This window comes from Triticum urartu, chromosome 5 (assembly GCF_003073215.2).
Source record: "Triticum urartu cultivar G1812 chromosome 5, Tu2.1, whole genome shotgun sequence".
Lineage (NCBI taxonomy): Eukaryota > Viridiplantae > Streptophyta > Magnoliopsida > Poales > Poaceae > Triticum > Triticum urartu.
Genome location: NC_053026.1, coordinates 578,073,608 through 578,144,031, shown reverse-complemented (window position 1 = coordinate 578,144,031; position 70,424 = coordinate 578,073,608). Strand labels below are relative to the sequence as shown.

The 70,424-nt window shown below is 47.2% G+C and overlaps 5 protein-coding genes across 6 annotated transcripts; 1 reads left to right on the top strand and 4 right to left on the bottom strand.

Moving 5' to 3' along the window:
* Positions 1-10,866: 10,866 nt before the first annotated feature.
* On the top strand, positions 10,867-15,300 carry LOC125510903 (replication factor C subunit 5). Its single transcript, XM_048676193.1, has 11 exons — positions 10,867-11,158; positions 11,257-11,367; positions 11,492-11,524; positions 11,863-12,031; positions 12,439-12,620; positions 13,016-13,152; positions 13,318-13,416; positions 13,960-14,029; positions 14,119-14,193; positions 14,430-14,475; positions 14,945-15,300. Exons 1-11 carry the CDS (start codon positions 11,075-11,077, stop codon positions 15,001-15,003), a joined length of 1,065 nt encoding a protein of 354 aa, XP_048532150.1. The 5' UTR covers positions 10,867-11,074; the 3' UTR covers positions 15,004-15,300.
* Positions 15,301-16,208: 908 nt separating this feature from the next.
* On the bottom strand, positions 16,209-19,696 carry LOC125510902 (BTB/POZ and MATH domain-containing protein 5-like). 2 transcript variants are annotated; one of them, XM_048676191.1, is made up of 4 exons: positions 19,061-19,692; positions 17,732-18,107; positions 17,362-17,635; positions 16,209-16,523 (listed from the first exon to the last, which is right to left on the bottom strand). In XM_048676191.1, the coding sequence occupies exons 1-4, from the start codon at positions 19,537-19,539 to the stop codon at positions 16,339-16,341; spliced, it is 1,314 nt and encodes a 437-aa protein (XP_048532148.1). In that variant the 5' UTR covers positions 19,540-19,692; the 3' UTR covers positions 16,209-16,338. The 2 variants fall into 2 exon arrangements, with proteins under 2 accessions (XP_048532148.1, XP_048532149.1); XM_048676192.1 differs by having other exon boundaries at positions 16,381-16,543; positions 19,061-19,696.
* A 480-nt stretch (positions 19,697-20,176) lies between these two features.
* LOC125510901 (probable zinc metalloprotease EGY1, chloroplastic) lies at positions 20,177-27,912 on the bottom strand. Its single transcript, XM_048676190.1, has 10 exons — positions 27,430-27,912; positions 25,372-25,842; positions 25,147-25,290; positions 24,193-24,294; positions 23,436-23,647; positions 22,463-22,513; positions 22,312-22,381; positions 21,094-21,162; positions 20,753-20,803; positions 20,177-20,652 (listed from the first exon to the last, which is right to left on the bottom strand). The coding sequence occupies exons 1-10, from the start codon at positions 27,769-27,771 to the stop codon at positions 20,494-20,496; spliced, it is 1,671 nt and encodes a 556-aa protein (XP_048532147.1). The 5' UTR covers positions 27,772-27,912; the 3' UTR covers positions 20,177-20,493.
* Positions 27,913-28,614: 702 nt separating this feature from the next.
* Positions 28,615-30,248, bottom strand: LOC125507434 (zealexin A1 synthase-like). Its single transcript, XM_048672012.1, has 2 exons — positions 29,334-30,248; positions 28,615-29,247 (listed from the first exon to the last, which is right to left on the bottom strand). Exons 1-2 carry the CDS (start codon positions 30,246-30,248, stop codon positions 28,615-28,617), a joined length of 1,548 nt encoding a protein of 515 aa, XP_048527969.1.
* A 5,311-nt stretch (positions 30,249-35,559) lies between these two features.
* On the bottom strand, positions 35,560-64,588 carry LOC125510900 (purine permease 3-like). The gene is made up of 2 exons (XM_048676189.1): positions 63,556-64,588; positions 35,560-36,052 (listed from the first exon to the last, which is right to left on the bottom strand). Exons 1-2 carry the CDS (start codon positions 64,366-64,368, stop codon positions 35,711-35,713), a joined length of 1,155 nt encoding a protein of 384 aa, XP_048532146.1. The 5' UTR covers positions 64,369-64,588; the 3' UTR covers positions 35,560-35,710.
* Positions 64,589-70,424: the final 5,836 nt, after the last annotated feature.

Below are 70,424 nucleotides of genomic sequence, written 5' to 3'. Positions count from 1 at the left end.
GTCATAGGTTCTATAAAGTATGCTATGTTGTTTACCAGTCCTATTGTATACCTTTGCATCATTCTGGCAAGGGAGTACAATAGTGATCTAAGAGTAGATAACTGGACAGCGGTCAAAATTATCCTTAGAGGGCTAAGGAAATATTTCTCGGTTATGGAGGTGATAAAAAAGTTTGTCGTAAAGAGTTACGTCGATTCAAGCTTTTACATCGATCTAGATAACTCTAAGTCTTGATCTGCATACATATTGAAAGTGGGAGCAATTAGCTAGAGTAGCTCCGTGCAGAGCATTGTAGACATAGAAATTTGCGAAATACATACGGATCTAAATGTTGTAGACCCGTTGACTAAGCCTCTTCCACGAGCAAAACATGATCAGCACCAAGGCTCCATGGGTGTTAGAATCATTAATGTGTAATCTAGATTATTGACTCTAGTGCAAGTGGGAGACTGCTACCTCTTGAGCACTGCGTTGGATTTCCCCGAAGAGGAGAGGATGATGCAGCAAAGTAGCGTAAGTATTTCCCTCAGTTTTTGAGAACCAAGGTATCAATCCAGTAGGAGGCTACGCGCGAGTCCCTCGTACCTACACAAAAACAATAGCTCAACGCAACCAACACGCTTAGGGGTTGTCAATCCTTTCACGGTCACTTACGAAAGTGAGATCTGATAGAGATGATAAATAATATTTTTGGTATAGAGATGCAAAGTGAAAAGTAAAAGGCAAAGTAAAAAAGCAAAGCAATAATAAAGTGATGGAGATTGATATGATGAGAAAGAGACCCGGGGCCATAGGTTTCACTAGTGGCTTCTCTCAAGAGCATAAGTATTCTACGGTGGGTGAACAAATTACTGTTGAGCAATTGACAGAATTGAGCATAGTTATGAGAATATCTAGGTATGATCATGTATATAGGCATCACGTCCGAGACAAGTAGACCGACTCCTGCCTGCATCTACTACTATTACTCCACTCATCGACCGCTATCCAGCATGCATCTAGAGTATTAATTTAAAAACAGAGTAACGCCTTAAGCAAGATGACATGATGTAGAGGGATAGTTTCATGCAATATGATAAAAAAACCATCTTGTTATCCTCGATGGCAACAATACAATACGTGCCTTCCTGCCCCTTCTGTCACTGGGAAAGGACACCGCAAGATCGAACCCAAAGCTAAGCACTTCTCTCATGGCAAGAAAAACCAATCTAGTAGGCCAAACCAAACTGATAATTCGAAGAGACTTGCAAAGATAACCAATCATACATAAAAGAATTCAGAGAAGATTCAAATATTATTCATAGATAGACTGGATCATAAACCCACAATTCATCGGTCTCAACAAACACACCGCAAAAAGAAGATTACATCGAATAGATCTCCACGAGAGAGGGGGAGAACATTGTATTGAGATCCAAAAAGAGAGAAGAAGCCATCTAGCTACTAACTATGGACCCGTAGGTCTGAAGTAAACTACTCACGCTTCATCGGAGGGGCTTGGATGATGACGTAGAAGCCCTCCGTGATCGATGCCCCCTCCGGCGGAGCTCCGGAACAGGCCCCAAGATGGGATCTCATGGATACAGAAAGTTGCGGCGATGGAATTAGGTTTTTGGCTCTGTCCCCGATCGTTTGGGGGTGCGTAGGTATATATAGGAGGAAGGAGTACATCGGTGGAGCTTCGAGGGGCCCACGAGGCAGGGGGCGCGCCCTCCACCCTCGTGACCGCCTCGTGGCTTTCTTGACAGGGGGTCCAAGTCTCCTAGGTCTTATCCGATGAGAAAATCACGTTCCCGAAGGTTTCATTCCGTTTGGACTCCATTTGATATTCTGTTTCTCCGAAACACTGAAATAGGCAAAAAACAACAATTTTGGGCTGGGCCTCCGGTTAATAGGTTAGTCCCAAAAATAATATAAAAGTGGAAAATAAAGCACAATATGGTCCAAAATAGTAGATAATATAGCATGGAGCAATCAAAAATTATAGATACGTTGGAGACGTATCAAGCATCCCCAAGCTTAATTCCTGCTCGTCCTCGAGTAGGTAAATGATAAAAAGAGAATTTTTGATGCGGAGTGCTACTTGGCATAATTTTAATGTAATTCTTCTTAATTGTGGTATGAATATTCATATCTGAAAGATTCAAGACAAAAGTTCATATTGACATAAAAATGATAATACTTCAAGCATACTAACTAAGCAATTATGTCTTCTCAAAATAAGATGGCCAAAGAAAGTTCATCCCTACAAAATCATATAGTTTAGTCATGTTTCATTTTCGTCACACAAGAATGCTCTCATCATGCACAACCCCGATGACAAGCCAAGCAATTGTTTCATACTTTAGTAATCTCAAACCTATAAACTTTCACGCAATATATGAGCGCGAGCCATGGACATAGCACTATGGGTGGAATAGAATATAATGAGGGGGGTTATGTGGAGAAGACAAAAAAGGAGAAAGTCTCACATCAACGAGGCTAATCAATGGGCTATGGAGATGCCCACCGATTGATGTTAATGCAAGGAGTAGGGATTTCCATGCAACGGATGCACTAGAGCTATAAATGTATGAAAGCTCAACAAAAGAAACTAGTGGGTGTGCATCCAACTTGCTTGCCCACGAAGACCTAGTGCACTTGAGGAGGCCCATTGTTGGAATATACAAGCCAAGTTCTATAATGAAAAATTCCCACTAGTATATGAAAGTGATAACATGAGAGACTCTCTACTATGAAGATCATGGTGCTACTTTGAAGCACAAGTGTGGTAAAAGGATAGTAACATTGTCCCTTCTCTCTTTTTCTCTCAATTTTTTTGGGCCTTCTCTTTTTTTATGGCCTTTCTCTTTTCTTTGGGCCTTCTCTTTTTATGGCCTTTTTTTATTATTCCTCACTTGGGACAATGCTCTAATAATGATGATCATCACACTTCTATTTATTTACAACTCAATGTTTACAACTCGATACTAGAACAAGGATGACTCTATATGAATGCCTCCGGCGGTGTACCGGGATATGCAATGAACCAAGAGTGACATGTATGAAAGAATTATGAACGGTGGCTTTGCCACAAATACTATGTCAACTACATGATCATGCTAAGCAATATGACAATGATGAATGTGCCATGATGAACGGAATGACGGAAAGTTGCATGGCAATATATCTCGGAATGGCTATGGAAATGCCATAATAGGTAGGTATGGTGGCTGTTTTGAGGAAGATATAAAGAGGTTTATGTGTGAAAGAGCATATCATATCACGGGGTTTGGATGCACCGGCGAAGTTTGCGCCAACTCTCAATGTGAGAAAGGGCAATGCACGGTACCGAAGAGGCTAGCAAGGATGGAAGGGTGAGAGTGTGTATAATCCATGGACTCAACATTAGTCATAAAGAACTCACATACTTATTGCAAAAATCTACAAGTCATCAAAAACCTCGGCACTACGCGCATGCTCCTAGGGGGATAGATTGGTAGGAAAAGACCATCGCTCGTCCCCGACCGCCACTCATAAGGAAGATAATCAAATAACACCTCATGTTTCAAATGTGTTGCATAACGTTTACCATACGTGCATGCTACGGGACTTGCAAACTTCAACACAAGTATTTCTCAATTTCACAACTACTCAACTAGCATGACTTTGATATTATTACCTCCATATCTCAAAACAATCATCAAGCAACAAACTTTTCTTAGTATTCAACACACTCATAAGAAAGTTTTATTATTAATCTTGCATACCAAGCATATTAGGATTTTAAGAAAATTACCATGCTATTAAGACTCTCAAAATAATATAAGTGAAGCATGAGAGATCAATAGTTTCTATAAAACAAATCCACCACCATGCTCTAAAAGATATAAGTGAAGCACTAGAGCAAAACTATAGAGCTCAAAAGATATAAGTGAAGCACATAGAGTATTCTATCAAATTCCAAATTATGTATGGCTCTCTCAAAAGGTGTGTAAAGCAAGGATGATTGTGGTAGACTAACAAGCAAAGACTCAAATCATAAAACACGCTCCAAGCAAAACACATATCATGTGGTGAATAAAAATATAGCTCCAAGTAAAGTTACCAATAGAAGTAGACGAAAGAGGGGATGCATTCCGGGGCATCCCCAAGCTTTGAATTTTAGGTGTCCTTAGATTATCTTGGGGGTGCCATGGGCATCCCCAAGATTAGTCTATTGCCACTCCTTGTTCCATAATCCATCAAATCTTTACCCAAAACTTGAAAACTTCACAACACAAAACTTAAAGTAGAAAATCTCGTGAGCTCCGTTAGCGAAAAAAAACAAAAGACCACTTCAAGGTACTGTAATGAACTCATTATTTATTTATATTGGTGTTAAACCTACTGTATTCCAACTTCTCTATGGATTATAAACTATTTTAATAGCCATAGATTCATCAAAATAAGCAAACAACACACGAAAAACAGAATCTGTCAAAAACAGAACAGTCTGTAGTAATCTGTAGCTAGCGCAAGATCTGGAACCCCCAAAATTCTAAAATAAATTGCTGTACGTGAGGAATTTATATATTAATTATCTGCAAAAATAATTAACTAAATAGCACTTTCCAAATAAAAATTACAGCAGTTCTCGTGAGCGCTAAAGTTTCTGTTTTTTACAGCAAGTTCAACAAGACTTTCCCCAAGTCTTCCCAACGGTTCTACTTGGCACAAACACTAATTAAACACAAAAAAACACAACCAAAACAGAGTCTAGATAATTTATTTATTACTAATCAGGATCAAAAAGCAAGGAATAAAAATAAAATTGGGTTGCCTTCCAACAAGCGCTATCGTTTAACGCCCCTAGCTAGGCATAACAAGCAAGAATAGATCTAGGTATTGCCATCTTTGGTAGGCAATTCTTCAATGAGGCATCTATCTCCCTTAGGAATTTCTTTCTTTCTAGTGATTATCAAACTCTTAGGCACAAGATCGAAAAATTCATTTGTAGCAATTGGTTCTTTAATGATAACAAAAAGATTGGGATGAATACTTATAGATTTAAGATCCGCAGTTTCCTTACTAGATGATTCACCCTTATTTTTAGGAACATACATAAGCTTGGAAATTTTAGTAGGAGGACTTGGAGTATTCTTTACGGAAGAAAAAGTGGTTCCCAAGTTCGTAATGATACCCTCAAGTTTATCGATTCTAGTGGAATCTAGATTTATTTTCTCATTAACTATGGGTTCCTTTTCCTTAATATTTTTCAAAGTCATTCCTACCTTAGATCCATATTGGGTAATTTGATTGTGGATCTTTTTATCTATATTTTCAATTAATTCAATGTTAGCAACTTTATTTTCAATAATTTCAAGTCTTTGCATAACATGCTCCAAAGTTAACATAGTTCCATTAACCAAAAGAGGTGGTGAGCCAAATAAATCTAACATAGCATTATAAGAATCAAAAGTATGGCTACCCAAGAAATTCCCTCCGGTAATGGTATCAAGGATATATCTATACCAAGGACTAGCACCTACATAAAAATTGCGGAGAAGAACTGAAGTAGATTGCTTCCTCATAGATCTATTTTGAGCATTGCAAATTCTATACCAAGCATCTTTTAGATTTTCACCCTCCCTTTGTTTAAAATTTAGAACTTCATTCTCGGGAGACAACGGAGAAGATATGAGACTAGCCATGACGACAAGCGAGCAAACAAAAGGCAAACGGGCAAAAAGAGGCAAATAGAGAAAGAGAGGGAGGATAGAGAGAGAGAGGGCGAATAAAATGGAAAGGGTGAAGTGGGGGAGAGGAAAACGAGAGGCAAATGGCAAATAATGTAATGCGGGAGATAGGAATTGTGATGGGTACTTGGTATGTTGACTTTTGCCCAGACTCCCCGGCAACGGCGCCAGAAATTCTTCTTGCTACCTCTTGAGCACTGCGTTGGATTTTCCCGAAGAGGAGAGGATGATGCAGCAAAGTAGCGTAAGTATTTCCCTCAGTTTTTGAGAACCAAGGTATCAATCCAGTAGGAGGCTACGCGCGAGTCCCTCGTACCTACACAAAAACAATAGCTCAACGCAACCAACGCGCTTAGGGGTTGTCAATCCCTTCATGGTCACTTACGAAAGAGAGATCTGATAGAGATGACAAATAATATTTTTGGTATTTTTGGTATAGAGATGCAAAGTGAAAAGTAAAAGGCAAAGTAAAAAAGCAAAGCAATAATAAAGTGATGGAGATTGATATGATGAGAAAGAGACCTGGGGGCCATAGGTTTCACTAGTGGCTTCTCTCAAGAGCATAAGTATTCTACGGTGGGTGAACAAATTACTGTTGAGCAATTGACAGAATTGAGCATAGTTATGAGAATATCTAGGTATGATCATGTATATAGGCATCACGTCCGAGACAAGTAGACCGACTCCTGCCTGCATCTACTACTATTACTCCACTCATCGACCGCTATCCAGCATGCATCTAGAGTATTAAGTTAAAAACAGAGTAACGCCTTAAGCAAGATGACATGATGTAGAGGGATAGTTTCATGCAATATGATAAAAAACCCATCTTGTTATCCTCGATGGCAACAATACAATACGCACCTTGCTGCCCCTTCTGTCACTGGGAAAGGACACCGCAAGATTGAGCCCAAAGCTAAGCACTTCTCCCATGGCAAGAAAACCCAATCTAGTAGTCCAAACCAAACTGATAATTCGAAGAGACTTGCAAAGATAACCAATCATACATAAAAGAATTCAGAGAGGATTCAAATATTATTCATAGATAGACTGGATCATAAACCCACAATTCATCGGTCTCAACAAACACACCGTAAAAAGAAGATTACATCAAATAGATCTCCACGAGAGAGGGGGAGAACATTGTATTGAGATCCAAAAAGAGAGAAGAAGCCATCTAGCTACTAACTATGGACCCGTAGGTCTAAAGTAAACTACTCACACTTCATCGGAGGGGCTTGGATGATGACGTAGAAGCCCTCCGTGATCGATGCCCCTCCGACGGAGCTCCGGAACAGGCCCCAAGATTGGATCTCGTGGATACAGAAAGTTGCGGCGGTGGAATTAGGTTTTTGGCTCCATCCTCGATCATTTGGGGGTACGTAGGTATATATAGGAGGAAGGCGTACGTCGGTGGAGCTTCGAGGGTCCCACGAGGCAGGGGGCGCGCCCTAGGGGGGTGCCCTCCACCCTCGTGATCGCCTCGTGGCTTTCTTGACGGAGGGTCCAAGTCTCCTGGGTCTTATCTGATGAGAAAATCATGTTCCCGAAGGTTTCATTCCGTTTGGACTCCGTTTGATATTCTGTTTGTCCGAAACACTGAAATAGGCAAAAAACAACAATTCTGGGCTGGGCCTCCGGTTAATAGGTTAGTCCCAAAAATAATATAAAAGTGGAAAATAAAGCCCAATATGGTCCAAAACAGTAGATAATATAGCATGGAGCAATAAAAAATTATAGATACGTTGGAGAGGTATCAGAGACTGAATGAAATATGCCCTAGAGGCAATAATAAAGTTATTATTTATTTCCTTATATCATGATAAATGTTTATTATTCATGCTAGAATTGTATTAACCGGAAACATGATACATGTGTGAATACATAGACAAACAGAGTGTCACTAGTATGCCTCTACTTGACTAGCTCGTTTATGAAAGATGGTTATGTTTCCTAACCATAGACATGAGTTGTCATTTGATTAACGGGATCACATCATTAGGAGAATGATGTTATTGACTTGACCCATTCCGTTAGCTTAGCACTTGATCGTTTAGTATGTTGCTATTGCTTTCTTCATGACTTATACATGTTCCTATGACTATGAGATTATGCAACTCCCGTTTACCGGAGGAACACTTTGTGTGCTACCAAACGTCACAACGTAACTGGGTGATTATAAAGGTGCTCTACAGGTGTCTCCGAAGGTACTTGTTGAGTTGGCGTATTTCGAGATTAGGATTTGTCACTCCGATTGTCAGAGAGGTATCTCTGGGCCCACTCGGTAATGCACATCACTATAAGCCTTGCAAGCATTATAACTAATGAGTTAGTTACGGGATGATGTATTATGGAACGAGTAAAGAGACTTGCCGGTAATGAGATTGAACTGGGTATTGAGATACCGACGATCGAATCTCGGGCAAGTAACATACCGATGACAAAGGGAACAACGTATGTTGTTATGCGGTTTGACCGATAAAGATCTTCGTAGAATATGTAGGAACCAATATGAGCATCCAGGTTCCGCTATTGGTTATTGACCGGAGACGTGTCTCGGTCATGTCTACATAGTTCTCGAACCCGTAGGGTCCGCACGCTTAAAGTTCGGTGATGATCGGTATTATGAGTTTTTGTGTTTTGATGTACCGAAGGTAGTTCGGAGTCCCGGATATGATCACGGACATGACGAGGAGTCTCGAAATGGTCGAGACGTAAAAATCAATATATTGGACGACTATATTTGGATACCGGAATGGTTTCGGGTGAGATCGGGAATATACCGGAGCACCGGGAGGTTATCGGAACCCCCCGGGAGGTATATGGGCCTTATTGGGCTTCAGTGGAAAGGAGGGGAAAGGAGCAAGGGAGGTGGCGCGCCCCCCAAGCCCAATCTGATTTGGGAGGGGGGCCGGCCCCCCTTTCCTTCCTCCCTCCTTCCTCTTCCTTCCCTCTCCTACTCCAAGTTGGAAAGGGGGGAATCCTACTCCCAGTGGGAGTAGGACTCCCCTTGGCGCGCCTCTCCCTGGCCGGCCGCCTCCTCCCCCTTGCTCCTTAATATATGGGGGCAGGGGCACCCCATAGACACAACAATTGATCATTGATCTCTTAGCCGTGTGCGGTGCCCCCCTCCACCATAATCCACCTCGATCATATCGTAGCGGTGCTTAGGCGAAGCCCTGCGTCGGTAGCATCATCATCACCGTCACCACGCCGTCGTGCTGACGAAACTCTCCTGTGAAGCTTTGCCGGATCGGAGATCGCGGGACGTCATCGAGTTGAACGTGTGCAGAACTCGAAGGTGCCGTTCGTTTGGTACTTGGATCGGTCGGATCGTGAAGACATACGACTACATCAACCGCGTTGTGCTAATGCTTCCGCATTCGGTCTACGAGGGTACGTAGACACACTCTCCCCTCTTGTTGCTATGCATCACCATGATTCTGTGTGTGCGTAGGAAATTTTTGAAATTACTACGTTCCCCAACAAATAGCATACGGCGGATACACAAATTATTGTTGGGAAATTGACAAAAAAATAAATAATTATGACGACATCCAAGGCAATGATCATGTATATAGGCATCACGTTCAAGATTAGTAGACCGAAATGATTCTGCATATACTACTATTATTCCACACATCGACCGCTATCCAGCATGCATCTAGTGTATTAAGTTCATCAAAAAATGGAGTAATGCAATAAGAACGATGACATGATGTATACAAGATAAACACACGTATGAATAAACCCCATCTTATTACCCTTGATAGCAACGATACACGTGTGTCATGTCTCTTTTCTATCACTGAGATTGAGCACCGCAAGATCGAACCCATCACAAAGCACCTCTTCCCATGGCAAGAAGAATCAATTTAGTTGGCCAAACCAAACCAATAATTCAGAGAAGAAATATGAAACTATAACAATTATGCATAAAAGAGTTCAGCAAAGACTCAAATAATATTCATGGATAGATTTGATCATAAACTCACAATTCATCAGATCCCGACAAGCACACCGTAGAAAAGAGTTACATCAAATAGATTTCCAAGAACATCGAGGAGAACATTATATTGAAGATCAAAAAGAGAGAAGAAGCCATCTAGCTACTAGCTACGGACCCGTAGGTCTGTGGTAAAGTACTCACGCATCATCGGAGGGGCAAGAAGGACGATGAAGAACCCCTTCGTGATCGTTGCCCCCTCCAACAGAGTGCCGCAAAAGGCCTCTGGATTGGATCTCATGGTTCTGGAACTTGCGGCGGGTGGAAAAGTGTTTCGTCGACTCCCCTAGGGTTTTTGGAATTTTGGAGTATTTATAGAGGTGGAGGTAGGTCAACAAGGTCCCCGTGGGCCCCACTACCCACCAGGGCACGCCGGAGGCCCCTGGCGCGCCCTGGTGTCTAGTGCCCCCCACGGGCCTCCTCCCGTGTGCTCCAAATGCTTCAAGGGTGATATAAGACCCTGGAAGCTCGGCCTGGTGACGTATCAGCTGATGAACAATAAAAAAATATCAATATGTTGGAGACGTATCAGCTGCCGAGAGGTCACGTTGGTCAGCGCCGCCTTCCCTCCCTCTGGTCACATCGCGACATCAATGCCGACCTCCACGTGCTCTGGGCCGGCATGAATGCGACACGGTAAGCGGTGTGTGCATCAGAAGGACAGCGCGGGAGGGGCAGTGAGGGTTTTTGATGAGCCAGGGCGGTCAAAGCGGGCATGGGATCGATCCGAACTCCCGCAAAGCCCCCCTCCCTCACTTGTCTCAGATTTGCGGGAGAAATCGCGTCCGGACCGCTCCGCGGACCGATACATTCTCGCGTTGGATGAATTCCGTGGTTCAGACAGATGCGAGCGGTTTGCGGGTTCGCCTTGGAGATGTCCTAATAACTCAACGAAATTTAAAGAGGTTGTTAGATCTATTGTGGGAAGGGTCGACGATGCTCGACAACCTTTCCATTAGGGTCTAAAAACCCTGATAGGCACTTGGTGAACACTTAGTCACTCAACTATGTATGTTACCAATATCGAAATCAATAAGACTTGGATGCACTTTCATGAACATTTGAGCCCTTGACTTTACACAAACAAATTAGGGCACTAAATTTTGGGCAGTATGAGTAGTATGCTAGGGTTGAGCGTCAGATAGGCGCCTAGCGCTCGGTGAAGCCCCAAAACCCTCCTCCCCCCTCTGGCGCGAGAGGCCGCCCTCAATCCCCCCCTCACTGCCAAGTTCCCGCCAGTCTCCTCCATTCCCCTCCCCACCTCTCCCAAATCCAATCTCCAAATCCTCATCTCCCTCCCCATCTCTCTCATCGGCGGCGAGGCGGCCCAAAGGGGGGAAGAGGGGCGAAGATGCTGTGGGTGGACAAGCACCGGCCGAAAACCCTAGACAAGGTCATCGTCCATGAGCAGGTCGCGCAGAACCTCAAGAAATTCGTAAGAACCCGCGACCCGCCCCTCCTAAAATCACTCTCCTAGGGTCTCCCCCGCCTCCTTGTGTGCTGATCTGTTCTGTCGGTGTCCGTTTGGTTCAGGTGGCGGAGCAGGACTGCCCGCACCTGCTCTTCTATGGCCCGCCGGGGTCCGGCAAGAAAACCCTAATCATGGCGCTCATCAAGCAGATGTTCGGCGCCGGTGTGGAGAAGGTAGTTCCTTCTCTTCAGGATAAATCTTTGAAGATCTAGATTTTTTTACCTTTTTTTTTTGCCCGTGGCCGGGGTGTTTATTTTTCTGCTGACATTTTCGTGCATTTTGATGGCCCCGTTGCAGGTGAAGATGGAGAATAAGACTTGGAAGATCGATGTGAGTCGTGGCCCTTCTTTCAGCCCATCTCTGTCTTTCCTTGTTATTGTCACTATTATTGCAATGTTGCGATGTGTCATTGAAGAATTGACAGAAAGTAGTATGCAAATAAAAAGTTATGCGGTTGTCACTACATGTGTCATGCATACAGGGAGTCTTTCTTTTTCAGTTTGTGCTATTGGTGAGCATAGCACTGATCCACCATGATATGAAACAAAGCATTTGCCATTTCTCTGTATGTCGATAGCTTATTAGTGTTCTGTGGCATTACCTAAGTTGTCAATTTGGGATAGCTATGAATATGTCTGAGAGTTTGATGTGCAATTTCCTTTGTACAGACCGGGACGAGGACATTTGATCTAGAGCTGGCGATGTTGTCAAGTTCCCACCATGTGGAAATGAACCCCAGCGATGCTGGCTTTCAGGACAGGTATGTTGTTCAGGAGGTTATCAAAGAGATGGCCAAGAGTAGGCCGATTGATGCCAAGGGCAAGAGAGCATTTAAAGGTTGGTACTTCTTCTGATTTTGTTCTTATAACTCTCTAGTTCCAAATATTGTTGTCTTACAAAGAAGTTGCCACTAGCTTTTCTTCCCCTGGCACCATTGTCTATTGCATCCTGTAATGATGAATCATCTCTATATAGCATGAAGTTGTCTTATACAATGCTAGATGATTTACTCGTTACTACCTCCGTTGCTTAATATAAGACGTTTTTGCAGTTCAAATTGAACTGCAAAAATGTCTTATATTAAGGGACGGAGGTAGTACTTTTCAGTGGATGATTTCAACAAGTGCATAAACAGATGATGCTATGCAAAGTGACCATGCCACTTGCTTAGGCTGTATGCTTGCTTTATTTAAAAACAAATTCCTCATTCAACATAAACTTAAACATACTTTGTATATTTGCAGTGCTTGTCCTAAATGAAGTTGACAAGCTGTCACGAGAAGCACAACATTCCCTCCGTAGGACAATGGAGAAATACAGTGCATCGTGTAGACTCATATTATGCTGTAATAGCTCCTCAAAGGTGACAGAAGCTGTAAGGTCCCGTTGCTTGAATGTGCGAGTGAATGCACCTACCGAAGATCAGGTTAGTAATGGATATTTGATGCCATTTTTACTGCAACTAGTGTCAGTTGTGGATCTTTGGCTTGATTTCATGGTCGGTGCTACTATGTCTAATAGGGTGTTCAAAACTTGCATGGGTTCCTTTGCTTCTGAGTTTGGTAATTAGTTCAGTTATGGTAAATTGAGCTTTATTCATTTTCATAAGTGTTGTGAATTGAATCTGTAAAGTCGGGACTTTACCAGGGTTGTTTGAACTGCTCTATGTAAGGTTTGAATATATGCTTTTATCAGTTTATTTGTACCATGTTCACAGCAAGGAAATGGTAGTGAAATTTTTAACTGTGCTCCAACCTCATTATTCTATGTATAGTTGAAGAAGTTATGCATACTGCACCCCTAAACCTTGCCCATTTGCAGATTGTACAAGTACTGGAATTCATTGGGAAGAAAGAGAATCTGCAACTTCCATTTGGATTTGCTGCTCGGATAGCAGCTCAATCAAACCGCAACTTGAGGCGAGCAATATTATTTTTTGAGACATGCAAAGTCCAGCAGTAAGCCCGACTGCTACCTTTAATTGTTACTGCAGTTCTGTTAATGTTGGTTGTGCTGTGTCCCTAGTTTTATATTTGTATCATGTATCTCACTGTTTACGCCCTTTAGTTTTTACATTTATCTGGTTTTCCCTTAAGTTTTTTTCTTCTGTTTCTATATTGCAGATATCCATTTTCAGCAAATCAAGTGGCGCCTCCTCTTGACTGGGAGCAGTATGTGTCTGAAATAGCAACTGAAATCTTGAGTGAACAAAGCCCTAAAAGGTCTGTCGTGTTTCATTTCCAACTTCTATTGAGCTGCAGTCCCTAATGTTTGCCTTTTCCTTTCATTTCCTGTTTACATGTTTTCATTTTTCATTTTTAGTCACCACATAGTTGTTTTCCTTTTTTCTGTAAAGATACTATTACATTATTGTTCTCCCTCGAGCCCTCTTTTCATGCATCATAATGGCTCCCGGCCATCAGTGGATACCCATTGTAGAATTATTAGGAAGATCTTCAGAATTGAAGAGATTTCGTAACCTACATGCGGCCAGCAGCCAGCATTGATGTCATGAGATGTCTTGTACTTTACTTATTTAATCTAATAGGCGTGGTAATGGATCTGCATCTGCTTGGAATGTTATATTTTCGTCTTGTGTCACACCATATGGAAGCGACATCTGCTATTTTTGGTGGTTCACCATCTGTTACGCACTTTTGTTCTTCACAATATCTGTTTATTAATTTTCCTTACATAGTGAGTCATCTAAGACATTTTCTGGTTTCGCTTTGATTTGACTTTGAATAGTAAAATTAATATTTCAGGCTATATTCTGTACGCCAGAAATTCTATGAGTTACTTGTGAATTGTATCCCACCTGAAAGCATCTTGAAGGTGACACAATGCTTCTATTGCTGCTTTACCTTCATTTTTCGATGACCTTTAATGTGGGTGCAAGTTAAACTTGTTTTTGACAATTGCAGAAGTTGTTAACCGAGTTAATGAAGAAGTTAGACTCTGATTTGAAGCATGAAGTTTGTCACTGGGCTGCACACTATGTGAGTAATTGTTATGCTAACATTTTTTCCCAGCTCCCAGCCAATTTAGTTTCATATGTTCTTTGTAACGTAGGAGTACAGTAGACTTTTCATGTTCTATCTCCACTAATTTCACATAGTACTAGCTCTACCTCTTAGTTCTATGGCCTTAATTTTGTATTTTCTTCCTTATTGATGCTTATTTTCATTCTTGTGATGAATCTGCTTGTTAAGCTCTGGTGTCATGTCTTTGGCAGGAACACAAGATGCGACTTGGGTCAAAGGCCATTTTTCATCTGGAAGGTACATGTCAGGTTTCTTGTTGGTCTAGCGTGTGCATATTTGTATTGTACCAATAGTTTGACTTATCTGATTATTATCGGCATAAATGGACCTAGCTATGTCTTCTCACAATACGATTTGATGGCACCACGTAATAAGTAAAAACCATAGATTTGGTTGCACTATTAAAAATATAGGTCTTGTTTCAAAGAGAGACAAGTTAATAGAAACTTTCCCTCAAAATGTAGTGGAATACAATCCTACAAATTGAACCAACAACATATGAAAAACTCCTTACAATCCTCCACAGTTCTTAAGGAAATCCTTCGGATCAGAGATGCCCTTAATCTGGCATATATATACCTCATGATCTGTGTACATTGTATTTCAATATTTTGGGTGGCTACCATTGTGGCGGCACTAGCCTAGTTGGTACTCAAAAACTGATCCCTGACTCGTCTGCACCCATGTTTTGCTACTGTTTCTGCAGCTTTCGTGGCCAAGTTCATGAGCATTTACAAGGAGTTCCTTTGTGCCGCATTTGGTTGAGCAAAACCAGAGCATACGGATGTTTGCCGCTGCAAGATGCTCCTAGTTCGCAGTCTCTGTCGTCGCAATCGCTTTGGTCTGATGTGTGGGCGCTTACATTTTGTATGTTACTCAGTCAGTGTAGTTTGTACTGAATTCATGTGAGCAAGTACTTATTTACTTTGAATCATCTGCTACTGAAAGGTGGAGTCGCCCACCTATGATCGTCTTGATTTTGTTCTGCCTTGTGCTTGGACGTCAAACGAATTTCAGCATCTCATCCTATAAATGCCAACAGGGTGCTAAACGATATCACTACCTCCTTTCTGGTTATAGAAGGCTTACACGTACATATTATAAGTTATGTGAGTATATCATAAATATTATAGCATTAGAAATTTGAAATATTATAATTCCTAATGGTATAACTGTTCTGATATGTGCTAGAGATACCTATAAATCAGAAACGGAATTGCTAAATCTCAGCTGACTGAGACTTAATCAAGTCTCAATTGATACTATATTCTTTTTTATATGTTCTATCATTTGACTAAGATTTGGAGCCATGCCCAATTAGAAAGGAGGGAGTAAATCGTAACAATGATTAAATACTTAAACAGCCAAGCGCTTTTTAACAACATCAATGTATTCCATTTACAGGTAATACTTGATGCATTTGTAAATGTAAATACAAGGGCCTGTCTATACACATGTATTAATTCAAAATATTCTCAGAAGAGTTGTGCTAGTATGTGTTTTAGTTCATGTTGGCGTGCACAAATGTGTCAGATTTGTATAAAAAAGGAAGGGAGGATAATGATAAGCCTTTACGTTCAAAAATGTGATTCTTACAATGTTATCTTTCGCCTTTTCAGACTTAACTAGTTCTACTTATTCTGAAATCACTATGGAATTCTAACACAGAAAAGTACTCCCTCCGTCCAAAGGAATTTTGGCAACACCATTCATCTGACCCAGAGTGTTTATTAGAAATTCTCCTAAGAAATACTGTATAATCTTTAGAAGAATACTATGAACATCATACAATCCAAATACTAGTATTCTGCGAGACCGAGTTAGCGTGGCCAGTCTCAGTTGTTCACCTCATCACCTGACGTAGTGGCTCCGCTTGATAAAGGCAAGCTTATTAACAGTTAAGCGAAGCAAAGTTCTCTTTTAAAAAAAGAAGGTAAATTATCCAACAAAACGGTTATGAACGAAGAAGGTAGTACAACAGAGCGGATGCTATTATTATTACAAGAAGATCTGTCACAAAATCAAATGACTGTTACGAATTTATACAGCAGCGACTGCTCGCTAACACATACAGGTCAGTGCTTGCTGGCGGCGGCGGCGTTAGACCCTGGGCCTCACCCTGCGCCCGCTGGTGTCGCCGCCATCCGAGATCTGGCCCCACACGCTCTGGCTCTTGCCCCCGCTGCTGCATTCCTCCTCGCACCCGGCTACTGTCCGGAGGATCTCTGACTGTAGCGCCGGGCAGTTGTCTTTGAGGTAATCGAATCCGTCGGTCCGGATTACAGCTGCAGATACATAAGGGCATCTGGAATGTTATACAGTTCAGGACGCTTGTTTGGGCACCACCAAGAAACAAACAGTAGAAACATATGCAAAGGCAGTCTACAAGTACTCCCTCCGGTCCTTTTTACTCTGCATATTAGAATTCTCTGAAGTCAAACTTCACAAAGTTTGACCGTATTTATATGAAAAAATATCAACATCTGCCATGCTAAAGTTATACAATATGAAACTTTAAGCCATGACACATCTATTGATATTGATTTCAAATTGTGAATGTTGGTACTTTTTTCTATAAAGTTGGTCAAACTTTACGAGGCTTGACTTCAGTCAAATCTTATATGCGAACTAAAAAGGACCGGAGGGAGTACCATAAAAAAGCAGTACACATTAAATTACTGACGTTATAGGATGTCTCGGATGAAAATATTGTCAAATTGAGAGCATGACACACAAATGAAAATTAAAATGCTTTGAGCCAACTACTGTAGCTTGCTGTCTGATTGGCATAATGGGAGATTCAAAACGTTGCCGTCATCAGGCTAACATTGTGCCCTCAGCACAAAAAGATACATGTATCTGTATTCCTAAGTGGTACATCTTCTGTTCTAACTATTGCTACAAACAAAGGCATCATATGGGCCACTGTTCCTTTCCATGAGTATGCATAAGGGTGTATACTTGTGGAAACAAATGGCAGCATGCTGTTTCATACACCACCTTTTGGACGCAAACTGGAAACTACTGACAGGAGTTCTCAAGCAGATATGAATATAAATGCAATTATCCGATAACTACATAGGACGAGCACATCGAATTGCATCGCTTGTTAAGCCTTATTACCTGAAAGGTTCTCAGCAGCAAATTTTAGGCAGACGGACTTGAGCTCTGTAGCATGATGCCGATCAGCCAGCGCTAGAGTAGTTGCCACAGATTTTACAGAAATCTGTTTGCACAAGTAAGATTCACATAACACTCTTAGCCTTGGCAACTCATATTTGTCTGCTGCAGCCAACAATTTCCCAGCTAAAGTATCAAAGATGGGACAATCTGAGCTTGATGCAGACAATTCGTCATCACCAACAAGATTGTCCCTGTACATGAAGTGAAGCACAGCCTACAACATAGAGTATTTGCATAAGATAATAAGATATAAATCAAGCTTGTTAAACTGCGAAATCCAAAGAATAAGATCAGCATAGAAGAAACATACCTGAAATACTTTTGGCTCCATGTCATCGATGACAATCTCTTTGATTTCGTTACTTGTGTCGACTTCACTGTTTTCTTCATCTGATTCAGGATCAAGAAATTCAGATCTAAAAAAAGAAGATCGGGCAGCCAACACTAACTTATGAGCATGAAACTTCTCTCCTGCTACACTAAAAATAACATCTGCACCCTCTTGAGAGTCCAAAAGCGTCCCAAAATGGTAGCCTATGTCAGAATCCGGAACCTCTAGAGAATGTGGCCTAGAGTATTCCATGGTTGATGTTACAACGCCCACAGTACAATTTATCTTCAAGCAATCGTCTTTAAGAAAGTCCGATGTCTCAAGAGCAGTACGTCGAAAAAACCTTTTATAACCCCTGAAAACAGAAATTAAGATTAAAAACCAATTTCAGAAAAAATATTTACATTTTTACTACTTGAAACCCTTCGCATTTTTAAAAAAATCATTAACATGACCAGTCGTGTTCACACAAATTTCTATAATCAATCTACCAGGTGTGTGTTCCCACAAACTTTTATAATCAATTTACCAGGTGTGCACAAAGTTGCTAATCTCGCACTCTTTTATACAGTAGGCCATATCTATATCTATACCTACAAGTTCTCTAGCTGCTCCCAGCTTAACCTAAAGTTACTAGAAATTTTCTGATTGATCTCATTCATTGGATCTAACACCTAAAATGACACTGTAGATCTACAAGTATGTTGATCAATTAAAATAATTATATGAAATGTTCAAACAGAGGCTGATGGAAGTATGTAAAGCAAACACATTAACCAGGTAAATATCTCTGCTGAAGGATGTGTTGAGAATATCATGACAAGAGGATATCCAAATAAAACAGTCCTCCCAGATAATGTGTTTGGCAAGGAATTTAGGGTGGTACTAGTTAATTAAACACGGTTAATTTGGGGTTGCAGTCCAATGGGTTGGACAAGTAGTTAACACTAATTCGTACACCAAATCCTAATCAGTGCACTCCCAAGGAGAAACAGGCCCACAGCACAACCAAAATAACTTCTAACCGTAGCCAATTAGTAATCGACTAGTTATTGGTGCAGTGTCAGAATCAGCACCTGGCTACCTACAAAATAAGGCGAGAACCATGCCAACAGACCTAAATCGGTAGAATCACATCAGATAGTTATGAGTTGTGATCGAGGCTCATCATACATTAGGCGTAGCTACTGACCAATTGCTTTAAAATGAAGGCCAAATCGCAAGGCAACGGGAGCAGGAGGCCTCGTAAGGGCCGTGATCCCCGAGAGAAAGCGATTGCGGTGGGAAGGTAAGGCTGGATGAGCATACCACATGGATCCGCGGTACTTGAGGGTGTAGGGCCCGGCGTCGAGGGCGCGGTCGAAGTGGGAGTGCACCTTGTGCTTGCCCCGGCCGCTCTGGTCCTGGAGGGTGAGCTCGAAGAGGGCGCGGACGTCGGTGCCCTCGGAGGCGAGCGCGATGAAGACGGAGACGTAGGCGGAGTTGTCCTCGGGGTTCTTCCCGTCCGGGTAGAAGTAGATCGCCCACTGGTAGCCGCCCACGGCGAAGGTCTCGCTGGCGATGTGCTTGCCCACGCCCATGCCCTTGGCGAGGGAGTAGCCCTGGATCACGAACCGGTGCGACCCGTTCACCGTCTCCGTCACGGAGCGCGAGCTCGTCGGCGAGGCCGCCGCGGCGTCCCGCGCGGGCGCCGTCGCCCCCGCCCCGCGCTCGATCACCACCGCCCCGCCCCCGCCCTCGTGCTGCGGGGAGGCGTCGCCCCCGCCCCCGGCGTCGTCGTCGTCCATGCGGGAGGGTGGGAGGCTAGGGTTGGCGGGCGGAGGAGGGAGGGGATTGGGGATTTCGTGGCTTGGCGCTCAGCTGCTACAGCACGCGGGGGAAACGAGGGAGGGAGGAGGGTGCGGTGGGTGGAGCGAGAGAGAGAGAGAGAGAGGTGAAACGAGGGAGGGGGGGAACCGCCGGGAAGGTAACAAATTAACCAACTGTTTCGGCCTGTGAGTGACGCATTCATGCTGTGGCGCCTGATTTTTTTTGTTGGAGAAGTATCTGGTGATACCACCATTTCATGCTCCCATTTTTAAAAATTCAAATTAAAATGTTTCAATGAATTTCGACTTTTTTTCTGTAGAAAACGGATTCTTTGAAAACATTGAATCTTTCCTTGCCCAGATCCAAGCTCGAATCGAACGGTTGCATGTAGCAAAACTCCCACAGTGTATTGATTTGGTAGGATGAATTCAGTTGACGTCTCCAAACAGGCAAGCATGCTCGTCAATGTGAGATATAATAACAAAACAGAAGGGAAGTCAAAGGCATATCAACAGGCACTCAGGCAGCGATTCTCCTCCGAACGTACTACAGCATAAATAAAGCGCATGATTTGCCGCTGCAAGGCGATACTACCGGAGAAGCAATCATTGCGCATCAACAAACAACGCTCCCTGTGCCAACTCACGCCACATTACTGTACTGTACAACCGGAGTACCGGGCAATGATTTCAAACAATGGCTACAGCCTGGATGGGGCAGCGCCTCTGCCCCGGCCGTACGGGAAAAATTCAATGGCTGTGCCCCGTCCCTGTGCAAATCTCTGCATACACACGCGCCCCAGGAGTAAAAACTCGTATTTCACCTCCCGGTGAATGAACTTACAGCAATTTCGCTATCGCTTTGCTAAATTTGGGCGCAAAATTGACCTGCAACATGGCCTAGCTCCTACCGGCGAGCACCTACGTAGTGTCTCAGAACGAGCTCACAAGGCCCACGCCTAGGTCCTCCGCGAGCTCGTCCCACAGAGGGATGAGGATCAGCACGACGAGGAACACCGAAGCTATCAGGGCGCCCCTCCTCCAGGTGCCGACGTCGCTAACGTCGTCCAAGCATGGCTTCTCAGGTGTTCTCTGGGAATACACCACAAGGTAGACAGGCATGGGTTAATGTATGAAACAAATGGATCCTCCTGCCTGGTGCCTCCTAACCGTCATCCATTTTCCTGTTTACCTGACATAGTAGCACGTATAGACCCCAGGGAAGAGATAGCGGCCCCCCAAGCTATAGAAGGGGGAAAAAAAGAACATTAGAAGTGAACGATTTGATCGTTTGAGTCTTGGGTCAAAAGTTCCCAGAAATAAATAAAAAAAGTCAGGTAAACAGGATGTTATGACATACAATTACACGTACAATACTGCATGTAGTTTAGTATTAATGGAAATGTATTTTCTCTTCTTCTTTTTAGAGGTAAGAAACACAAACTGTACTGCAATGGAGACTCTGAAGCCAAAGCTGGGAAGGCTAAGTGCAAGTTGTTGGTCAGAGAAAGAAAGCAACATGGACTGACGTACCACTCCAAGTCCAAGCAACGAATAAGTCGTCAAGCCAAATCCAAATAAAGCATCCTTGCCGAAAGCACCCTGTTGAACACACCACAGAACTTCAGACTTGGTAAAGGAACCTCAGGATTTTGCTGCTAATCAATCATGTTATTTCAAAGCTACTAGCTCCGTCCAAGAGCAAGATGGACTGAGGTAGTCCAAGGTTAAGCACCAAAACGTCCAGAGGTTCCAGATATTAATTACTGTAAGGTTAATGCAGATTGATGAAACAAGCTATGGAAATTTCAATAACTCATGAACAAAAGCGTAAAAGGGGCAATGTAATGAGATGTTGAATGTATCACTTGTTACTGTGCAAATGAAGCCCCCATTGATGGATATATCTGTCAGTAAAGTTGTAAATGAATAATCAATGTTAGGTCTGAAGATTTTTCACAGACAGGAGACACTTGCTCTGTTCTGCAATGGAGATGTACAGGACCTGCCAGTGGTTGAACAGTGTACCAAGTTGTAATTCTTATTTTTCTAAACATTCAAAAACCCCAATCACTCAAAGATTCACAAAGTAGAGCTTAACACTGTTTCCACTTTTCAGATCACTGACAGCTACAGGCATCTCTAAATAAATGGATTTTGTTCCTGCATACACTAGTTTCTTGACCTCTTGATCATGATCTCTTTTTTTTTGACGGGTGATCATGATCTTTTGTCAGTAGCTCATGGCTGCATGCTACTGTCCACCTCGGTAATACAAGTCACACAGATTGGACATGTCACAAGTGCAGATATTCACTACCACTAAAGATGGAAGACAACTTCTCATTTTATTAAGTTTAGTCATAGCATCCTAAGTCACGCTTAAACGACTCAGAAACTCTTATAAGAGAGGTGAATGATAAAAAGGTCCTGAAGACAGTATTAACTGTCAATGAAGGGAAACCGAGAGCCATTCTCAAAAAGAGTAGATACTGGCACATACTCCTGCCCACTAATTATGCTCTCCAAGGAAGAGCACTTGGAAGGAGATTCATTTATTCATGAGAGTACTGGTCATGGGGTGTATAGGAGGAGCGGAGGGGAGAACTCTTTGAAATTGAAACATGGACTTCATATGTGGACAAAAAGAGATGGAATGACATATTTCTGGATGAAGGGAGTACATGCATAAGGTCCAGCATGATTATTTGGTTGCATCCATAAAAAAAAATATGGAGTATTAATTTTTACCTGTAAACCTCTTCCACCGTCAAGACATCCAACAGGAAGCATATTGAAGGCAGTAGTTGTCAAACCACACCTGCAGAATTTGCAGGAACAGTAAGACAAACAAAACCTGTTTGGTTACAAGAGGTCGGGCAATTCATGAACGATACTTCACCAGCCAGCGATCACAAGAGGGTGGATAGAAACCGTAGCAGCATGCAAAGCACTGAAAATCAATTTAGGTTCATTAGAAAATAGAAACATAGAGTTTATATCGAAACTACAAAATGCAGAGTTGAGCAGTTGATAAAGTATACAAAGTTAATAACCTCTATCATGGATGATGGGTATACTAGTATATTCATCAGAAGTTGTATCACCAACCATAGTTTTTAAAGTGGTATAAGGGGAAGCTAGGTGCCTAACCCCTGTTTTAGTTATCAAGCGCTTAAGGCAAGGTGGTAAGGTGAGACAGCAGCTTGGCAACATAGGAACAGAGCAACCGGCACATGTATTAGAGAGAAAATGGAACGTGCTGACATGGGCTACTATCCATTGTTCCACACAGAACAGAACATCCCCATGGCATAAAGGCACATTATCAGTGCTGAAGTGACGCTGAAGCAACACCTACAAAACCATGGTACTAACACGATTCGTAAGCTGTAACAATTCTTAATGCTTAACTATCCACACTCATAGAAGATCCCATTACACGTAATAATTCATCAAATATAAGTTGGGAGTTAAGAAAACCATTGACATTCTACTTGAATTGATCAAGCGAAAAATCCTCCTAAACCAGAAGAGTTTCAGCTAAATCTGGTACACTTCTCAAAAACTGCAGCTAAGAGTGAGAATCAGGAAAGTAGCACACACTTCCTGAGTGTTATAAAATGGTAGCTATAACAGGATAACACAATGGACTGAAGGAAAAAGTGCAGCTATCACATCTGAAACTAGAACAGATAAAAACTTAAAGAATAGTCTAACGAAATTAAATACCACTCCCTCCAATCCATATAAGTGTTGCAGTTTTGAACTAAGGTTGAACTAAACTTAGTTCAAAGCTGTGGCACTTACTTTGGATCAGAGGGAGTAGTTTAAATGTCAGAAAGTAAATGTCCAAAATTCCAGGTATCAGTCACCTGTAACCAAGTATTGCTCTGCTAATAAGTCCAAGCAACAAAGAACCCTGGAACAGATTGCTGGGTACTTGAACCAAATCAGTTGCCCCAGCAGGATTTGAGGAGAGCCACAAGCCTACAGAGAACATTGAAAAAGAAAGTGCAGCTCCAGCCAAAGGACCAGCCATTGATACGTCAAACATTGTCTTTCGATCTGGTAGAATGGATTTGAACTACAGAAGTGAATGATGAAAATAAGAAAAACTTCCACATGTGGTTGGAGATAAATATGCACAATCGTATGACTTTTGCAACATTGTTCAATAAATTAGACATGTCAAAATAATAATAACCAATAGGACAAAAAAGGTGTTTCCTTAAGATTTAGACTCTGGAATGTACCTCCCATGAATGATGACACCCGAAGTAGAAAAAAATATATAACTACTCAAGCAACTCCCAACAGATCTAATATTATTTACCACCACACACCGGGGGGGGGGGGGGGGGGGGGGGGGGGTGGCAGTAAAAGAAACTTAAAAAGAGGCGTATTCCAATGCTATCATGCTTACAGGTGGAGAATCAGATAATGCAGATAAAGCGCAATATATTATCAAGAACTCAAGATTTTACCCAACTCTTCGTCATCATGGCATACTAGCAAATTAGTGATCAAGTATTTGAAATACAGTAAAGAAATAGCAGGAGCACAATACATTCCTGTCAGATGCAATCTTATACATATTATAACACTTCTTCTACTATTAAAGACACTAACCTGAGTGATTGAACCAAAAGTTCCAAGAGTAAAGTTCGGAATGAAGAAAGGAATGCCCAGTTTCACATTCTTTGGGTATGCTGCCAAAAAGTGTCCAACTTCCTGCATCATAATGTAACATGGTAGATCAGGTCAAAACAATTACAAACAGAGGGGCTTCATGAATAACAGCTCAAACCGCTAAATGCACCACTACTTAATTAAAGGATCCGCTGATACCATTGTCTGCTAGTTGATGCCAACGTTGAAAAGCTTGGAGCAGAGCTAATCGATCGAATACTTTATTTTTTAAACTACCAACTGTACCGAGTCATAAAGGATAGAGGAATTCCTCAACAACAAAAAAAGGATAGAGCAACTATTAACATTTGAGTCTTTACACAAACCTGTTCGTAGCAATTATGTTATGTTAATGCTGGAACTAGTTTAGCAATAACTCTAACAAAGGAAATACAATAAGAAGATGCACTTTGCCCCTAGGCCCACACTTCATATGGCAGCAAAAAAAACGTGAACACAACTGAATTTTGGGTGTCTTTTGTAACCAACTGGAGCATTGCAGAAAAGGTTAACAATGATAATTTCCATTGCATTTCTTGAAAGCTTGAACTGGTGCAAGAGATGTACTCCCTCCATTTCTTTTTACTCCACATATAAGATTTGTCTTAAGTCAAACTTCGTAAAGTTTGACCAAGTTTATAGGAAAAGACATCAACATCCACAATACCAAATTAATATCATTAGATGCATCATGGAATTAAATTTCATATTCTATACCTTTACTATTGTAGACGTTGATATTTTATAATATAAATTTGGTCAACCTTTATGAAGTTTGACTTAAGACAAATCTTATTGCGGAGTAAAAAGAAACGGAAGGAGTACTATTGCTCAAACAAGAGCTAAAAGACCAGAAGAAAAATAAATGCTCAGCAGAACTTTGATGTGATTTACATGAAATAGTTGGATAGCCAAGACGCCATAAGCCACTGGTAGAGCTGACTCCACAAATGGAAGTAAAAGTTGCATGTCAGGTGGGGGTCCAGTAGCATTTGGATCAGTGAAATATGAAACAATGTCTGGTGGAAGACTGCTTATCTGCACAGGCAAAATGAATTAGCAACATAGCATAGAAGGGTATTAAGCTCTGGTATCACATAATGGGTTAGGCCGATATACCTTTGACGCAATTCCTAGCTCAATACAGGAGAACACAGTGAGAAGGAAAAGTAACAGCGAAATAACGTATTGCCACAGGGTAGTAGGTCCAGGCTCAGAAACTTCTCTTCTGAGCAAACCAAAACTAACACGTGGCACCCCGCGTGGGTCATCCTCTTCTGAATTGGGCTCTTCCACCATGAAAAGATTGTATTTGTCACCTGTAAGTTCACGTAGCTGCCGTTGAAGTTTTCCAAAGATTTCTTCTCTGTCCCCTCGGAGATTCCCAACAAAAAGGACTCCTTCCCCAAGATCACCAAAAGGTTCTTCTCTTGTCAACCAGAATGTTGTGTAGCCAAAAAACTTTTCCTTGATGGCCTTGACATCAGCTTGATCAACCTTTTCTGGCCCTAGGAGTTCCAATAACTTAACTGTATCGATATTATCCACACTGAAGCTCAAAAGAGGAGGCTCGCTTGATACACCAGGAGTCTGAGCAAATGGATATGTTATAAAATATGTTTGAGAAAAGAATCAGCCATGTTCATAATAAACAAATATGCATTACAAGTGAAAAGAAATGTTGGTGTACGCCTTATTAAGAAGTACTTCCTCCGTTTCAAATACTTGTCGTGGTTTTAGTTCAAATACTTGTCGTGGTTTCAAAATACTTGTCGTGGTGTACGCCTTATTAAGAAATGTTGGAACGACGGGAGTACATATCATGTTTTTCTCTATTTCTTAAGAAAAGGAAATTATTCAAGCTTACTCAAAGAATTCTGAAATTTGGTGAGTAAGTTCTAACAGGTTTAAACTACTATGGCGGTATTCACTTTACTTGGAACTTGCAGTCATAATAGAATAGAGAACTAATAGCTGTAGTGATATGATGCAGTCATTAGTGAGTATAGCAGAGACAGCATGGGATTCATCATTTAGGTAGAATTTCATCTAACAACCTGACATGAGTACCTAAGTATCCAATGAAGGATACTAAATATCATAGCGCTAGGCTTTGGAAACACGAACAAGCACAATGTGGCAACATCCCTTCATTTTTGGCAACTGAATGTCGCGTCTGCCATATCAACATTAAGATAGTGCCTCTGCTCAAGAACATAGGACGTTTTGAATATCACTGTAGTCTCAACATGTAAATTTGACCATTACTTCCTTTTTATGACCATTTCATACTTGCACATGCATGGCTTAATCTTTGAGACAAGCATATGACTACTGGCAGGATCAACCAGGTAGCATGTCCTCGGTGACGTCCAGCGTCAGGAGTCGTCTTGCCCTTCCACTTGCATGGAAACGCAAAGGCAACAGTCAGGCCGGTTGTCGCTGTTGAGCGGGCATAGCTCATCCTCCCTGAGGATTGGCGCAGAGAGTTGCGTATCCTACCACGTAACTGTGGAGAGGTAGAGGCAACACTTGTTCCGGTTGTTCTCAGTTCGGAGAACTTTGGGTCGGGTCGAGGCAGCCAATAGGGCCACAAGCCTTTAGCATAAGCAGCATCCAGGCCAACAGTGTGAGCGAGGTTGCCTTGATAGCAGCAGGCATGTTACATGCCAGCACCACGAGGCAACGCCGCAAGCACTATTCGGCCAGGGTTTAGGGTTTAGGGTGGTAGCTGCAACTGTAGATGTATTATGATCTGAGTTTTTTTTTTGTGTGGCAACTCTAACAATATCCATATAATCAAACTAAATAGTCTTCTATGCCATCGTGGTCCAAGTTATAGAAGTTTGGCTACACTGGATGCTTTCTAAAATGTCGTACATATCTGATTTAAGGGATTAATTACTTCACTAGTATAGTAGTCATACTAACACTACACTATAAATCTATAATCACTGATCACAAGGATCATTCAGGAATTCGATTCCCCTTTCAAAAAAATGAGTTAATGAATGATAGCACTAATTGTGCATCCAATGACCCAATCCTGCCTCTAATTGCACACACTTCTATCTCTCAGTCCAGCAGAATGGGCTAGAAAAATACTCCTAAATCAGCAAGCTGTTCAGTCCAACTATGTTCAGCACACGAAATGGCCAATGGCTTAGTTCCTCATACCGCAGAGGACGGCGACGACGAGGAAGAGAAGCTCCCCGAGCGGCTCCGCTCCGAGCCCAGCTCCTCCGCGGCCCCCACCTTGGCTTCCACGGGCGCTGCCGCCTCCTCCTCGCCCCGCTTCTCCCCGTCCTCCCCGCCTCCGCCGCCCTCGTCGACGGAGAAGCGCCGCATCCGGTCGCACCGCCTCAGGGGCCTCCAGTCCACCAGGTAGGCGCCTCGCGGGCACCCCCACCGCGAGGAGGCCACGGAGGGCCTGGGCCTGGGGAGGCGGAGGCGGAGGCGGGCCGCGGCGGTGAGGTGGACGAGGGGCGAGCTCGCGAGCGCCGCGGCGGCGGCCGCCATGGCGGGGCGCACAGTGTGGTGGAGCGCCGCTGGGCTTGGCAGTGCGGTGGTCGGGGGCGGGAGTAGCCCCGGCGGAGTGAGATGGAGCGGTGGGAGGGGAGAGGGAGGATAGGGTGCGGTGCACGGGGAAGAGAGAGAGTGTGGAGGAGCTGGATTTGGCAGCTGAGTCGTCGGCCGCGCTTTCCTGGGCTGGACAGTCCAGCAGTCCACTGCGAAAATATCCTGAAAAAATGTTATCTTCGGCCGACCGGCCCGGATAGCCCACGCGCCGCGCCGGCCTATTAGGTTCCCGTTTTCCTTTTTTTCTCCTTCTTTCTTTCATTAATTCTGTTTTTACTGTTTCCTTCTATTTTTCCTGTACTTTTAATATTATATTTTCAATTTATAGAATATATGAACATTTTTAAGCTCAAGTTGTTTTGGATGGCTTCGGCACAACAAACTAGGAGGATGTCCTTTCGCTAGGTTTTTGATGATTGCTATCTTTTGGCTTGTGATTTTCCTTTTACTAGGTTTGAGCATTGTAATAGGAGAGCAAATGAGGTGGCGCATGAAATAGCTAGACTAGCGAAAGTTTTAGTGACAAGGGACTATTTTGAGGAGCCCATGGATGAAATTGTATCTTTTCTTACGGACGATGTAACTATTATCTCTAATTAATAAAGTTCTTGGTCTATTTAAAAAAAAACTAGGAGGATGTCTGAGAAGCTGAGCATCTGCATTTTTTGTTGAGAAAACGCCTTGGAGGCTCTTTATTCATTATAAGTAGGCGAGTTCATATCTGATTAAGATGAAGAGCCTCTCTAGCCAACACATGTGCTACTACATACGATTCCATCACAATCAATTAGCGACTGGAATACGTTGCGTCGCGCGCAGCACGAGCTTGGACTTCCTCCGTATGGCCAGGCCGAACGCCTCCGACATGTCGAGCTCCTCCGGCCTCCCGCCGTCGGGGAGCTCCCAGTCGAAGTGGTAGAGGAGGCCCGCGAGCACCAGCTCCATGTTGGCCAGGCCGAGCGCTATGCCGGGGCACATCCTCCTGCCGGCGCCGAAGGGGATGAACTCGAAGTCGCCGCCCCTGAAGTCCACTGCGGCGGCGGCGCTCTCCTCCTCGAACCTCTCCGGCCTGAACACCTCGGCGTCCTCCCAGTAGGCGCCGTCCCGGGCCATGGCCCACGCGTTCACCAGCACCCTGGTCCCCTCGGGGACGTCGTAGCCCATCACCTCGCACGCCTCCCGGCACCGCCGGGGCAGCAGGAACGGCACCGGCGTGTGCAGCCGCAGCGTCTCCTTGATCACCAGGTGGAGGTAGCTCAGCTTCCCCATGTCGCCCTCGGTCAGCTTCTGCTGGCCTCTGAACGCCTCCCGGACCTCGGCCTGCGCCTTGCGGAGGAGGCGCGGCTCCTTCACCAGCTCCGACATGGCCCATTCCAGCGTCGTGGCCGACGTCTCGCTCCCGGCCGCAAAAACCTCCTGGAATTAGTAGACGATGGTACTAAGAGAGCGTGACGTGCTTCGATCAACTTTGAAATGAGAAAAGGGGAGTGGTAAGTGGTAACCAGGACGACGGTGATGATGATGTCCGTGGTGAGGGCGCCGCCGTCCTTCTGCACCCTCAGCAGCACGCCGAGCAGGTCGTCCTCGCCGTCGCCGCCGCTGCCTTGGCCGCCCTCGGCGCGCTCGCGGATGATGTCGCTCAGGATGTCGCGCGCGTTGCGGTTGCACTGCTCGGCCTCGCGAAGCCCGCTGCCGATCCAGCGCGCCAGCGCCGACGACGGGAACAGGTCGGACAGGCTGTTGCCGGCCGTCAGCCTCGCGGTCTCGTCGAGGTCGTGCAGGAACTCCTCGCGCCGCGCGCACCGGCTGCCGACGGCCGACCGCACCACGACGTCGTTCACCACGCGTGCCAGCCGCTCGCCGATCTCCACGACGGCGCCGTTGTCGGAGCGAGAGCGAGCGCACTCGTCGGCGACGGAGCGGAGCAGGCCGCCGGCCTCCTCCTCGCGGATGTGGCGGAAGGACTGGACGCGGCGCGCGCTGAGGAGCTCGAGCACGCACACCCGGCGGAGCTGGCGCCAGAGGTCGCCGCAGGGGGAGAAGAGGACGTCCTGCCCGCCGCGGGTGAAGACGGACAGCATGGGCGTCATGTGGCGGCTGGCGAAGGCGGCGTCGTGCGTCTTGAGGACCTCCCTGGCGGCCTCGGCGGAGGAGACGACCAGCGTGGGCACGGCGCCGAAGCGGAGCAGCATGAGCGGGCCGTGCCTGCCCGCGAGCTCCCTCAGGGCCCGGTGCGGCAGGGCGCCGTGGCGCGACAGCAGGACGTGGTGGAGGCTGCCGACGAGCGGCAGCTGCCATGGCCCGGGCGGCAGTCGCTTGCGTGGCGCCGGCGGGGAGTGCGCGTACATCCTCTTCACGACGAGGTTGACGAGTAAGAAGACCAGCAAACCGAGCAACGGCAGTGCTACGAGCTCCATTGTTGGAGTATGGAAGGAGGAGCTAATCTCTTGCATGGAGGGAAGCATGTGTTTGGGTGCGAATTTATAAGGCGTCGTCGTCATCTATGCCTTCACGGCCGGCAGCTACGATCGGTCAGTCGGTCGGTGCTCGTGTACGGGTGTAGTGTTGGTGACTACGTACATGTGACTTACTGTTGAGGCCTTCTTTGCTTTTTGGTTTGTACGATTTCTATAGGATAAGATTTGCATAGGAAATTTTTTTTGAAGCCCTTTGGTTTGTAGGAATAGATTCCTATTCATATGTAGGATAGGAATCAATCCTTCATATTTTGAAGGAAAAAAACATTAGCTAAGACTCAATAGAAAAATTCCTATCCTATACATCAAATGATATCTCTTTCTTTTAGAAATTAAGATACATGTCTCATTTTCTATGTTTTTCTTATTTCTATAACATTCTTATCCTATAAATCAAAGGAGGCATTAGTGTTAACAATTAACCTAGGCGAATTGGAATTAATTTGTACGTACGGTGAAAGAAACCCCTGGAGGGTGGTAGACTTTTTGTTTCCAGAACGTGCTCTTGACAATATAGGCAAAAATGGTAAACACATGGACTAAAGCAACGGGACTTTGCGGATCAGTTGACTTTTTTTTAATTGAGCTAAATAGCATTTTCCTCTGAAATAAGAGCATCTCCAATAGGAGCATAAACGTTTCACGCGCTGCGCGCCATTGTAATACTTTTAGCACGCCGGACCCAATATTGGTTTAGCAGATACCAAAAAACACGCGCTCAAAAAACACGCAGTGCAAATTGTGAAGCGCGCAATCCAGCGCCCCAAATTTGTAGCTTGTGATAGCGCTTTTTGGTGCGTGCTCAAACCTTTTTTCTGCATGCACTATTTTTCAGTTTCTGCTGGAGCTATCCAACGCCCATAAAACCTGAATTTTAGCATGCAGAGCCGTTTTTGTGCGCCTGTTGAAGATGCTCTAACTGGTGGGGTGGGCGCCCAGCCCCGTAAAGCCCCCGTAATTGCCTGTTAATGTGGCAAAGCTCCAATCTAGGCTAACTAAAATTTCTACGAAATGGAGGCAAAAATGCTACACCTACATAACTTTATTATGTAAAGCTACATTCTGAATTTACTCAACCAATCACACCCCCCTCCCCCCTCTGAATTTCACGGGGTGGGCCTAGGCTTTCTTTTTTCCTTCCAACCAAATCAAGCCAGGTCATCATGTTCGTAAGTTACATATCAATATTTACGTAGGCGTAGCAAAGCTCGAACAGAGTGCATCTTAAACTGGAATCGCCAAATGGACGGCCCAAGATGTTCATCAAATTTTCGCTGCTTATCTGCTCTCTTCTTTCTGTCAAAATTTTCAAAATCAGTGACAATCCGTCCATACATTTAAGTACTTGCAAACAAATGCAACTCCTATTAAAAGCATAGGATGTTCAAAGTTCTATACATATCGGACTAAAATCAAAATAATTGGCCATTCGTTTTAAATGCCTCAATTCTGAGCCTGCCCCACTTCACTGGACTAAGTGCAGTGAGTTATTCTAGGACTCTCCAATGTCGATGTGGAAGTATATGAGTGTTGGAGGCAATGGCGGTGATGGTGGTCCCTCCGGAGGTGTTCCGGCGGCGTAGGAAGGGAGGGGAGAGAGCCCCCGCCTTCTCCTTCTTCCTTGGCCTCCCTTCTAGGAGGAAGAAGGTTTTACCCTCTTGTTTGTGGTGGTCAAGGTTGTGGAGGATGAGAGCCTTCTTCGAGATAGGACCTGACTCTCGAGAGAGGCTGTTTCTGGACGCTAAAAATGATGTATAAAAGCAAAAAAAAAACGATTACAGTTAGAAGAGTGTTGTTTCTAAAAAGAAGTGAAGAATCAATTATATAAGGGTGATCCAAGCGCCCAACACATTTACCATGTCCATAAGAGCACAAAACTTATTGCATAAGAATTAACTGATGGCTTACATGCATGAACCGATGACGCGGAATGGTTGTGCTTCATGGATATACTATTGCAAAAAAAATGTAGCTCAAAACTTATAGGCACGGCTTGCTGATAAGGCATGATTGCATGGTTAGGAAAAATAGGTAGTTACACTTATTTTGGAACGGATGGGGGTAGCTATTTAGCATTTGAGGAAAAGTGCCGTTTATAAAAAAAAGTGAAAAACTATATAAGTATGCTCCAAGTACCCAACATATGTACCATGTCTATGAGAGCACAAAATCTATTGTAAGAAAAATGATGACTTACATGCATGAACTGATGATGTGGCAGTGCTACATGGGTATGCTAATGCAAAAAATATAACTTATAACTTACATGCATGGCTAATTGACGTGGCATGGTTGCATGGCTAGGAAAAATATGTAGTGAGTTGTAGTGCATGTCATAATTTGTGCAATGTAATTTAAAACCGCACATAATGCACCAATGCATGTTGCATGGTAGAGGGCTCTTATGCATATATCAGGTGCCAGTGGAACGCAACAACCACAATAACAATGATGTTGTAAAAACACCCATATTGAGATAATTAAAAGTAGCGAGGATCACTCTCTTATTTTTTTTTATTCTGCGATGGGAGAATCACTCTTTTAAGTATATAAAATTTTGTATAATGCATTTCATAATGATTATGGAGACTGTTCTTTCGACGATTCTCCTAAGTTGTTCTTACTGGCTGACCCAGACTCGAGCAAGAGGCGGCTAGCTCCGGCTCCTCCTGGACACTGTGACGTACCGGCGGCTGTCTACCAAATGGATGTTTATGTTTTAATTTACTCAACCGAAGCGTATCATGGACACGGAATCCATGTTTACGCGATCAAGATTAAGTGACCTGGTACCCTAATAGAAATGGTGACTTAATTGTACCGGTGCATACTGAACTAGTGAACTGACCACACCCAGGGCTCCCGTTTCGTAGACTGATCATAGATTCAGGTATTTTATTCTCAAGTGTACGACTGAAACCACCAATCAGCCACGCTTGATGAAGAATATAATGTCCGACCAACAGCCGAGAGAAGATTCTGCATGCTATTGGTAATTTATCGTTATCTGATTCCAGATGTAGACGCGGTAGCAGAGAAACGACCGACTAAACGGTCGACGGAAGGCAGCCGGCGGCCGGGCTCCGTCGTGCCGTGACCATATCCAGAGCGCGCCACCACGTGAAAGCACGCTGAGGAGGTGTCTCCAAAACCCAATCGCCTGGTTCCTCCTGAATGTTTGTTATGCTGGTCCTTGAGAGGGCCTGAAAGATGCAGTTTTTATGCATGGGACTATGACAGAGAAGTACAACTCTTTCAAAAATAGAGCTAGTGGTTTGAGAAGAAAACACAAGGGCTATGGAATTATAACAGAGAGAAGGGGAGAACAGAAGAAATAGAGTTTCTCTGCCTGACTACAGTAATTACATACCAAAAAATGAGAAGGGGAAAATAGAAGAAATAGAGGCCGTGGAATTGCCCGCTTTTCTTCATCAATTCGGACTCTTGTAGCAACTAGATGGAGCATGAATTCGTTATGGTATCGGAGTCAAGATGTCTCAAGTTCAAGACCTTCTCGACGCACTATTAAAAAAAAGATTCTATGACCTACGCTGAACACATAAAGACTAAAAAAATAGATGTGAGGGAGAGTGTTGAAATATAATATTGTCTATCTTTGTTCGTTAGTTCAGACTTTTGGAGCAGCTGGCTGAAGCATAAATTCAATATACTTATCTAAAACTTAATTAGCCGACTCCATTTAAGCATCCTTTTTATCAACACTAGTAATCATGTTTTGAACGAATTTGTTTATAAACTTCTAGGAAATAGCATAAAGAGCAGTTAGTCATAGTCGATTAATTGTTTTTTTTCATCTGAAATGAGGTTATCTCTGTTCTCTACATCAATACAATGCACACATCCATTTTTGTTAACTAGCATGTTTCCAAAATTCACTTGAACCAAAGAAGGGTGACCTTGTTGGTGGCAGTAGTGCTGGCAATGTTGGCCATGACAATCTTAGCGAAGTCTGAGTCAAACTCATGAAAGTAGTTTAACATCGACGAGCAAGCAGTGGTCAGGAGACACGCCCCAAAATCTTATCGCTCTTCACCGGGTGTAGGTTAGTAATGGGCCTAGTTTTGTAGACTTGCCCTCGTGCAGCCGTGCATGCGGTCGCTAGGAGCCCAAGACAGGGAAGCCGAGAGCAGCATAGGGAGTGAAACAGTTACGATGGTGTGAGCGCGAGGAGGCAGAAGACAAATATGATATGATCGGTGATGGTTAGTGCTGCCCAACTCGTTTTTATAGTTGGTTGGGTAATATCCGGGGATAAACCCATGTTCCAGTTGTTAATAACCCGCCATCCCAAAATAAAAATGGTGTTTTGCGAACCAACCAACATGTGGTTGGATGGTTAGAGAGACAGTGATATTTTTCAGCCCATTAAGGTTCAAGTCCTAATGTTGACGAGGGGCCTACGGTGACTTCGTAAATCTCAAGATGATATGTCGGCTCAGTCTCTCAAAGGTGCTCATATATAGGGGTAGGGTATGCGTGTATGCGTTCACATAAATGAGTGTATGCGTGTGTATATGAGCGCTTGTGACTACTAATGTTCAGAAAAAAAATGGTTTTTACTAATGCAACTGTTAATGACTTGGAACTAACAACAATTAATTATATGTTTCAACCGGTAAAAAAAGGACACTTCGGCTGACACGCCTTTAGATTCGCGGTTCCGCCCCTTGATCTCCTTGTCACGTCCGTCTAGGTGCAGTGAGGACAGGCCATCGCCGCCGCCCTCTCTTTCCCTCGATGGCCACCGCGTGACACTGTCGTTGCGTCCAACAGAGGCCGCCACCGTCATGACTCTCAGCCGTGCACCTACATCAGTTTCAGCACCATGGTCTTGCCGACGGTCACCAACAATCCCATAACATCCAAGAACCCCGCCGTCCCGCACAGTGTGCCCCCTGTAGCAAAGCCCAACACCGCCCCGATTACCATGCCAGCCCTGCAGACCGCGAACGGCAGTGCCAGCAGCGCGCCGCCGCGCACCACCGACATGCTGCCCTGGTCAGGCCAGCCCTCACCGTTCGGAGATGTGACCTTGGGCTCCGATGAGAACATGGAAGGCATCAAGAAGGGGGCTAACTATGCCGAGACGAGGTTGTCCGCCGCCATGCCAGTCGCCACCGGTGATCGCGACGTGTCTAGAGCCTCCAAAGATCGCCACACAAATCACCTCTCCGGCGGGTCACCGCCACCGAGCAGCCGCCAGCGGCAACAGTGTTCATAGTCGATCAAATGAAAGATTAACCATGGACAAAGAACATCTTTACTGCTAGACGGGAGCACAAGCTTTCAAGCGAATATTATGCGTGCCATGCCACTGCCATCGATGGCCTTCGGTTCATATACGCCCCCTTCTTCTTTCTCAAAAGCACGTGCTGTTCCCACTAATTCTCGCAGTCACGATCCACGCACAAACTTGACTGGTGCTCTGCATCCGGGGCCTTGTTCCGCACCTCGCCGTAGAAATAGGAGGCGAGGCCCCAGAGCGACAGCCCGAGGGCGACGCCCTTGGTGCCGCTGAAGGGTTCATGGAAGAAGACGACGGCCAGGACCTCGGTGACCGGGAGGAGCACGGTGATGATGACTCCGGCGAGCAGCGCCGAGCCGTAGTAGATGGCGCCGATTATGCCGAGGCAGAAGCACTGGTACACGGCGGCTGTGCCGACCAGCAGCAGGTAGTAGCCTGCCTGGCCGAGTTCGGACTGCCGGGCTTCTCCTGGGATTGCCTGCATCACAATGCTCAAATTAAACTCTCGTGTTTTGCTAGTAATAATTTAGGGTCAAATACCAGGATTCTACTAGTTTATACAAAATTCAAAATTAAAGTATTAAAAAATGTACTTCGTTAGACACTGGTTTTGCATAACTTCGAGCAGTAGGCTAGGCTCAAAAGCAGGCATACGAGAGACTAGGAACATCTAGCTTAGCGCATAGACATATGGATCAATGGGACATGTCAAGAGAGAAAAAGGGTTAAAACAAGGGCACTGGAAACTCTGGTGCAACATGATGTTCCGGCATGATGGTGAAGACAAGAAGGTCATCCGCCGTACAGGAATAGTCGAAGCACTCAGACAGGCATCAAGGATGTAGACGAAGTTGAGCGAGCGGTCGCGCCAAGATGCTCCCAAAAAACCTATTGCCTCTCAGACGGTACATGTTCTCAAGGGACGAGACTTCGAAGGCCTGCTCTCCCAGACGGTTGTGCGGGCAGTCGCCGAGATGGATTCGCCGAAGAAGCGGCTAAGTACATAGGAACTCGGGTTGTGTGTTATGTCTTGGAGTAAATTGCACAAAACCATCACTTTGAAGGCTAGGTTTGCACAAAACACTACGCTACACTTTTGCTGCAAAAAGCACCATGTCTTCTGTAATCATTTTGCAAAAAATCATTGATTGGCGGTTTTGTCTCAGTTAAGCATGTTTATGACAGATGGCCCCATCAGTCAGGCTGACGTGGCATCGCTTGACACCTCGCAGGTAACGGTGACGGATGGTAACGGTGTGATCATGTGTGGGCCATGCGGGGTCCACCTGTCATTGAAAGAAAAAGGAAAAAAACACATTGCTTTTTTTCGCTTGCCTTATCTTCACACCGACCCGGCCGGGGCAGAGGCCCGCCGCCCGTCCCGCCGTCGGCTAGGGTAGAGGCCGCCGTAGCTGTTGCCACGCGGAGCCCGTCCCGCCCCCGGCCGCGGCAGGGGGCCGCCATCGCCGTGGCCGGCCGGAGGTCGAGCCCCACCCCCGCTCCTCTACTCCTTTAGCTGTCCCCCAGATCCCTAATGGTCGCGCCACCGTCTCAGATCCTTCCCCAGGAAGCCCCCTGTGTATTCTTCTGCGGCCGCTCGCTCAGCGAGGCACTGCCAGAGGCGCACGACGGGATGGAGGCGGCCGCCGGTGGCTATGATGGCCTCGCCACCCAGGCGGAGGCGCACTCCGATGCGCGTGGCGACGCCGGTCCCCGTGCCACCGCAGTCGATGCTGAGCGCGTTCGAGGAGGAGCGGGAGGATGTCGCGCTCTGCCTCCTGATGCACTCGAGCGACATCACCGGCGGCATGCGGAGCTCGCCGGCACCGAAGCAGATGCACCTCCCGAGGAACGGCTACGGCTTTAGCTCTGTTTTAGTACGGTGAGGATAAGGAAGCAAAATTAAAAGGCCTTTCTTTTTTTTCTTTCAATGACAGGTGGACCTTACATGGCTCCACACATGATCACACTGTTACCGTCCATCGCCGTTACCTGCGAGGTGTTTAGAGATGCCACAGGCTGACTGGCGGGCCCATCTTTCATAAACATGCTTAACCGAGACAAAACCGCCGATTAGTGGTTTTTGCAGAACGATTATAGAAGACGTGGTGCATTTTGCAACAAAAGTGTAGCGTAATATTTTCTGCAAACCTAACCTTTAAAGTGGTGATTTTGTGCAATTTACTCTTATGTCTTGTGTGTTCTGCAATTTGTAGTCTCTCTCTCTCCTTTGTATCTCCTTCGAAACGCGTGGGAAGAATGAGGAGATGCAACTGACAGTGAACTCGAGTATTGACAGGTACACCCATAATAAGGTAGTGCAGTCTCAAGCAAAAATTTAGTTCCTCCAACAAGACATATAATATTAGCCCGAACTCGAAATCGATTCACAAACGCGGCGTGTGCATTGCCTAGCGTGAGAGAGTGAGTGAGTGAGCGTGTATGTTATTGCTCTATTTTCTCATGCTATAAGGAATAGTAGAACAATTGACCCACTCGTTCTAGATGATTTAGCCTACTCGCACCCACAGACACAAGTATCACCGGGGAGTAGTATGATTAACCGAAAAGCGTCGAGATGCCGATCATATTGACCCACTCGTTATCGACATAAGTTTCAATCACTTGCAATCTTGTCATCTTTATGATGTCCCAATTAAGTGGAGTAACCCACAACTGCTTTCTCACTATTACTATTCACAAATAAGGTCAAAAAATGCAATCCACGTCTGAGTCCAAGCTCATCTCCATCCAGTGAACAATAAATTCAAAAATAAACAGTAAAAAAAATTTGTTGGCATTGACAAAAAAAGACTAAAATTTCTTGGCATTGAAGATGCTCTAGGGCACCATGTGCCTGCAAAATTTGATGATGAATAGACATTCTAGTAGCTCTCAGGAAAAAAAATCAGCTTTCAACAAGGTGTTTTTCCAAATTTGCTTATAGACCCACATTTTGTTCTTTTTGCTGAGCACTCCTCGAATGTCCTTTGACCACTAAATTTGTAACTTTTCAAAGCTTTCACTATTATTACTATTCGTGAATAGCAACAGTAAGAAAGCAGTTGTGGGTCACTATTATGTTGGCATAGATTATACCGTGTGCCCATGCTATTATGATGACATAGATTACATTATGTGTCTACCCACTTATTATACAAGAGACGTAGGATACAAGTGTTCTATTAGGACACAATTCCCACATTATCTAGATACTGTACAACTCAGAGTCTAACTGTAATCTAAATTGTACAAAATATTCTACACAACTCTAACAAGGATTTTAGAGGCCTGCTCTACCGTTGTGCACACAGTCCTCAGGATGGGGTCGAGGGAGAAGCAGCTAGGCACATTGGAACTCCACATGTGTGTTTTGTTTTGTGTGTTGTGCAATTTGTAGTCTCTCCCTCGTTTGTATCTCCTCTACATAGAGGCGCACGTGAAAAGGGCGAAGAGATGCAACTGATACGGGCTAGAAAAACTCCGAGTGAGTATAAAATGTGTCCACAACAAGCTCGAGTATTGACACGTGCATCCAAAACTAGGTATTGTATTGCCAAGCAAAAAATTTCATTCCTTCAACAGGACGCATAACATTATCCCGAACTCAAACTCGATTCACAACAAGGCGTGAGAGAGTGAGTGAGCGAGCGTGCGTGCATGTTAATGCTTTTTTTTGGTGCTATAAGAGCAATTTCAATGGAGCGACCCATTTCGTCCGCCCGCGTTCGTTTGGGTCGGCGTGGACAAAAGTGGCGGCCCAACGCGCCGATCCAAACGGACGCACGTCCGTTTTTCGTCCGCGAGCGACCCATTCCAGGTCCATTTTTAAACCAGATTTGCGTCGGCGCGGACACGAGACGGACGCGCGCGCGCTCGCCCTTTTTCCACACCGGGCCCACTGGTCGATGGCATATTGGATTCACACACTCGCACGCCTGCTACGATGCCGCCAGCCACTTTTTCAGATTAAAATGGATATATAGATAGTTCTAGTGTACACAGATAAAAGAAAAAGACCACTACTCGTCACTTTCTGACTCCGACTCGGTAATGTCCTCCTCCGACGTTTGAAGGTAGGCGTCAGCAAGCTGCTCGTCTTCAAAGTCCCAAACCGACGTTTCTTGTAGCTTCAGTTTCAATTGAGCTGCCTGCTTCCGCGAACGCTTGTCCTCCCGATAGGCGGCTCGCTCCCTCCTCCTCGCGTCCCTCTCCGATCTCAGTTGCTTATAGAACTGGCGCTCGTCGACGATGTCCTACGGGTAGCCTCTGTTGGAAATATGCCCTAGAGGCAATAATAAATTAGTTATTATTATATTTCCTTGTTCATGATAATCGTTTATTATCCATGCTAGAATTGTATTGATAGGAAACTCAGATACATGTGTGGATACATAGACAACACCATGTCCCTAGTAAGCCTCTAGTTGACTAGCTCGTTGATCAATAGATGGTTACGGTTTCCTGACCATGGACATTGGATGTCATTGATAACGGGATCACATCATTAGAAGAATGATGTGATGGACAAAGACCCAATCCTAAGCCTAGCACAAGATCATGTAGTTCGTATGCTAAAGCTTTTTCTAATGTCAAGTATCATTTCCTTAGACCATGAGATTGTGCAACTCCCGGATACCGTAGGAGTGCTTTGGGTGTGCCAAACATCACAACGTAACTGGGTGGCTATAAAGGTACACTACAGGTATCTCCGAAAGTGTCTGTTGGGTTGGCACGAATTGAGACTGGGATTTGTCACTCCGTGTGACGGAGAGGTATCTCTGGGCCCACTCGGTAGGACATCATCATAATGTGCACAGTGTGATCAAGGAGTTGATCACGGGATGATGTGTTACGAAACGAGTAAAGAGACTTGCCGGTAACGAGATTGAACAAGGTATCGGGATACCGACGATCGAATCTCGGGCAAGTATCGTACCGATAGACAAAGGGAATTGTATACGAGATTGATTAAGTCCTCGACATCGTGGTTCATCTGATGAGATCATCGTGGAACATGTGGGAGCCAACATGGGTATCCAGATCCCGCTGTTGGTTATTGACCGGAGAGTCATCTCGGTCATGTCTGCATGTCTCCCGAACCCGTAGGGTCTACACACTTAAGGTTCGGTGACGCTAGGGTTATAGAGATATTAGTATGCGGTAACCCGAAAGTTGTTCGGAGTCCCGGATGAGATCCTGGACGTCACGAGGAGTTCCGTAATGGTCCGGAGGTAAAAAATTATATATAGGAAGTGCTATTTCGGCTATTGGGACAAGTTTCGGGGTCACCGGTATTGTACCGGGACCACCGGAAGGGTCCCGGGGGTCCAGCGGGTGGGGCCACCTGCCCCGGGGGGCCACATGGGCTGTAGGGGGTGCGCCTTGGCCTGTATGGGCCAAGGGCACCAGCCCCAAGAGGCCCATGCGCCAAGAGATAAGGGAAAGAAAGAGTCCTAAAGGGGGAAGGCACCTCCGAGGTGCCTTGGGGAGGAGGGAGTCCTCCCTGGCCGCACCCTTCCTTGGAGGAAGGGCCAAGGCTGCGCCCCCTCTCCCTTGGCCCTATATATAGTGGGGGGAAGGGAGGGCAACCATATCTAAGCCCTGGCGCCTCCCTCTCCCTCCCATGACACATCTCCCTCCTCCCACAGCGCTTGGCGAAGCCCTGTTGGAATCCCGCTACTTCCACCACCACGCCGTCATGCTGCTGGATCTCCATCAACCTCTCCTCCCCCCTTGCTGGATCAAGAAGGAGGAGACGTCGCTGCTCCGTACGTGTGTTGAACACGGAGGTGCCGTCCGTTCGGCGCTAGGATCATCGGTGATTTGGATCACGACGAGTACGACTCCATCAACCCCATTCTCTTGAACGCTTCCGCGCGCGATCTACAAGGGTATGTAGATCCACTGCTCCCTCATTGCTAGATGACTCCATAGATGGATCGTGGTGACACGTAGGAAAATTTTGAATTTCTGCTACGTTCCCCAACAGTGGCATCATGAGCTAGGTCTATGCGTAGTTTCTATGCACGAGTAGAACACAAAGTAGTTGTGGGCGTTGATTTTGTTCAATATGCTTACCGTTACTAGTCCAATCTTGATTCGGTGGCATTGTGGGATGAAGCGGCCCGGACCGACCTTACACGTACTCTTACGTGAGAATGGTTCCACCGACTGACATGCACTAGTTGCATAAGGTGGCTAGCGGGTGTCTGTCTCTCCCACTTTAGTCGGATCGGATTCGATGAAAAGGGTCCTTATGAAGGGTAAATAGCAATTGGCATATCACGTTGTGGTTTTTGCGTAGGTAAGAAACGTTCTAGCTAGAAACCCATAGCAGCCACGTAAAACATGCAAACAACAATTAGAGGACGTCTAACTTATTTTTGCAGGGTATGCTATGTGATGTGATATGGCCAAAGGATGTGATGAATGATATATGTGATGTATGAGATGATCATGTTCTTGTAATAGGAATCACGACTTGCATGTCGATGAGTATGACAACCGGCAGGAGCCATAGGAGTTGTCTTTATTTATTATATGACCTGCGTGTCATTGAACAACGCCATGTAATTACTTTACTTTATTGCTAACCGTTAGCTGTAGTAGTAGAAGTAATAGTTGGCGAGACAACTTCATGAAGACACGATGATGGAGATCATGATGATGGAGATCATGGTGTCATGCCGGTGACAACGATGATCATGGAGCCCCGAAGATGGAGATCAAAAGGAGCAAAATGATATTGGCCATATCATGTCACTATTTGATTGCATGTGATGTTTATCATGTTTATACATCTTATTTGCTTAGAATGACGGTAGTAAATAAGATGATCCCTTATTAAAATTTTAAGAAAGTGTTCCCCCTAACTGTGCACCGTTGTGAAAGTTCGTCGTTTCGAAGCACCACGTGATGATCGGGTGTATAGATTCTTACGTTCGAATACAACGGGTGTTGACGAGCCTAGCATGTACAGACATGGCCTCGGAACACATGCGAAACACTTAGGTTAACTTGATGAGCCTAGCATGTACAGACATGGCCTCGGAACACAAGAGACCGAAAGGTCGAGCATGAGTCGTATGGTAGATACGATCAACATGAAGATGTTCACCGATGTTGACTAGTCCGTCTCACGTGATGATCGGACACGGCCTAGTTGACTCGGATCATGTAATCACTTAGATGACTAGAGGGATGTCTATCTGAGTGGGAGTTCATAAGATGAACTTAATTATCCTGAACGTAGTCAAAAGATCTTCGCAAATTATGTCATAGCTCGCGCTTTAGTTCTACTGTTTAGATATGTTCCTAGAGAAAATTTAGTTGAAAGTTGGTAGTAGCAATTATGCGGACTAGGTCCGTAAACTGAGGATTGTCCTCATTGCTTTATAGAAGGCTTATGTCCTTAATGCACCGCTCAGTGTGCTGAACCTCGAACGTCGTCTGTGGATGTTGCGAACATCTGACATACACATTTTGATAACTACGTGATAGTTCAGTTAAACGGTTTAGAGTTGAGGCACCGAAGACGTTTTAAAACGTCGCGAAACATATGAGATGTTTCGAGGGCTGAAATTGGGATTTCAGGCTCGTACCCACGTCAAGAGGTATAAGACCTCCGACGATTCTCTTAGCCTGCAAACTAAGGGAGAAAAGCTCAATTGTTGAGCTTGTGCTCAGATTGTCTGAGTACAACAATCATTTGAATCGAGTGGGAGTTGATCTTTCATATGAGATAGTGATGTTTCTCCGAAGTCATTACCACCAAGCTGCTGGAGCTTCGTGATGAACTATAATATATCAGGGACATATATGATGATCCTTGAGATATTCGCGATATTTGACACCACAAAAGTAGAAATCAAGAAGGAGCATCAATTGTTGATGGTTGGTGAAACCACTAGTTTCAAGAAGGGCAAGGGCAAGAAGGGGATACTTCATGAAACGACAAGTCAGTTGCTGCTCAAGTGAAGAAACCCAAAGTTGAACCCAAGCCCGAGACTAAGTGCTTCTGTAATAAAGGGGAACAGCCACTGGAGCAGAATTACCCTAGATACTTGGTAGATGAGAAGACTGTCGATAGGAGTATATTGGATATACATTATGTTAATGTGTATGTTACTAGTACTCCTAGTAGCACCAGGGTATTAGATACCGGTTCGGTTGCTAAGTGTTAGTAACTCGAAATAAAAGCTACGGAATAAACGGAGACTAGCTAAAGGTGAGCTGGCGATATGTGTTGGAAGTGTTTCCAAGGTTGATATGATCAAGCATCGCACGCTCCCTCTACCATCGAGATTGGTATTAAAACCTAAATAATTGTTATTTGGTGTTTGCGTTGAGCATAAACATGATTGGATTACGTCTATCGCAATACGGTTATTCATTTAAGGAGAATAATGGTTACTCTGTTTATTTGAATAATACCTTCAATGGTCTTACACCTAAAATGAATGGTTTATTGAATCTCGATCGTACTGATACACATGTTCATGCCAAAAGGTATAAGATAGTAATGATAGTACCACCTACTTGTGGCACTGCCACTTAAGTCATATCAGTATAAAATGCATGAAGAAGCTCCATGTTGATGGATCTTTGGACCCACTCGTTTTTGAAAAGTTTGAGACATGCGAACCATGTCTATTGGTGTATATGCATGAAGAAACTCCATGCAAAGGGACCGTTTGGACTCACTTGATTTTGAATCACTTGAGACATGCAAATCATACCACATGGGCAAGATGACTGAAAGCCTCATTTTCAGTAAAATGGAACAAGAAAGCAACTTGTTGGAAGTAATACATTTTGATGTGTGCAGTCCAATGAGTGTTGAGGCATGTAGTGGATATCGTTATGTTCTTACTTCACAGATGATTTGAGTAGATGTTGAGTATATTTACTTGATGAATCATGAGTCTGAATTATTGAAAGGTTCAAGTAATTTCAGGGTGAAGTTGAAAGATCGTCGTGACAAGAGGATAAAAGATCTATGATATGATCATAGAGATGAATATCTGAATTACGAGTTTGGCACAGAATTAAGACATTGTGGAAATTGTTTCACAACTAATACAGCCTGGAACACCATAGTGTGATGGTGTGTCCAAACATCATAACTGCACCCTATTGGATATGATGCATACCATGATGTCTCTTATCGAATTACCATGATAGTTTATGGGTTAGGCATTAGAGACAACCACATTCACTTTAAATAGGGCACCACGTAATTCCGATGAGATGACACCGTATGAACTATGGTTTAGAGAAACCTAAGCTGTCATTTCTTAAAAGTTTGGGGCTGCGACGCTTATGTGAAAAAGTTTCAGGCTGATAAGCTCGAACCCAAAGCGGATAAATGCATCTTCATAGGACACCCAAAACAGTTGGGTATACCTCCTGTCTCAGATCCGAAAGCAATAAAGGATTGTTTCTAGAATCGGGTCCTTTCTCGAGAAAAAGTTTCTCTCGAAAGAATTGAGTGGGAGGATGGTGGAGACTTGATGAGGTTATTAAACCGTCTCTTCAACTAGTGTGTGACAGGGCACAGGGAGTTGTTCCAGTAGCACCTACACCAATTGAAGTGGAAGCTTATGATAGTGATCATGAAACTTCAGATCAAGTCACTACCAAACCTCGTGGGATGACAAGGATGCGTACTACTTCAGAGTGGTACGTAATCCTGTCTTGGAAGTCATGTTGCTAGACAACAATGAACCTACGAGCTATGGAGAAGCGATGGTGGGCCCGGATTCCGATAAATGGCTCGAGGCCATAAAATCCGAGATAGGATCCATGTATGAAAACAAAGTGTAGACTTTGGAAGAACTACTTGATGGTCGTAAGGCTGTTAGGTACATATGGATTTTAAAAGGAAGACGGACAATGATGGTAAGTATCACCATTAAGAAAGCTCGACTTGTCGTTAAGATGTTTTCCGACAAGTTCAAGGAGTTGACTACGATGAGACTTTCTCACTCGTAGCGATGCTAAGAGTCTATTGGAATTATATTAGCAATTACTGCATTATTTATGAAATCTTGCAGATAGGATGTCAAAACATTGTTTCCTCGACGATTTTCTTGGGGAAAGGTTGTATGTGATACAACCGGAAGGTTTTGTCAATCCTGAAAGATGCTAATAAGTATGCAAAGCTCCAGCAGTCCTTCTAAGGACTGGAGTAAGCATCTCGGAGTTGGAATGTACGCTTTGATGAGATGATCAAAGATTTTGGGTTTATACAAAGTTTATGAGAAACTTGTATTTCCAAAGAAGTGAGTGGGAGCACTATAGAATTTCTGATGAGTATATGTTGTTGACATATTATGGATCAGAAATGATGTAGAATTTCTGGAAAGCATATAGGGTTATTTGGAAAGTGTTTTTCACTGGAAAGCCCGGATTAAGCTACTTGAACATTGAGCATCAAGATCTATAAGGATAGATCAAAACGCTTAATGGTACTTTCAAATGAGCACATACCTTGACATGATCTTGAAGGTGTTCAAGATGGATCATTCAAAGAAGGAGTTCTTGCCTGAGTTGTAAGGTATGAAGTTAAGACTTAAAGCTCGACCACGGCAGAAGAAAGAGGAAGGACGAAGGTCGTCCCCTATGCTTTTGTCATAGGCTCTATACGGTATGCCATGCTGAGTACCGCACCTGATGTGTGCCTTGCCACATATCTGGCAAGAGGGTACAAAGGTAATCTAGGAGTAGATCACCAGATAGCGGTCCTAAATTATCCTTAGAGGAATAAGGATATGTTTCTCGGTTATGGAGGTGATAAAGAGTTCGACGTAAAGAGTTACGTCGATGCAAGATTAACACCTATCCGGATAGCTCTGAGTAGAGATACCGGATACGTATAATGGAGCAACAATTTAGAATAGCTCCAAGTAGAACATTTATTTGAAATGGCTCCAAATATAGAGATTTGCGAAGTACATACGGATCTGAAAGATTCAGACCCGTTGACTATAACATCTCTCACAAGCATAACATGATCAAACCCAGAACTCTTTGGGTGTTAGTCACATGGGGATGTGACCTTGAGTGTTAATCACATATCGATGTGAACTGGATTATTGACTCTAGTGCAAGTGGGAGACTGTTGGAAATATGCCCTAGAGGCAATAATAAATTAGTTATTATTATATTTCCTTGTTCATGATAATCGTTTATTATCCATGCTAGAATTGTATTGATAGGAAACTCAGATACATGTGTGGATACATAGACAACACCATGTCCCTGGTAAGCCTCTAGTTGACTAGCTCGTTGATCAATAGATGGTTACAGTTTCCTGACCATGGACATTGGATGTCATTGATAACGGGATCACATCATTAGGAGAATGATGTGATGGACAAAGACCCAATCCTAAGCCTAGCACAAGATCATGTAGTTCGTATGCTAAAGCTTTTTCTAATGTCCAGTATCATTTCCTTAGACCATGAGATTGTGCAACTCCCGGATACCGTAGGAGTGCTTTGGGTGTGCCAAACGTCACAACGTAACTGGGTGGCTATAAAGGTACACTACAAGTATCTCCGGAAGTGTCTGTTGGGTTGGCACGAATCGAGACTGGGATTTGTCACTCCGTGTGACGGAGAGGTATCTCTGGGCCCACTCGGTAGGACATCATCATAATGTGCACAGTGTGATCAAGGAGTTGATCACGGGATGATGTGTTACGAAACGAGTAAAGAGACTTGCCGGTAACGAGATTGAACAAGGTATCGGGATACCGACGATCGAATCTCGGGCAAGTATCGTACCGATAGACAAAGGGAATTGTATACGGGATTGATTAAGTCCTCGACATCGTGGTTCATCCGATGAGATCATCGTGGAACATGTGGGAGCCAACATGGGTATCCAGATCCCGCTGTTGGTTATTGACCGGAGAGTCATCACGGTCATGTCTGCATGTCTCCCGAACCCGTAGGGTCTACACACTTAAGGTTCGGTGACGCTACGGTTATAGAGATATTAGGAGAATGGACATTGGATGTCATTGATAACGGGATCACATCATTAGGAGAATGATGTGATGGACAAAGACCCAATCCTAAGCCTGGCACAAGATCATGTAGTTCGTATGCTAAAGCTTTTTCTAATGTCAAGTATCATTTCCTTAGACCATGAGATTGTGCAACTCCCGGATACCGTAGGAGTGCTTTGGGTGTGCCAAACGTCACAACGTAACTGGGTGGCTATAAAGGTACACTACAGGTATCTCCGAAAGTGTCTGTTGGGTTGGCACGAATCGAGACTGGGATTTGTCACTCCGTGTGACGGAGAGGTATCTCTGGGCCCACTCGGTAGGACATCATCATAATGTGCACAGTGTGATCAAGGAGTTGATCACGGGATGATGTGTTAGGAAACGAGTAAAGAGACTTGCCGGTAACGAGATTGAACAAGGTATCGGGATACCGACGATCGAATCTCGGGCAAGTATCGTACCGATAGACAAAGGGAATTGTATACGGGATTGATTAAGTCCTCGACATCGTGGTTCATCCGATGAGATCATCGTGGAACATGTGGGAGCCAACATGGGTATCCAGATCCCGCTGTTGGTTATTGACCGGAGAGTCATCTCGGTCATGTCTGCATGTCTCCCGAACCCGTAGGGTCTACACACTTAAGGTTCGGTGACGCTAGGGTTATAGAGATATTAGTATGCGGTAACCCGAAAGTTGTTCGGAGTCCCGGATGAGATCCCGGACGTCACGAGGAGTTCCGGAATGGTCCGGAGGTAAAGAATTATATATAGGAAGTGCTATTTCGGCTATCGGGACAAGTTTCGGGGTCACCGGTATTGTACCGGGACCACCGGAAGGGTCCCGGGGGTCCACCGGGTGGGGCCACCTGCCCCGGGGGGCACATGGGCTGTAGGGGGTGCGCCTTGGCCTGTATGGGCCAAGGGCACCAGCCCCAAGAGGCCCATGCGCCAAGAGATAAGGGAAAGAAAGAGTCCTAAAGGGGGAAGGCACCTCCGAGGTGCCTTGGGGAGGAGGGACTCCTCCCTGGCCGCACCCTTCCTTGGAGGAAGGGCCAAAGCTGCGCCTGTCGTGGTTCTAACTCTGACAGTGATGTAGGGGGGTATGTATGGAGAGGCTAGATCTCAGCTATTGGGAAGTTGTAAACACCAAGATGTACGAGTTCAGGCCCTTCGCGGAGGAAGTAACAACCCTACGTCTCGGTGCCCGGAGGCGGTCGATTGGATTACTGGCGTGTGAATAACAGGTGTGCGAACCCTTCATACTGAGGAGGGGGGTGGCTTATATAGAGTTCGCCGGCCCCCTCCTGCCCTCCGTAATGCAAGGTTTTAAGGTACATTTAATGTCGGGCGTTACTGGTAACACCCCTAATAAAGTGTTATAACGACCATAAAGACTACTTAACAGCTGACCGTTTGCCTGCGGAGTGACAACAGGTCTCCTGGCGGTCGAGTGGTTGGCTTCATGGTCGAGTGGTAGCTTTCTGGTCGAGTGTCTTGAATCCGTCGAGTGGGATACCTTGAAGTCGATTGAAAGGCGACTTCTCCTAGGGATGTCCTAGGGTAGGGCTCCTTTGGACAGGTCCGTGCCCCTACCCTAGGTACATAGCTTCATCATTAGCCCCCGAATGGATCGAGGTTAGAGTGGGGAAAGAGTTGGAGACCTTTCCGACTGATTCTTCGGGCTACGTGAGCGCCTCGTTTTTGGGTCAATCGTCACGGATGACGTTGCCAACCTTTTTCAGTCGCCTTGATCCATTCCAGGCCTTTCGTCGAGTGAATTTCTTTGCTTGCGACGTACTGAGCGCCGGCGCGATCGGGGTCTTCTGTTTTGACAAGTAGTTCTGTGGCCCGTGGATGTCACAGGATTCGGATTTTGGGAAGCGCGCGGGGCGGGAGCGGCCGTAGTAATCGGAAGCGATAAAGCGGAAGCTCCTCGATCCCCGCGTCGCCTTTTTCGCCACGTACTGCGCGCGCGTCTGCTGCGGGATTTGACTGGATAGCCTGGGCCTACCAGTCAGCCACTCGGAAGCGGTCCCTTATAAATCGCCGGCTCGGGGTTTCCAAGCAGTGCGCTCTCTTCTCCTCCTTTCTTCCGCCTCTCTCACTCCGCAAGTCCCTCCGCCACCTCCATTCCTGCCCCAGCGCAGCAGCCCCGTGCGAGACTTCGCCGGCGACGATGACGAAGAGCAAGACCTCCGCTCTGGAGCGCGCGAAGAAGGCGGCGGCGGCGGGGAAAGGGAAGAGGTCAGCTCGGGGCGGATCCTCCTCCAGGACCGCTCTGCCCAAAGGTTGGATTCAGGGCGACTGGATGCCGTCGGTGCTCCGTCAAGAGGATCTCGATGACATGGTCGAGGGGGGAGTCATCCCCCACCAAGCCGCGCGTCTTCCGGGGGGAGAGATTGAACCTCAACCCCGTGACGGTGAGTGCGTGCTCCTAGCCACCCACATCGACCGAGGGTTTTCTCTGCCGCCCCATCCCTTTTTCCGGAGTTTCCTGAATTTCTTCGGAGCGCAGCTCCATCACTTCACTCCCAACTCCATCGTATACCTCGCCGCTTACGTTTCCATGTGCGAGGCTTTCTTGGGTTGCCGCCCCCACTGGGGACTCTTCAAGCACATCTTTACCTGTCGCTCTCAATCGGTCAAGAAGGCCAAGTCGAGTGACGAGAGGACGCAGGTGATCCAGCTATGCGGGGGCCTAGCGATCCAGGCGAGGGGGAAGAGTTGTTTTCCTTCCATCACTTTCCCGGAGTCGGTCCGCGGTTGGCAGGCGACCTGGTTCTACTGTCAAGACCAAGCGACCCCAGGGCAGTCGACTGGACTTCCTCCATTCTCTCTCGACCGAGCTGTAAAGCCTGCTTCTCTGAAAGTGTCGCCGGAGGAAAGGGCCCAGGTCAAAGTGTTGGCGGGTCGAGTGGTTGAGCTCGTTCGTGAGGGTGTGACTGGGATGGACCTACTGGAGGTCTTCCTCCAGAGGCGCATCCAACCGCTCCAGGCTCGTGACCACCCGATGTGGTTGTATTCTGGTCTTGACGACACCACTCGAATCCACCCGGAGGAGGTCACCGACGAGATGCTGGAGGGGTGGCTGTCGAGCATCACGGGGAACAAAGACAACCCCCGAGGAGCCAGGAGGGTAACTCCACTCGACAACTCGTATGAAGTGGACCAGGTATGTCTTGTTCCTTGCATTCCGACCGAACATGCTCCGACTGAAATCTTTGAGTTGGTCGATTGACTTTCGTCTTGTCTATTGTTTTCCAGGCGACCACCGAGATGTACTCGACGCCCAACGGGGCCCAGGGGCCAACTGAGGAAGGGGAGGCGAGCGGAGGTGAGAGCGGGGACGACCAAGGCGAGTGGGAGTCCGACGGTGAGGGAGAGGGAGACGACAATGTCGACTCCAGCGAAGAGGAGGAGGAGGAGGAGGTCGAACCCCCTCGCCCAGAGGGGCGGTCCAAGCACACACACGACCCAGCGCGGGAACGTGGCAAGGCGACTGCTTCTGTTGGGCAGTCGTCAAAACGCTCTCGGACCTCTTCTCCTACGCCGATTGGGAAGGTCCCCAAGCTCCCATGCACGACGCCGTCCAAGCCGCCCAAGGCTCTGCCCAAGATGAAGATAGCCGTCCCTACCATTTCTGGGTAATAACAAACTTGTTTCCCTTCGTCGACCATGGACAGATCCTTGGTCGATTCATTGAGCCAATCGACTGACTTTCGAGTTTTGCAGTGCTGCTACTTCTGAGGTCTCCGCCAAGGGTGACGACCAAGAGATGGAGGATGCTGCTACCTCTAACCCTGGTACGATTACTGACGTTCTGTATTGAGTCGACTGATCATTTACTGCAACTCTGGTCGATTGAACTTTTCCTTTGTAGCCCCTCCTCATGTTATCGACCTCCCGGATGACGATGACGACGGTCCGTTGAAAGTGAGGAGGCACAAGAGGGCGTCGGCTGACAAGACCTCCCAATCCGCTCCGGCGTCCGAGGTCGTGGCTCGGGATGGTGGTGACACCGCTCGGGCTTCTGTGACCTTCGCCGTTCCGCTGGCGAGTGCGCGGCCCTCGTCGTCGACTGCGGACCCGTCTTCACTTTTTGCCGCATACCCCGTCCCTGAGGACCAAGCGGCTGCTGCAAAGGAGGCTATACGCCAGGCGGGGATCATGATGGAGCAAGTGAAGATGGCTCGGGAGGCCAGCCAAGCAGCCTATGACGCGAGTTCGGCTCTTTAGAGTAACGTCCAGGTCAGTCGACTCAACACTTGGTCTGTTATGATATGCTGTTTGAAGAGTCTCTTTTCCGAAGATCTTTTGTATTTGTACACCCACTGGGTGTGTCTGCCAATCTTTGGACGAGTGGGGGCACGCTAAGTGCACCCACTGGGTGTAGTCCCCGAGACTACGGTGGACTGCTGGCAGTCGACTGTAGTCTTTACATTGTGTTGCTGTAGCTGTATTTCTTCACTAGGTTTGGTCGGTCCAGGTCGAGTGGAACTGTATCCGGTCGACTGCGGGCAGTCGATTTTTTCTCTCTTTTTTTTGAACCAGTGGGGGCACGCTGAGTGCACCCACTGGGTGTAGTCCCCGAGACTACTGTCGAATGTTTTTGATTCGGCTGTGGTCTTAGAAACGTCATCATTGTCTCTGAGTTACTCGGAAGCAACTTATCTTGGGCGTCTGTCGACTGATCTTTCTTTTTGCAGAAATCTTGTGAGCTCGTAGCTCGCTATACTGAGTTGGAGAATCAGCAGATCCAGCTCAACCTTAACTTGAAGCTTGCTCAGGAGAACTTGAAGAAGGCGCAAGAAGAAGCAAAAGGTATGGCTGGTGAGGTTCTCCATTCTTAACGGGTGACTTTTCTTTCTTGTCCATCCTTGATGTTGGTTCCACTCGACGCGCCGCAGATAAACTGGAGGAAGCTCTGAAGAAGAAGGACCAAGATCTTGCAGAGGCACAGAAGGAGGTCTCGAGAAAAACGAAGCTCGCAGAAGAGAAACTGGCTTCGGTCGGAGCTCTTGAACAGGAGAACTCCAGACTGAAGACTGCTCTCGAGGCAGCTAACCGAGACGCCAGTCGGCTGAAGAAAGAGAAAATGGCGCTGCACGACAAGGCGGGTGAGCTGTCGGGGAAGGTCAAAGATCTGGAGGCTTATCTCGGTGGACTCCCCAAGAAGCTGTTTGTCATGCTTGAAGGTAATTATTCCAACCCGGCTGTCTTGTAGTTGTCGAGCCTGCGTACGGCCACCGTCTTACCCTTGAATCGTGTTTGCAGAATTCTGCCAGAACTTTGAAGAGGAGACCAGTCGAGTGGAACCAGGCTTGGACCCTGTTAACTCTCTCGTGAAGGACGAGGCTGCAATGAACGTGCTCCGTCTGGAGTCTCATACTGCCAGCGTCGTTGACTATCTGGCTCGGCTGGAAGTTGCGATGTCGCGGATCGACGCATCACTCTGGCCTGGGGCGACGCTTTAAAACGACCTCGAGTCTCTGATGGCTCGACTTAACGAAGTCCCAGGTCGAGTGGCGGAACGGAAGAAATCTTCTGCTAGATGTGGTGCTGATGTCGCTCTGTCCCTGGTCCGCGTCCATTGCAAGGAGGCGCGAGAAGAGAAGCTGGCGGCCATCCAAGTTGCCAATACCAGGAAGCACAGCTTTCAAGACTTCATGGAGACTTTCATCGCCGCCGCCACCTGTATTGCCGACGGGATCGACTTGGACGAGTTCGTCGCCCCTTCCAGTCCTCCTCCTGAGGAGTGAAAAACTTTAAATTTACCTCGGAGTGCCGAGTGGATTTGTAACCGTCAAACTCCGCCTTAAATTTGCCTCGGGATGCCGAGTGGACTTTTAGCAGTTAAACTTTGCCGAGCCGCGGGCTCGAGTACTTTGAGGTCTGGAACCTTTTAGGCTTTATCCGAAATTTATTTCTCGTTGGGCATCTTCATGGTTTGATTCGTCGAGTGGGACTTGATCTTCACTCGGAATGACCTTGTATTTGCGGTGCAATTCCGAAGGGGGAGTTAGCAGTCGACTCGCGGATTGGGTCGAGTCTTGTACTTAGGCGAGCACTGGGCTGCAGCTAAGCCCCCGAGTGGGAGGATCGCTCTCCACTCGGTAGGATTTTTTCAAACTTAGGCGAGTGCCAGACTGCAGCTAAGTCTCTAAGTGAGAGAACTTAGGCGAGTGCTGGACTGCAGCTAAGCCCCCGAGTGGGAGGATCGCTCTCCACTCGGTAGGATTTTTTCAAACTTAGGCGAGTGCCGGACTGCAGCTAAGTCTCTAAGTGAGAGAACTTAGGCGAGTGCTGGACTGCAGCTAAGCCCCCGAGTGGGAGGATCGCTCTCCACTCGGTAGGATTTTTTAATCTTAGGCGAGTGCCGTACTGCAGCTAAGTCTCTAAGTGAGAGAACTTAGGCGAGTGCTGGACTGCAGCTAAGCCCCCGAGTGGGAGGATCGCTCTCCACTCGGTAGGATTTTTCAAACTTAGGCGAGTGTCGTACTGCAGCTAAGTCTCTAAGTGGGAGAACTTAGGCGAGTGCTGGACTGTAGCTAAGCCCCCGAGCGGGAGGATCGCTCTCCACTCGGTAGGATTTTTCCAAACTTAGGCGAGTGCCGGACTGCAGCTAAGTCTCTAGGTGAGAGAACTTAGGCGAGTGCTGGACTGCAGCTAAGCCCCCGAGTGGGAGGATCGCTCTCCACTCGGTAGGATTTTTCCAAACTTAGGCGAGTGCCGGACTGCAGCTAAGTCTCTAGGTGAGAGAACTTAGGCGATTGCTGGACTGCAGCTAAGCCCCCGAGTGGGAGGATCGCTCTCCACTCGGTAGGATTTTTCCAAACTTAGGCGAGTGCCGGACTGCAGCTAAGTCTCTAGGTGAGAGAACTTAGGCGAGTGCTGGACTGCAGCTAAGCCCCCGAGTGGGAGGATCGCTCTCCACTCGGTAGGATTTTCCAAACTTAGGCGAGTGCCGGACTGCAGCTAAGTCTCTAAGTTGGAGAACTTAGGCGAGTGTTGGACTACAGCTAAGCCCCCGAGTGGGAGGATCGCTCTCCACTCGGTAGGATTTTTTCAAACTTAGGCGAGTGCCGGACTGCAGCTAAGTCTCTAAGTGGGAGAACTTAGGCGAGTGCTGGACTGCAGTTAAGCCCCCGAGTGGGAGGATCGCTCTCCACTCGGTAGGATTTTTTCAAACTTAGGCGAAGCGGATTCGCAGCTAAGTCACCCACTGGGGGATTCAAACAGGAGTGACAGCAATTATTGGAACACTCTTGTCTTTGATAAAAATAAACTGCAGGAATTTTTCTTATTACATCTCGTCCAAGGGAGAGCTCAAGTGTAAAAGGGGCGGAGTAGTTCCGCATTCCAAGCTCGTGGCTCGTCAATCTGGCGATCAACATTGTAGAGGTGATACGCTCCATTGTGGAGGACTCTGGTGATGATGAAGGGGCCTTCCCAAGTAGGAGCAAGCTTGTGTGGTTTCTGTTGATCCACTCGGAGGACCAAATCTCCTTCTTGGAAGGCTCGACTCTTCACATTCCGGGCGTGGAATCGACGCAAGTCTTGCTGATAAATGGTCGATCTGATCATGGCCATCTCCCTCTCTTCTTCTAGGAGGTCGACTGCGTCTTGCCGGGCCTGTTCTGCTTCATCTTCGGTGTAAAGCTCGACTCGGGGCGCGTTGTGAAGAAGATCACTTGGCAGAACCGCTTCGGCTCCATAAACCAGAAAGAATGGAGTTCTCCCAGTCGACCGGTTAGGGGTGGTCCTCAATCCCCACAGAACTGACGGAATCTCATCGACCCAAGCACCTGCCGCATGCTTGAGATCACACATCAGTCAAGGCTTAATTCCGTTGAGAATCAGACCATTTGCTCTTTCAGCTTGTCCATTCGACTGGGGATGGGCGACCGATGCATAGTCGACTCGAGTGCCTTGAGAGGCGCAAAAAGCTCTGAACTTGTCCGAATCGAAGTTTGACCCATTGTCAGTGATGATGCTATGCGGGACTCCATATCTGAATGTTAGCCCTCTGACAAAACTGATAGCAGTGCAAGCATCAAGATTCTTGATAGGCTTAGCTTCAATCCATTTGGTAAACTTGTCGACTGCCACAAGCACGTGAGTGAAACCACTTCTGCCTGTTCTCAGAGGACCAACCATGTCTAGTCCCCAAACAACAAAGGGCCAGACGAGTGGAATGGTCTTCAGGGCTGATGCAGGCTTGTGTGACATGTTGGAGTAGAACTGGCACCCTCCACACTTGTCGACCATCTCTTTTGCCATCTCATTTGCTCTAGGCCAGTAAAATCCCGCTCGGTATGCTTTAGCCACAATGGTCCGAGAGGACGCATGGTGACCACAGGTCCCCGAATGGATATCATCAAGGATTATCCGACCTTCTTCTGGTGTTATGCACTTCTGACCGATTCCAGTCGCGCTTTCTCTATACAACTGCCCCTTTATGACTGTGAAGGCCTTGGATCGGCGGACGATCTATCGGGCCTCTTCCTCGTCCTCTGGGAGTTCTTTCCTTAGGATATAAGCGATGTACGGTATCGTCCAGTCGGGAGTGATTGCCAAGACTTCCATGATTAGGTCGACCACAGCAGGGACTTCGACTTCAGTCGGATCTGTGGCACTTTTCGGTTGTGGGGCTTCTTCTATGAAAGGATCCTCCTGGACTGACGGCGAGCGGATATGCTCCAAAAACACATTGCTGGGAATGGCTTCTCTCTTGGAGCCTATCTTTGCCAGATCATCAGCTGCTTGATTTTTCAGTCGGGGGATGTGATGAAGCTCTAACCCCTCGAATTTCTTTTCTAGCTTTCTCACTGCGTTGCAATAACCAGTCATAGCTGGGCTTCTGACGTCCCACTCCTTCATCACCTGATTAACCACCAAATCTGAGTCACCGTAGACCATGAGGCGCCGGACGCCGAATGAAATGGCCATGCGCAACCCGTACAAAAGTGCTTCATACTCTGCTTCATTATTGGAGGAATCGAAGTGAATCTGGAGAACATATCTGAGCTTATCTCCTCGGGGGGAGACTAGAACTACCCCAGCACCGGAACCATTCAGCATCTTAGATCCATCGAAGAACATGGTCCAGTGCTCCGAGTGAACTTGAGTAGGAAGTTGCTGTTCAATCCACTCGGCGACGAAATCTGCAATTGCTTGGGACTTGATAGCCTTCTTTGCTTCAAACTTGATATCTAAGGGAAGGAGTTCAATTGCCCACTTGGCCACTCGACCAGTTGCATCTCTGTTATGCAGAATCTCTGACAATGGGGCGTCGCTGACGACTGTAATGGAGTGGTCAGAGAAGTAATGTGCAACCTTCTTCGTGGTCATGTAAATCCCATATACAAGCTTCTGGTAGTGAGGGTATCTTTATTTTGAAGGAGTCAAAACTTCAGACAGATAATAGACTGGGCGCTGAACTCTGAGGGCCTTTCCTTCTTATTCCCGCTCGATCGTAAGTACTGTACTGACAACTTGTCCTGTGGCTGCAATGTAAAGCAGCAGAGGCTCTTTGCTGATTGGGGCAGCGAGCACCGGCTGGGTGGTGAGCAGAGCTTTGAGCTCTGCAAATGCTGCGTCAGCTTCTGGAGTCCACTCGAACTTGTTAGACTTCTTCATCAGTCGGTAAAGAGGCAACGCCTTTTCACCGAGACGAGAAATGAATCGACTTGGAGCGGCCAAGCAGCCTGTAAGCTTTTGGACATCGTGCACGCGTACAGGACGCTTCATCCGGAGTAGGGTGCCAACATTTTCAGGATTGGCATCGATCCCCCGTTCGGAAACGAGAAAACCGAGTAACTTTCCACCTGGAACTCCGAACATGCACTTTGATGGGTTGAGCTTGATATCATACCTCCTAAGGTTGGCAAAGGTTTCAGCAAGGTCAGCCCGCAGGTCGGAACCTTTCCGTGACTTGACCACAATATCATCCATGTATGCCTCCACATTCCGACTGATTTGAGTGAGTAGACACTTCTGAATCATTCTCATGAACGTGGCTCCGGCGCTCTTGAGGCCGAACGGCATGGTGACGTAACAGAAGCATCCGAATGGAGTGATGAAAGCTGTTTTGATCTCGTCGGGTCCATACAGACGGATCTGATGGTACCCGGAATAGGCATCTAGAAAAGACAATCTCTCGCATCCCGCAGTCGAGTCGACTATTTGGTCGATGCGAGGGAGGGGAAAATGATCTTTCGGGCAGGCCCGATTGATATGTTTGAAATCAATGCACATGCGAAGTGACCTGTCCTTCTTGGGGACCATGACAACATTGGCGAGCCACTCGGAATGGTAAATCTCTCGGATGAACTCCGCTGCTAAGAGCCGAGCCACCTCCTCGCCAATAGCTTTCCTCTTCTGGACGGCGGACCGTCGAAGATGTTCTTTTACAGGCTTGAACTTCGGGTTGACTCGTAGACGGTGCTCAGCCAGCCCCCTGGGAACTCCAGGCATGTCAGAAGGCTTCCATGCGAAGACGTCCCAGTTCTCACGGAGGAACTGGATGAGCGCTTCTTCCTATTTGGAGTCGAGCGTCGTCGAGATGTGAGTCGGAGCAGCGTCGGGGTCGGTCGGGTGAATGTGAACTGTCTTAGTTTCACCGGACGACTGAAAAGCAGATTCTGAAGCAGGCTTCTTGGCTCGTAGCAATTCACTCGGATCAGCAGTCTTCTGGTACTCTTGCAGCTCAACAACTGCCATCTGAGCATCAACGATCTTTGAGCCCTTCTGAAAACACTCTTCTGCTTTCTTTCGGTTGCCTGTAACAGTGATTACGCCTTTGGGGCCAGGCATCTTCAGTTTGAGGTACACGTAACATGGTCGAGCCATGAAGCGTGCGTAAGCTGGCCTGCCCAGAATGGCATGATAGGCACTTTGGAAGTCAACAACCTCGAACGTCAACTTTTCCTTGCGGTAATTCTTTGAATCACCGGAAACCACATCGAGAGCAATCTATCCGAGTGACACGGCCTTCTTCCCAGGAATGACTCCGTGGAAGCTCATGTTACTAGTACTGAGTCTGGACATCGGAATGCCCATCCCTTTCAATGTTTCAGCATATAGTATGTTCAAGCCACTGCCACCATCCATCACGACTTTGGTCAGTCAAGTGCCTTCGACAACTGGGTCGACCACCAAAGCTTGCCTCCCAGGGGTGGCAATGTGCGTAGGGTGATCGGACTGGTCGAATGTGATGGCAGTCTGCGACCATTTCAGATAACTGGGTGTCGCCGGAGCAACCATGTTCACCTCACGGTTAATGACTTTCAGTCGACTTTTGCTTTCGACATCAGCAAAAATCATCAGGGTGGAATTGATTTGGGGGTATCCATCGTCACTGTCTTCCTTGTCCCCGACTCTGTCCGACTCTTTTTCCTTATCCTTGGGCTGTTTGCCCTGAAACTGCTAAATCAGGAGCCGGCACTGTCGAGTGGTATGCTTTGGGTAAATAAAATTACCCTCTTCATCTTTCTTGGTGTGGATGTGACATGGTAGATCCAAAACATCGTTTCCATCCTCATCCTTGACTTTCTTGGGCTTCCAGGTGCCCTTGGGTTTTCCCTTGAAGTTTCCCTGGGCTACGGCCAGGGCCTCCCCAGGAGCGGCTGGCTCGGCCTTCCGCTTCTGTTTCCGACTGGAGTTCCCTCCGGTTTCTTGGGCGACTGCCTTGTGCTTGCCACTCCGGAGTCGGTCCTCGTCTTCACCATTAGCGTACTTGGTGGCAATCTCCATCATCCGATTCAGAGACATCTCTCCAGTTCGACCGAACTTCAGATTCAACTCTCTGTATTTAACGCCTTCCTTGAAGGCACAAACTGCTTGATGGTCTGGCACATTCTCGACCGAGTGATGCAGTGTGATCCACCTCTGGATGTATTCCCTCAGAGTTTCATTCGGCTTCTGCACGCAAGACCGCAACTCCGTAAGGCATGCAGGTCGCTTGCATGTTCCTTCAAAGGTTGTGATAAACACTCGGGAGAGGTCCTCCCAAGTGTAGATGCTGCTGGGCGCCAACTGATTTAGCCACGCCCTGGCTGAGCCCTCTAACATGAGAGGCAAATGCTTCATGGCCACCTCATCATTGCCACCGCCAATCTGGACAGCCACTCGGTAATCTTCGAGCCAAGTGTCAGGCTTAGATTTGCCGGTGAACTTACTGATTCCAGTCGCCAGCCTGAAATTGGGAGGAATCACTGCGGCTCTGATAGCTCGACTGAAACACTCTGGCCCTGAAGCACGTGCTCTGTTGCTGGCAGGCGCATCTCTGTTGTGGCCCTCTCGATGAGCTCTGTTCCTGTCAACCAAACCTTGAACGAGGATGGATCTCGCATCAAAGCCCGGGTCTCTGGGGTCGACTGGAATCCTCTGCCCAACACTATGAGGGCGTCTGTCATCTTGCCGTCGAGGCGCATATGACCCACTCCTCGGGGGAGGGGTTGGCATGCGACGTCGATCATCACGGTCGAATCGGTGATCGTACTGCTCATTCCTCCTGTACTGATCGTGCCGGTCACCACGTCCCTCACGCCTCGGGGGCGATCTAGGGCTGTGAGCCGACTCGACTGTATCCGTCGTGACGGATCAACTGTGGATCCTGTTCCGCGACTGAGAGACAGCAGAATTCTGGTTTCCCGCCACCCGAAGCAGCGCTCTGATCTGCAACAAGCCCCTGCCCGCCTCCGACTGGGAGGGCTGAATTGATTCTGCTATACGGGCCGCAGCGGCCAAATTCTGAACCGGGGTTCGGTATACCTGCGGCGGCGGGAAGAGCTAACACCGGCTGGACTCGGGAGCTTGCTGACATCGACCGGACTCGGGAGCCCGCCGACGCGCTTGCTCGTCGAGTGTCCGCTGGAGATTCTCCAGTCGAGTGCGCTCGGCCAGGTTAGCCAAGCGCGCGTCCTCCAAGGCCCGGGCCTCGGGAGTTTCTCCGACAATAGGAGTGTGGAGCGCGTCCATGTTCCGACGGCGAAGCTCCTCTCGCTGCGATGATGTGAGAGGTTCGGGGAGATATTCATCGTGGGGATGCGATGGGTCGCCCCCACCCGTGCCTCCACCAGCGCGAGGGAAACCAGGAGGACTGTGCGTCCCATCGACCGCCAGAACCTCAGCCGCTGGGTCGCTGCTGTCGCACTCGGATGCGGTCTCCGCGGAGCCAGTCGACAGGTCGAATAGGCCGCAGAGGGATTCGTCGGGCTCGATCGCCGCGACTTGCGGGGTGGCCGACTGGCGAGCCAAGGCATGTCTCACCTACCTCTGAAGTCTCGACCGACCGGAACGCTTGCGCCGATGGGAGACAGAGCGGGAAGGCGATGCGGGGGCCGACCGATATTGGGACGACGGTTGCCGCAGGAGGACGCCACGAACGCATGCGTGGAAATGCATCGCACCGCGGACGGGGAGCGCGTCGATGTCGAGTGGCGCCTCCTGAAGCCAGGCGGAATCGTCGGCGATGAACGTGAGCGCGCCGAGACGGATCTCGCGGCCCTCCACCAAAACTCCGCACGAAACCATGATCAAAGGGATCGGAAAAAACGCAACTTCTCCAATCAGGCGCTAAGACTGCTGCCCCAAGGTGGGCGCCAACTGTCGTGGTTCTAACTCTGACAGTGATGTAGGGGGGTATGTATGGAGAGGCTAGATCTCAGCTATTGGGAAGTTGTAAACACACCAAAATGTACGAGTTCAGGCCCTTCGCGGAGGAAGTAACAGCCCTACGTCTCGGTGCCCGGAGGCGGTCGATTGGATTACTGGCGTGTGAATAACAGGTGTGCGAACCCTTCATACTGAGGAGGGGGGTGGCTTATATAGAGTTCGCCGGCCCCCTCCTGCCCTCCGTAATGCAGGGTTTTAAGGTACATTTAAGGTCGGGCGTTACTGGTAACGCCCCTAATAAAGTGTTATAACGACCATAAAGACTATTTAACAGCTGACCGTTTGCCTGCGGAGTGACAACAGGTCTCCTGGCGGTCGAGTGGTTGGCTTCATGGTCGAGTGGTAGCTTTCTGGTCGAGTGTCTTGAATCCGTCGAGTGGGATACCTTGAAGTCGATTGAAAGGCGACTTCTCCTAGGGATGTCCTAGGGTAGGGCTCCTTTGGACAGGTCCGTGCCCCTACCCTAGGTACATAGCTTCATCAGCGCCCCCCCCTCTCCCTTGGCCCTATATATAGTGGGGGGAAGGGAGGGCAACCATATCTAAGCCCTGGCGCCTCCCTCTCCCTCCCATGACACATCTCCCTCCTCCCGCAGCGCTTGGCGAAGCCCTGTTGGAATCCCGCTACTTCCACCACCACGTCGTCGTGTTGCTGGATCTCCATCAACCTCTCCTCCCCCCTTGCTGGATCAAGAAGGAGGAGACGTCGCTGCTCCGTACGTGTGTTGAACACGGAGGTGCCGTCCGTTCGGCGCTAGGATCATCGGTGATTTGGATCACGACGAGTACGACTCCATCAACCCCGTTCTCTTGAACGCTTCCGCGCGCGATCTACAAGGGTATGTAGATCCACTCCTCCCTCGTTGCTAGATGACTCCATAGATGGATCTTGGTGACACGTAGGAAAATTTTAAATTTCTGCTACGTTCCCCAACAGCCTCCTCGCCACAGCACCAAGGCTTCCACGTCCTTCTCTGCGATGGCGAGGCGATGCTGCCGCCTCCGCTGGACACGGCGATCCTCGTCGGTGAAAAGCCGCGGGAGAGGCGCCAGATCCTGCGCCCGCTGACTCGACACGTTGGGAAAATTTACATCCCGAGGAGGCTTCAGGAGGCGCCACGCCGCCGCGTCGTGCGCGCGGGCCGCCTCCTCTGCGGTGTCGAAGGTGCCGAGGACGAGATGTTTCTCGCGAAACCAGATCTCGGCGGAGAAGGCGCCGGAGCAGCGCTCGCGGACTTCGCGAAAATCCGAAGCGCGTAGGCGGTGGATCGACATGGTGGCGCAGAGGCGGCCAGAGTGGGCGGCCAACAGAGTGTGGGGGGAGCGCCTTCTTTTATAACGAGCGCCGCCCGCGGCGCGCGCGCGAACCTTTCCCGCGCGCTGTAGCGCCAAAACCAGCGCGCGCGAACCTTTCCCGCATGCTGGAGCGTCAAAATCAAAGCGACGGCACGATATTAAACGCGCGCGGTCATGAAAATGGATCAGCCCATTGAACGCACTGTCGACCCAAAACTAAAAGAGGACGGACGGCGGACGGGCGGCCGATCTAAATGAACAAAAAGCGGACAAAAATGTCGTTCGTTTGGATCGGCCCGTTGAAGTTGCTCTAAGGTTCGTTTGGATCGACCCGTTGAAGTTACTCTAAGGAGAGGCACAACAACATTGACCCACTTGTTATCGATTCAGCCTACTCGCACCCACAGCCACATGTATCATCGGGGAGGGGTATGATTAACCGAAAAGACGTGGAGATGTCAATCATATTGACCCACTTGTTATCGAGATAAGCCTCAATCACTTGCAATCTTGTCATCTTTGTGATGTCCCTGCTCGGTGGAGTAAACTGCTTTCTCGCCGTTACTATTTACGAACAGTAATAGTCGTGGAAGCTTTGAAAAGTTGAAAATTTAGTGGTCAAAGGACATTTGAGGAGTGCTCAGAGAAAAGAAAATTTGGGTCTATAAGTAGTATAAGAAACTATGAAAAAACACCTTGTTGAAAGCAGAGATACTGGAATGTGTATTCATCATGAAATTTGCAGGCACCTAGCGCAATAGAGCATCTTCAATGCCAACAAGTAGTTTGTTTTGGTCTTTTTTACTATTTATTTTTGAATTTATTACTGTTCACTGTAGATGATTGCCGCATTTTAACCTCTGTTTTAGTTTTCTCGTTGGAGTCCCTTCAAAACTCCTCCCAACGTAAATATTTAGGCAATTGCAACAGAAAGTAGGCGAAGAGCAGAGGCAAGTGAAGCTGGAATTAGTGCCGAAAACTCACCTGAAAGTCGTTGTTCGCCAGCATGCCGACGGCGCAGAACGCCGTGGCGGTGAGCCCGATGACGACCTGAATCTCAACGACGAGCGTGTAGGTGAGGGCCGCGGAGCCGGCGCGCGCCGCGTGCCACGCCTGGCTGAGCTCCATGACGGGCAGCACGAGGCCGTAGAGCGCCGCGGCGCCCAGCGCCATGCCGAACCCGGCGGCGTACTGCGCGCCCGACACCCCCGCGGGGCGGTCCCCGCCGGAGCCCATCCCCAGCATGGCGGCGCCGACGCTGAGCAGCACGATGGCGTTGACCGTGGAGCCGGTGAAGCGCTGGCGCACGAGCAGCAGCGCGAAGGCGGCTGTGAAGGCCAGCTGCGTGGAGATGAGGATGGAGGAGGTGGACACCGGGAGGTAGGCCTGGCCGTAGGCGTAGAGGAAGTTGTCGGCCCCGGTCATGAGGCCGACGACGGCGGACGCGGCCAGGAGGCGGGGCGTCATGAGGAAGACGCCGCTGCTAGCCGTGGCGGCGTCGCCCTGGCGGCTCCTGCGGCGCCGGCGGGAGGAGAAGGAGAAGCCGAGCGGCACGAGGAGGAGCGGCCAGCCGGCGGTCTGGAGCAGGCTGGAGAGCCACTTGCGGGAGCCGCCGCGCAGGAAGTAGAGGCGGAGGAGGAGCGGGCCGCAGGCCGCGCCGACGGCCAGGAGCAGGAAGTTGACGGCGAGGAGGGGGTCCCGGAGCGGCTTGGCGGTGGCGGCCGGGAGATCGTGCCATCGCCACGCTCTAGCCTCAACCTTGGGCGCGCGGTGCTCGGTCGGGATCTCGACCTCCATCTATGTCTGCAGCGCATGCACTGGCTGCGCGAGAGTTGGCTGGAGGATCGATCGGTGAGACCGATTGGGCTGATGCAGCTGAGCTAGCTCGTCACTGCTCTGAGCGTGTCCTTATCTCGGTGATCCTCCCAGTTTGCCATTTGAGCCTCGTATTTTAAAGTGTCGAGTCGTTCTCAGCACTGATTGCAGAGGGAAACGGGGACGATGCTTGGAGAGTCAGAACTGTCGGCTGCGTCTACGATCATCTCGGTTGTACGACTTCCACGCCGGATACATAGATGTTGACCGTATTCTTGTCCGCGCTATTGTGCCAAGGAGAGTGGATTTCCTGCTCCTCAGCTCCATGGAGCCCTGTTTTTGAAATTTAGAAAATTGTATTTAAAAGTTTCAACAGATCCTGAAAAAACAAATACACGTAACCATCGAGATGTATACCACATATGTTCATTTTTTAAAAAAAAATATTGTAAAGGAGGCTTACCCCCGGCCTCATCTGAAGCCTGCTGCTAGGAATGGGAGGGACTCAAACAGACTGACACACCAGTCGTATCTGAAAGCGACTGTGCATCGCTGAGCAAAGCTTTTTGGAACAAAAATGATAACAAGCCGGTAGCGCACGAGATTGCTGCGTTTTAGCTAGCCAGGTTGTGGTGCATGCAAAATAACAAGTTGGTGGCAGTGATTCATTCGTCATCCTCCATATGGAAAAAAAATTGGTCCTTTTTTATGTGGTGCTTTCTCCTTTCAAATTAAGTTCCAAATCCTTCCGTCTTCCTCCGGTCAGTTGTTGTATTTGTCCCCGACTGACGTGTTGTATGATGAGGCAAGCAGAGCTAGATGGTAGGCATTGCGAACTGGGGAGTCCACCTATGGCTAGTGGGTGTAGTTAGGGCAGTAATGCATAAACCAAAAGTAAGTTTTACTCGGTTATATATAGGTGGGGGGTGGGGGGTAGGCCCGGCTAAAATTTAGTGAAGTAAATATACTTCACTAAGGTTTACTTTGATGTCTGCTCCTCTAGTTTTTAGGGTGTTAGAAATGCCTTAAGATCCTTCTGGATATGTTTCTGCTTCATCTTCATCATTTTCGGTGGGGTTTCCATAGAGGTGTTGAATATGCCCATCGTAGCAACGACGCATCCACTTTCGACAACGGCAAAGGAAGCAAGACGTGAAGGTTGTGGTGGCGTTGTGAAGATGGTCTTTCTTTCTGGACTTTGACATTTTTTGGTTTTTACAGGCACTTATTTACCTTTTGCCTCGTATTGGTATTTGTTGAGGTATAAAATAAAGTACATTCAGGTGTTTTCTCTATTAAAAAATGCCATGCAAACTGCTGAGCCAGTGTAAAACCTGCTCGTATGGGGTTGTAAGAGCATCTGCAGCCGGACATAGCAAATATGCCACTTAAACGCCCACGGACGCATCCGGTCAGTGACCGGGCATGTCTGTTTTGAGCCTTTGTTTATCCGTCGGCGCAGCCACACTTCTTATTTTTCTTTTCATATGTCCGGTCACTTGCATGTGATTGGTGAAGATGAAGAAAAAGAAAAAAATGAATAAAGAAAGAGAACAGATGGTCCGGAGTGGGGTCGTGTCCTACGTGGCGGAATGCCCAGCCGCGTCCGCGAGCCCTCATATCCTCTCCATATTTGAGATGAATATGAGGGTTCGCGGACAGCCCGGCGTATAGGGATAATATGAAGGGTCCGGTTAGGTCACGTTTTTTCTTGTCTCTCCTGTTCGACCAATGACCGAGCACATTCGCGGACGTATAAGGGATGATTTCACATGTCCGGTTGTAGATGCTCTAAGACCATCAACCAATTTTGATGTTGCAACCCTACCTGCAAGGACGATTTCCATCGAATAACTTGCATACGGTAACAGAGATTGTCGACCTCGCGACAACATAATTTGTCTAAAAAAAGTTTGATTTATCATGCTTAAACATCTGACCATTGCCGTTTCTTTTTGGTCGTGAATGCCCTCCGGTCCTTCCGCTCTGGTTTGCCCCCGGTATGGATCGATCAGATCGATCGTTTTTTGTCCGCGCGTGCGTGAGGAGGCTGGCGACCAGAAGCAGAAGCAGAGGAGCGCGCGGTGCAGACGGGGAGAAAATTCCACGCGCTCCACCCGTGTCCCTGCACCGCTGCGTCGCCGTGCTCGGCCCGATCCTCGATTCTCAGGTGGATTTCTGCACCAGATCCTCCCATCATCGCCCCGCGTACCGCACGTCAGGGCGCCGCTGTTGATCAGACAGTCTCGTCGTCAGACGGTTAGAGCATCTGTCTCCTTCACGTAGGAAATCGGCACCGCTTGTCATATTCTGCTCCGCTGCCGTGCGCGGCCGCCGCCCTCACGCCTCTGCAACTGCAAGCGGCCACCACCACGGCCACAGCGGCGGCGTCCTCTTGTACCGGAGCACGCACAGGCACAGGGTCAGAACTCACGGTGCCATCTACTCCCTTCGTTTCAAATTACTCGTCGTGGTTTTAGTTCAAATTTGAAACGGAGGGAGTAAATCGCTTCGGCCGATTCATCCCCTCCCAACCCCTTCTGGTTGTAGTACGAGTTCGTTTCTTTCTCCGGGGACTTCGTCATGCATCCGTTCTCTTACGGCAGTCGGTGTGCATTTTAGGCCAGCGCATCCTCTCTTCCAGTCCGCTAGGTTGGTTCGCCGACCGATTTTGTTGCTGTGCGGCGCCCTGCAGTTCCGATCCGTGTCCGGATAGGTTTCTTCTTCTTCAGCCCCCAAAATCCATGCATCCTGATTGGGTCCATCCGTGCCCTGCGCGAGCACGAAACCCATTCCCTGTCTGAGTGTAGAGTAGACATTCGGCGTTCTTGTGCCGATTTGTGATGTGGAAGTAGCTTTGGGAAGTAACTGCAAGTCGTAGCATTGGCTGTTTTATGTTGAGCGGCTCAATTTAGGCGCATGCCACGCGTCGCCCGCCCGGGTAGTGTCCTAGACACTTGTAGGATTATCGCAACACCAACCATGCTGCGCGCAACCATTGCAACATGGACCATGTTGTGGACACTCGCCTTTAGCTTGTGTGACATTCATTATTTGGGCCTTTTGTCATCCAATGCACCATGATCCATGTTATGGTGACCCATTGCAACATGGACGATGTTGCAAACCCGCCTTCCCATCAACAAAGCCTCTCCTGGCGGCAACATCATCCATGTTGCAGTTGTCTCCGGCGTTCCATGATCACAACATCTCACTGTTGGTCGACGTCTATGGTCGCAGCTCCGCTGCCCAGGGCTCGTAACATGTGTTGAAAATATGCCCTAGAGGCAATAATAAAATGGTTATTATTATATTTCTTTGTTCATGATAATTGTTTATTATTCATGCTATAATTGTGTTATCCGGAAATCGTAATACATGTGTGAATACATAGACCACAACACGTCCCTAGTGAGCCTCTAGTTGACTAGCTCGTTGATCAAAAGATAGTCATGGTTTCCTGACTATGGACATTGGATGTCATTGATAACGGGATCACATCATTAGGAGAATGATGTGATGGACAAGACCCAATCCTAAGCATAGCTCAAAGATCGTGTAGTTGTTTGTTGTAGCTTTTCCGAATGTCAAGTATCATTTCCTTAGACCATGAGATTGTGCAACTCCCGGATACCGTAGGAGTGCTTTGGGTGTGCCAAACGTCACAAGTAACTGGGTGACTATAAAGGTACACTACAGGTATCTCCGAAAGTGTCTATTGGGTTGGCACGAATCGAGACTGGAATTTGTCACTCCGTATGATGGAGAGGTATCTCTGGGCCCACTCGGTAATGCATCATCATAATGAGCTCAATGTGACCAAGTGGTTGATCACGGGATCATGCATCACGGTACGAGTAAAGTGACTTGCCGGTAACGAGATTGAACGAGGTATTGGGATACCGACGATCGAGTCTCGGGCAAGTAACGTACCGATTGACAATGGGAATTGTATACGGATTGATTGAATCCTCGACATCGTGGTTCATCCGATGAGATCATCGTGGAGCATGTGGGAGCCAACATGGGTATCCAGATCCCGCTGTTGGTTATTGATCGGAGAGGCGTCTCGGTCATGTCTGCATGTCTCCCGAACCCGTAGGGTCTACACACTTAAGGTTCGGTGACGCTAGGGTTGTAGAGATATTAGTATGCAGTAACCCGAAAGTTGTTCGGATTCCCGGATTAGATCCCGGACGTCACGAGGAATTACGGAATGGTCCGGAGGTAATGATTTATATATAGGAAGTCCAGTTTCGGCCATCGGGAAGGTTTCGGGGGTCGCCGGTATTGTACCGGGACCACTGAAAGGGTCCCGGGGGTCCACCGGGTGGGGCCACCTATCCCGGAGGGCCCCATGGGCTGAAGTGGGAGGGGAACCAGCCCCTGATGGGCTGGTGCGCCCCCCCCCCTTGGGCCTCCCTGTTGGGTTTCGTAGTAATTTAAAAAAAAATCCTACGCACACGCAAGATCATGGTGATGCATAGCAACGAGAGGGGGAGAGTGTGATCTACGTACCCTTGTAGATCGACAACGGAAGATTTTGGTTGATGTAGTCGTACGTCTCCACGGCCCGACCGATCAAGCACGGAAAGTACGGCACCTCCGAGTTCTAGCACACGTTCAGCTCGATGACGATCCCCGGACTCCGATCCAGCAAAGTGTCGGGGAAGAGTTCCGTCAGCACGACGGCGTGGTGATGATCTTGATGTACTACTGTCGCAGGGCTTCGCCTAAGCACTGCTACAATATTATCGAGGACTATGGTGGAAGGGGGCACCGCACACGGCTAAGAATATGATCACGTGGATCAACTTGTGTCTCTAGGGGGTGCCCCTGCCTCCGTATATAAAGGTTCAAGGGAGGGGGGCCGGCCGGCCAGGAGAGGCGCGCCAGGAGGAGTCCTACTCCCTCTGGGAGTAGGACTCCCCCCTTTCCTAGTTGGAATAGGATTCGCGAGGTGGGAAAAGAGAGAGAGAGAAGGAGGGGGGCGCCAGCCCCCTCTCTCCTTGTCCTATTCGGACTAGGGGTGGAGGGGCGCGTGGCCCAGCCCTGGCTGCCTCTTCTCTTCTTCCACTAAGGCCCATATACCTCCCGGGGGGTTCCGGTAACCTCCCGGTACTCCGGTAAAATCCTGATTTCACCCGGAACACTTCCGATATCCAAACATAGGCTTCCAATATATCAATCTTTATGTCTCGACCATTTCGAGACTCCTCATCATGTCCGTGATCACATCCGGGACTCCGAACAACCTTCGGTACATCAAAATGCATAAACTCATAATATAACTGTCATCATAACCTTAAGCGTGCGGACCCTACGGGTTCGAGAACAATGTAGACATGACTAAGACACGTCTCCGGTCAATAACCAATAGCGGAACCTGGATGCTCATATTGGATCCTACATATTCTACGAAGATCTTTTATCGGTCAGACCGCATAACAACATACGTTGTTTCCTTTGTCATCGGTATGTTACTTGCCCGAGATTCGATCGTCGGTATCCCATACCTAGTTCAATCTCGTTACCGACAAGTCTCTTTATTCGTTCTGTAATACATCATCCCGCAACTAACTCATTAGTTGCAATGCTTGCAAGGCTTAAGTGATGTGCATTACCGAGAGGGCCCAGAGATACCTCTCCGACAATCGGAGTGACAAATCCTAATCTCGAAATACGCCAACCCAACATGTACCTTTGGAGACACCTGTAGAGCTCCTTTATAATCACCCAGTTACGTTGTGACGTTTGGTAGCACACAAAGTGTTCCTCTGGCAAACGGGAGTTGCATAATCTCATAGTCATAGGAACATGTATAAGTCATGAAGAAAGCAATAGCAACATACTAAACGATCGGGTGCTAAGCTAATGGAATGGGTCATGTCAATCAGATCATTCAACTAATGATGTGATCCTGTTAATCAAATGACAACTCTTTGTCCATGGTTAGGAAACATAACCATCTTTGATCAACGAGCTAGTCAAGTAGAGGCATACTAGTGACACTCTGTTTGTCTATGTATTCACACATG

Coding starts and splice junctions, on each gene's coding strand:
- LOC125510901 (XM_048676190.1), bottom strand. CDS start 27,771: ATGGCGGCCGCCGCCGCGGCGCTCGCGAGCTCGCCCCTCGTCCACCTC. Junction 21,163..22,311: donor ACGGTGGAAGAGGTTTACAG/GTAAAAATTAAT, acceptor TGTGTTCAACAG/GGTGCTTTCGGCAAGGATGC. Junction 20,653..20,752: donor TATACGTGCTACTATGTCAG/GTAAACAGGAAA, acceptor GTGTATTCCCAG/AGAACACCTGAGAAGCCATG.
- LOC125510902 (XM_048676191.1), bottom strand. CDS start 19,539: ATGGACGACGACGACGCCGGGGGCGGGGGCGACGCCTCCCCGCAGCAC. Junction 18,108..19,060: donor AAGTACCGCGGATCCATGTG/GTATGCTCATCC, acceptor TTCTGTTTTCAG/GGGTTATAAAAGGTTTTTTC. Junction 16,524..17,361: donor TGCTGCTGAGAACCTTTCAG/GTAATAAGGCTT, acceptor ATGTATCTGCAG/CTGTAATCCGGACCGACGGA.
- LOC125510903 (XM_048676193.1), top strand. CDS start 11,075: ATGCTGTGGGTGGACAAGCACCGGCCGAAAACCCTAGACAAGGTCATC. Junction 12,032..12,438: donor GGGCAAGAGAGCATTTAAAG/GTTGGTACTTCT, acceptor GTATATTTGCAG/TGCTTGTCCTAAATGAAGTT. Junction 13,153..13,317: donor GAGACATGCAAAGTCCAGCA/GTAAGCCCGACT, acceptor TCTATATTGCAG/ATATCCATTTTCAGCAAATC.
- LOC125510900 (XM_048676189.1), bottom strand. CDS start 64,368: ATGGAGGTCGAGATCCCGACCGAGCACCGCGCGCCCAAGGTTGAGGCT. Junction 36,053..63,555: donor TGGCGAACAACGACTTTCAG/GTGAGTTTTCGG, acceptor ATTGTGATGCAG/GCAATCCCAGGAGAAGCCCG.
- LOC125507434 (XM_048672012.1), bottom strand. CDS start 30,248: ATGGAGCTCGTAGCACTGCCGTTGCTCGGTTTGCTGGTCTTCTTACTC. Junction 29,248..29,333: donor TCATCATCACCGTCGTCCTG/GTTACCACTTAC, acceptor TACTAATTCCAG/GAGGTTTTTGCGGCCGGGAG.